This window comes from Vanessa cardui, chromosome 20, assembly GCF_905220365.1.
Source record: "Vanessa cardui chromosome 20, ilVanCard2.1, whole genome shotgun sequence".
Classification (NCBI taxonomy): Eukaryota; Metazoa; Arthropoda; class Insecta; order Lepidoptera; family Nymphalidae; genus Vanessa; species Vanessa cardui.
The window spans coordinates 8,820,410-8,892,498 of NC_061142.1; the positions used below are offsets into that span (position 1 = coordinate 8,820,410).

A 72,089-nucleotide genomic window follows, 5' to 3' on the forward strand; every position below is an offset into this window, starting at 1 on the left:
ACTCAGTTGTTACGCATCTTTCGAAATAAAATACGTATACCTATATACTACTATATATAAATAAAATATATATACCTATATAATATGGTATAATTCACACTTCTCTTGCAATTAGCTAATACTTATACCAATATCACGTATTTTATAAAGTATTTTTTCGTGTATTTTGTAATAAAGCTTTATTGATTAATATTTTCATAACACTATTGTTTTTAAATTATTAATAGGAGTAGATCAAGCTAATGCACATTGTAAGCCTTATTTCATGGGATTTAAAGGAAGCCTTCTTCTACTAAATTTCCATTATTTATTGTTGTTTTTTTCGATGATAATCGGTCAAAGCGATATCGGAACAAGGAAACATTAATTTTCACATCTGCCACGGGATAATTAAAGCTTATATTCAATAAATGAAATTAATAAGGCATATTATCGCGTACAAGTATTAAAAAACGATTTTAAATCTCAAATAAGTATTAATCGTTTACTTGTGCAATCAGAAGTATTTATTATATGAATTGTGATTGTTTTAAGAGTTAGTAATTGCTTGTAATTATTGACAGATTAATCTTATAACTGTACCTATGTAGAATAATCTTTAAACGGATTTTTATTTCAGATTCTATATATCGACATAATTGTATCTACATAACAGATACTATCTACTCAATTGCTGATAACAACAGGCTTAAATATGTTATTCGTTTTTAATTCATAGCATCAAGACTCCATCGTAATGTAGAGTCTAGGTATTGACAATATTAAAATATAGTCTTTAAAATACGAAAAATAATGTACTGATAGTACTGGCTGTTTACTTTTCAATAAATAAATACTCTTTCTTTAATATATAATTTCTTTATAACTCTTAAGCAAAATTAAAAAAAAAAATGAATTCCATCATTTAAAATTGCGTCTCACAATGGTTAATCGAGTTTTATATTCGGTTTCATAACACGAAGAGACAAATAATGACAGTACTACTTTTTGGTGTTCAAGTCACCGCCGGAAGTGACAAAATCATATTTAGACAAAAAACCTAAGCTAAAGTAATGAACAATAATTCCATAATAAAAATGGTATAACGATAACGTCGTTGTTAACCATAAAAAAAAAGATCACTCGTGTTCTGTAAAAAGCAAAATAAAAAAAACACAAAAGAAAAAAAATAATTTATTATCATTTTAAATTCACTATCTACAAAAATGTTGATTACAAAAAATAATAAAAAAAAAGTAAAAATAACAAAAATAGTTTGAAGTTGTATTGTAAAATATTAAAATATCATACTTCTTAAAATCGCAGTCCGTCGCGCGGCGGACGCCTAATTTGCACTTAGCGATTTGAAATAACAAAGATTCGAAGTCGTTATTTTATATATTATACAATACTGTAATGTTATACAACATTATCACTTATTATTACTGATTAATAACAAAATAACAAAAGAAAAAAAAAATAGTAGCTAAACAACATAAAAAAAGAATAAAATAAACAAAGCACACAAAAAAGACTACAGCTCTACTTGAATGAATTACAACAAATCACCACCTTTGGTCCTTTGAGTCTTCTTGTGTGCGACACAAAAAGTTAGTAAGTCCGGTATATTGTCCTTTCACCACAATAGTCCAAATAACTACTAACCTAATTAGAAGTATTTGTGGCAGTCTATTATTATTGACTTTATATCGTAACCCTTAATATTAATTTAACGCTTATCATTAGTTGTTACTTATTAATTGCTCACTCGAGGTGTCGCTCATTAATTAAGAAAAATAAATTTTAAATAAAAAATATTCTCAATAACGGCCAAACGTTTAATCTCTTTACAAATGTAACCGACATAAATATTAAAAATTTCGCAAAACTTTTACCACTGCCAACAGTTTAGGTTAAAAAAGTGAGGGTCGGGGAATTTTAGCCTAAAAATATTTTCGATTAGACGCGGTTAGAATTTTAAAATTTAGATTTTTTTGAATTTTGTATTATTAAAATTTATAATCACAAGAGCACGAGGAACGTGTATTGCGTCGCGCGGCCCGGCCGGCCGCCGCGACTCCAGACGGACGACTGAGACTGTCCGTGGCCCGCCGCGCCGCCACCCCGGGCTCGCTACCCCCACCCCACCCCGGCTACCGCACCTCTCTCGCCGCGGGGCCGACTTCGTTACGAGCCACTTGTAATCGCCGCGCGATTTTTCCGCCTAAGACAAATTAGGCGGGCCCGCGCCCACTGCCCTCCTCGCCTTGCGTTTGGGCGGCTTCTTATTGCTAAGACGTTTTATTCGCGCCTTGCCGCTTTCTTTAAATGCACGTTAAACGGAAGCGGCGAACAAACGACCTTTACCGCTTACCCTTGCGTCTTTTTATTGTTTTATTTACAAGTAGCGTTAGAGGCTTTCTAACGGGCGACTCTAATCGCGGCTCGTCGATAGATGGACCGTTTGTTGTATTGTTTACTGACATATATTATGGGCAGGCGCTACACAAGTATAAATTATCGACACTCCAATGTTATGGCGGCGAACTGTTTTATTTTTAAATGGCATTTAATCGTCACTCTCACTTTCGACGATGCCGAGGCCGGGTTAATTGTAAATAAAATTCAATCATTCGCAAAAAATCCCCGTAATCGGCACCGACAATATCAATGAGAGATACGTATTTAAAGCACATTTTATGCATAATAATGGACTCTGGTGAAAGAGTATTTTTATTGGTAAATTCTGGTGGTTAAAAAAATGTAAACATTTTATATCTCAATCGGATTTTAAATGTAAATAACTTCCGAGTTTTTATTTCGAAATAACGAGATGCTTTCAAGATAGCGCTAAGATTCGTTACGTAAGGCGGGTTATGTTATCATTAGAACTGTTTTCTAAGCTAAGTGTGACTCTGTCAATATCATTTGAAATATTTTGTCAGTAACTACCATTTTTATTTAAACAAGCTCTCTGTAATTGTTATTATTTATTGAAATTTTCTTGGTGCCATTTATGATTATGAATACAATATACATACAAAAAAAGATATATAAACATTAAAATGTTCAAAAAATGTCACTGGCATGAAATACAAACAAATTCGAGAATTGACTTTATTTATCAATAAATACAGTTTTTTTTAACAATTATTCTCACTTTGTCGGCAATATTTGAGATAATAAATTGGATTTATAAGGGTCGTTTTTCACACTGTGGGTGCTAAAGTCCAGCGATGGAGCCGCGGGGATGTATTAATATCATTCTTTTATCAGAGCGCGGTCCAGCTGTGGCTGCAAGGTCGATGAACTCGACGCGGTTTTAACGAGATATCGATATCCGAAAACTTGGAGATGAGTGCTTTAGTGTTATGGAAAGGAATCCATCTTGTTAAATTATTAATAAAATAACTATGTAATTAAAAATTAAAATAATATATATATACATTCGTCAATTTTCTTTTTAAACAGATACGCATTTGGAATTTATTGCGTTTTAGAAAAAAAAAAGATTTTTATTTTTTTTTAATTTCTGTTTCATAAAAACATAATTTGTTTTTTTTTTATGTTAGACTTTTAAGAGAGAGAGATTATGTGAGAAAACTGTTGGCACTTAAATTTTTTTTGCGAGATTTTAATTTTTCATTTATTACCGTTAAAGTTACGATTTACGCTTTTAAAATGTGCAAGGTATGTTTTCAGTAATGGCAGTTATTGTAGAATGTTTTTTTATTTATTTACGATAGACTTTTAATAAAAAAAAATAAAAAAAAACTCTACCGGCTCTACCGGCATTTTAATTTTTTTATTAAACGTTGACAGCAAAATTTAAATACTCAGCGACTATCCTTATTATTAATTTAATCTTATAGTTAAATTACAATTTTTATTTAATCTTACGATCTTAACTTAAAAAATAATACAAAATAAAAAAATAAAAATAAAAACTACAAACAAAAAGGAATCCATATCAACTGAGTCCACAAATTACCTGATAAAGTTGTATGTACCAGTCTTCTTTATTCTTCTAAGTTAGGAATCACGAAACTTTGTTATTTTGTAGTTTTAAAATTTACCAATTATTAATCACCACAAAATCAATAACAATCAGTTTTTACAATCTTACCAAATAACTTATTTTAAAAAAGTTTCTAAACGCTTAACACAGTTCCAATTTAAGTTCGTATCACTTGAAAAATAAAAATTCATTAAAACTGTCCTGAGCACTGTCGAAGTAAATTTTGAATGTCGTCTACTTAACGGAAATCATAAAATAAAAAATTGAACGCGACGGAGGAACTTAATACCACTTATAGACTATGCGGCAAAACGAGCCGAATATTTACATTGAAGAAAAAAAATGAGGTCAATCGGAGGTTACGGGCAACGCAGCCGGACGGCGCGGGCCGCGACGGGATGTGGCATTCGCATCCTCGGCCGCCGCGCGCCCCGCGCCGCCCCCGCGACGCCCGTTCCGGACCCGCCGAAAACCACGTGCGCGCACTCACGACAGGGACGCACTATCATACTTAACTCGCGCCAGAAAAGGACGCGAACGTTCTTTTTTCAATTTACTATATTTGCTGATTTTTATTATTTTTTCGCATTTCGATATTTTATTTTTTAGTTGATGCGCTCCGCAACTCACCTGTTGTGCTTGACCCGTTTCGATCTGTCGACCGATCACATGATCGACGATTTTTGATGTTTTTTATTATGCGTACGATACTAGTACTATAGGAATTTCTTTGGAAAACATTAGTTATTTTTGGCGAAACCTGAACAAATAACGATAAATAAACGCAGAGTTACATTCAACGTCACACGCATTACATACTCAACGTCGACGCTAAAATCAAAAAAAGTGTTAAGTTTGAAAAACTTTATTAATGTACTAATTTAATTAACATTATATTTCATATAATATTATAATTCATAAAGACCAATAACTCAATAGTTATATACATCTAGCGTACCATTTAATATGAAAAAAAAAAACAAAAATATATTTTTTTATACTTATGTGCTGCCGCTAAATCGTAGTGTCGGATAGCAGAACTACAGACAATCATATGCGACACTAGCGCCGTCACCTCCGAGCCGCGTCAATGGAAACTATAAACCGATGGTTCATTTCTAACGTGTTATTTTCCTTTTTATTTTTTAATCGTGAAAGTGCAACGTTCACTTCGCCTGGCATTCAACGGCCATTTTCGTTTGCAATTTCTTTTTCGTTTTCATTGGTTTTTCACAGACGTTTTGATCATGTCGCAGAATTGGCGTGTACGTTACTTACATTGTGACATATAGTATTTCAATTACTGTTCATACTTTGTTACTTTATTCATAAAATACAGTATATTATTTTGAAAAATATTTATATTTTAATGGGTGTTGAAGTTAATATATAATATAAATAATTAGTTATTACATCTAATTATGTTTACGTGCTTATTATAATAGATGGCGCTAGGTGTCTAAAATGTGACTAATCTTAATAAATTAGATAGAGTTTTGAGTGTGAAATATTAAGCTAGTAATATATATTTTTATTTTTTCCACATTTTAACTATGAATAGACGTCTAGATGTAAATAATACGCATTCAACGTTTTATTAAAATGGTTATATTTTAATAATTCTAATGTTACTTATTCTACGTACAAATACGATATTTTAAACTTTATCACAATTGTAAGTAGAAGTAAGTAAAATAGATTTTGATTTATACACTACTTTAGGTTATAATCAGCAGTAATTAATTAACGATTATTATAATTCGTTTAATAATATATTTGTGTGCTAACATATTTAAGTACAAAATTGCACTAAAAATAATTTGACTTTGAAACAACTATGGAAAAAATATTACTTTATCGATCGATCAACTTTCTAATTTCTTTTTCTTTAAAATTATTTAAAGAAATAAAAATTCATTATTTGTAAGACGAACTGCTCGTCTTAAAGTTTTCCTTGTCTCGTACTAGAGGTCGCTACTAAGATTGTTTTGCCTTTATTTTGTAGTATGAACAGGGCCGGATTAACCATTTGGCAATGTAAACAACTGCTCAGGGGCCCCGCTTGGAATAGGGGACAAAACAGACGAATTATTGAAATATTGTTGAAACTACATTATTCTCTATTTTGTATCGGTTGATAGTGTTTCTTCGTAATAAAGTAAAAGAAAGTAATAATTATAAATAGATATCTCTATTGGGAACTCTATTGGGTACTGGGAATTATATAATTTAGGAATATAGAAAATTTTTCGTGGGCCCCGAAAAGTGCATTACCTAGGGGCCCTGATGGTTAATCCGGCCCTGAGTCTTACATAAGATTTGTCATTTAGTGCTATTTGATTTACTGATGCAGTGATGTCACTAAATTAAATGTAACTATGTATGTTTCAAAGTTTATAATTTTAACTTTACATCCTTAATCATTCATATATAACTATAACATATAATTCTATTTCATATTTGAACTAGAATATCAAATATGCATATTTATTATTAAATGACATAAGTACCAACACAGCAAAATAATACAAAAGCACATTTTTTTAGTACCTAATGTTAAATGGTCACTGCCGACAGGCTCTTTACGAAATATTAACCATTCCTTACATCAGCAATGCACCACCAACATTGGCAATTAAAATGTCCCTTGTGCCGGTAGTTACACTGGCTCACCTGAAGGGTGTCAAACCGGGACTTAAGTTATTAAGACACTGCTAAGTCACTGTATTATATTTATTTCTTTAATTATATTTTTATTATTATTTCCATACGAACTAAAAAATATATTATTGAGATTATTTCAAACTCCTTAGTCAATATAGAAGCTTTACACTACTTATTAGTAGTCAAATTAAACAAACCCACTGATTCGGAAAAGGTAACACCCGGACTTGAGAAGAACCGGCTAAATAATATCAGCGATCTTTTTTTTTCAAACTATTTTTTTAATAATCTGTCTAAATATATTGTAAATCATTACTAATAATTTTATATAGATAGATGTACTATAGACATTATAAAATTCGTTCGTATTGTTTCAATTATAGCTTTTCTAGCACGCTATATATCAAGCGACGGGCCGTTGATATAATCTCGGACTGGCTAGAAAAACTAAAAAAAAAAACTTGCAAAATTTAAATATTATATTGAATATATCGACTTCTTCTGGCACGGGAGATCACGGCACTCAAAAGAGGAAGTCAACCTTTCATATGTTATTGTACTGTCTTGGTTATTGATAAAATAAACATTTATTATTATTATTATTTTTTATTACTATACAAACTTGCTCTATTCACGGTATCAATCATAAATAACACTCCTAGTTACCCTAATTAAGTTTATGTATTAGTGGCGACCACAATAGTCCAAGGCTTGAACCTAGACTTTTTACATTACCGTTGACATACAGCCCGTCAACCATCGCGCAGTCCACAGCTTCACTTACGTTCTAGGGTTTGATTGTCAGGGATAGGGCTATATATATACTCATGGGGTGTTACGACCATCAGGGGCTCCATTTGACTATTCAACATATATAAAGACATAGTCCTTATCGAGCCAAAACGTTACGTCTTACTTTAAAAGCTTAAAAACTCATTATGAAACTTGTTCTGCAGATTATTTTAAAAACATAACCGTTTTCTTAGCTTTCCAAAAATATATAAAAACTAGAAATTTATTTCAAAGCATCAGAAATAAAATGATCAGAAAAGACGCTGGTGGGAATTCGCATTCGAACATGAACGAATTTGTACTAAGGGTCGCTCTTTAAAATTCCCGAAAAATTAATTAAAAATCAGTAATATCCAATGCAAAAAATCTTACTTACTTAATACAAGTTTAAAATAAAATTGAAATACATAAACACTTTAATAACTAAGTTATAAGTAAGACATTTTGTAATATAGCCCAAATAAAGTTTAAATAAGCGAGTACTCTCTAAAAAACTAAAACTCTCTACGACAGAGCACAGTACATACACATCATGTTCTACAGTGCTATATGCAGGATTCTATCCTCCTAACAGATGTATGTCGACTTACCAATAACCCTGTATATATATTAAAGATGCGTATCAAAGATTACTAGGTACTTAACGTATTTTCGGTATTATCGGTTACCGGTATATATTTCGGTATTTCTAAGACTCTATCTTTATAAAAAACGTTAGATATATATTTTTTTAGAATAATGTTTTGTAATAAATAAATTAAAAAATATTAAGAGCTTAGTGAATGGATATATTATATATATATTTTTTATAATAGAACGTTTCACGTTCAATATGTCAATATGTTACACACAAATTGAATTACGTGTAATACCTATTCGTATTTGAAGGTATATAATCGCTTATACATGTATTAACGTTGCCAGCGTTATTGTAAATAATTATTTAGTCAGTTAGTTTTTTCTTCTGTTTTTATTACTTTTTTAGTGAGACTTGAATATCATTTAATAAAAAAAATGTAATATCAGTGATTGTATTGTCGATATGATGTCTTAAACGCTGTAATGAAAACTTTATATTTGTCCGTAGCGATGCTGCTCTCAGCCACGAGCGCCGAACGTAGCCGCCCAACGACAAATATTTTACCTCTTTCTTTTTCGTATATTTAGGAGACTTATTAATCAAACTACCATTAACTACATACTTTATTGTTTTTGTTATTATCTAAAAAGATGTATTTTGATATCTTGGAATTGAAAAAATACTTTTTAAAATACGAGATTGATTTAATTACTTATTTCTTAAGGGGTCTTTAATTTTAGGACATTTTAGGACATCGGACATTTATGAACAATATTATGTTTTTATTTATTTATTTACCATTAATACTTTAAATTTCACGACAACGAGTTTTGTATAAATATATGTAGTTGTTCGTGTATCATTTTCGTTATGGTATGATAAATTTCTATATTTTTTTAAGTAGTTTTGATAAATTGAAATTATAAAAAAAGAATACAATGAATGGTAAAATTACCGGAATTTATTTGAAATTCTGTGTGTGGCTCTATGTCAAACTAAACAAGATACGTCAAAGTATGACTTTGAACAACTAAAAGCTAATAATATTTAAAAAAAAAAACATTTACTTTTTTTTGAACCAAGTGAACAAATGAAATGTGAGTAATTAGAAAAAATACAAGAAGTTTTAAAGAACGTTTCTTGATTTGGGCTTTGTGCAAGCCCCTCTGCCGTCTGGGTAGGTACCACCCACTCATCAGATATTCTACTGCTAAACAACAGTACGCAGTATTGCTGTGTTCCGATTTGAACGGTGAGTGAGCCAGCGTAACAACAGGCACAAGGAACATAACATCTTAGTTCCCAAGGTTTGCGGCGCAAGGAATAGTTAATATTTCTTAGAGCGTCATTGTCTATGGGTGATGGTGACCGCTTACCATCAGGTGGCCCATATGCTCGACTACCAACCTATTCCAACAAAAAATGAACGCATTAATAATAAATAAGGTTGCGATATTGTACTCGTATATTGGTGTTTAGTACGGTGGGAGCTCGCTAAACGCTTTCGTGTTCAATTCAGCGCCGGCTGAAAGGCTCTCCGCTACGGCATATGACTTTGATATAATGATGTACATAAATTAATATAACACTTTCTAATTTTAAATAGAACTATATGCAATTAAAATTCAATATTTCAAAAATATTAATATTATTCGATAAAGCAACATTTTCAAGTTATACTACCTCGTACCCCGCACCCCCTTTCATACGTCCATTTTACCCTTGGTTTCTAGTTGTCAGTGTTCGCTGTATAAGGTAGCCGTAATAAAAATGGTTCAGTAGAGTTATTTTGTAAGAAAAATTATCTAACATTGGAGAGTATATTTCTTAAATGTCAAATGAGAATGGCATGCGATATTGACTCTAATCATTTTATAAACAAGGGGCAAAATAGCGTATCACAGTAAGTCATATTTACTTGTTATTTCACTGTCAAACAGCAATACTTAGTATTTTTGTGTTCCACTTTAAAGGACGATTGAGCCCGTACAACTGCAGACACAAAGGACATAACATCTTAGCTCCCAAGGTTGGTGGTGCATTCATGCGACGTAAGGAATGGTTATTATTTCTTACAACGCAAATGTTTGTGGTGGTGAACACTTACCATCAGGTAACCCATTTACGTTTGAAGCCTGAGTTCAGTTACTTTTCATATTACTCAAGAACGAGAATTCATATCTAGACGAACACTGGGTTGCACAGGTATCTGACATATTTCCTCAATAACTTTTACTGGATTTATTATGAGAATTCCTGTTGTTAAAACTTTAGAGCGTGTGACATCGTATCAACATTGTTCGAAGATGTTTCATGGCAACTTATAAACGACATATAATGTTGATAACAATGTTATGGTATGTAACAGGAGTTTGCCTAAAATACATATACGTACATAACAGCGTTCCAAACCCTCTCCTTAATGGAAGAGGAGGCCTTATCCTAGCAGTGGAAAATTTACAGGATGTTACTTTACTTTTACTTTTTTTACATATACATATGTCCTTTAGATTGCCGTTGATTGATAAAATATATTAACGTGTAGTAATTATTACAATTATTAATAGTAAAAACAGCCTGTAAATTTCACAGTGCTGTTCTCAGAGGCCCTACCGTCGAGGAGATGTTAGGAGCATATTACGCTGCTCCAATGCGGGTTCGTGTATACTGTTGTCATCTGTCATGTCATATTAATACTTAAAAATAATAAACTGCCCATTTTACCAATAGAAGCGCCACCGAACATATTTCGCGTTTATAATATCAAGATATTTCAGTATAAGGTACTTATTATATTGAAAAGAATTAAAAAATGTATTTGAATGTGTGTGAAAGTCGAAATACAAGTAAGTAGGGTGAAGTAAGGGGTTATAACTAGTTTCAATGTAAAGCGTGACGTAGTCCATAACGGCGTTGCGACTCGCGTTACTGTAATTACAATCGATATTTGACGCTGTGTAATTAAAATTGATTTTAGTATTAGGTACGTGTACATGTTTATTTAAAATTTTATATGAATAATCGGAACAATAAAAGAGTTTAAATATTTCACAAAGGATATGGTTATTTTTTACACTAAAAGCTGCCTTTTAATCATTTAACATTTTATATTGTTGACTAAAGTTGGTTCAATACTTTGAACTATTACAAAATGAGCTGTGATTGGTTCGTCATCTTTCGGTTGGTTTCGGATGATCTCGACTCGTCCACTTCATAATCATCAAATCCGTCTGCCACAAACATGTCGAGCATTTCTCGATAAATACTCGCAATATATGCAAAATTGTTTGTGTCATGTTAATATAATATAACAATACAATGTCCCAATTGTGAGATATGTAGATTACATGTAAGTACACAATACCTAATTCACAGTTAATTCATTTGTGCAAGTAATTTTACTATATTCAAATTACTCGAAGTTGTCAAACGATTTTATAAGTTTGTTTAGTAGTCGATTGTGATCGTAGGGTCGAATTCGACGACATTAACGAGACAGTCGAGCGGCGTAAAGATTCGCGGTAGCTCATAAAGGGAATCCCTTGTAATTTTGCGTCGAAAGTGCTCGTAAACATGTTGGCAATTCTTCTTAACTCGATACAGATTGGTTTCGCGATGACGTTACCTTGGATGAAACAACGTTACGTGAAGTATAATATGTATATTATAATTTCCACAAAAAGTATAAATTACACTACAGTGATACACAGAATATCCATTGAAATAAAATTTGACCTTGAATTTATCCCCATTTTTTCATAAATTTAAAACTAAACTAAAAAAATAATAAGTATATATTGTCAACGCTGAGAACGCGTGAAAATAGTTGTCAGTATTGGCCATTGAGTTCACGCACACATCTAAAATAGTATGACATTTGGTAAGTATCAAGTGTAGCTGACACGCACACTTAGATATTAAAGTCGAACCGTTTGTTTTAGTCCTTTTGTAGTGCGACACTCTATCTAGATCTTCATGAAAAAACAAACAGACAAATATTATTATTTGGTAATTTCCAAATAAACATATTTAAAAATTCAGGCATTTTGAAAACTAACAAGCACTTCAATTTTATTTATTTGTATATATTATAATTGCGAGCTTAGTTCGTGCGAACTATAAGCTCGGTTTTCAGAATAAAATTATAAGCTCCAGTTATGAGCGTATGAACGGTAACGTTAATTTTCGTATTTTGAATTTCGACGAGTGGAAATCAAACATAATTATGAAATTCAAAAATGATACGAGTTTTTTTAGTGAAATTCGAAATATAGAGCTTAAATGTTCGATATAATGTTGCGTCTATACCAACGGAACCCGCTTGTAATTAAAGATGTACCCTAAAACTTGAACTGCTCAGATTTAATGCGTAAAAACAAAATAAATCACCGCCTTCGGGCCCATATTCTCACCTTGTAACGGCGCGTAACGTAAGGAGCTAACTTCTTTTTTATTGGCACACCTTTAATGTTTTCGCTCTTCTAACAACTTTGAATATGGGTCTTTTTATTAGGGGATTCAATTTTATGCAATGCAAACTCAACCTTATTTCAACACGACACGGTCTAATTTCACATAATCATGATTGAAATTTGAATGACACCGATAGATAAAAACTTTATTCCCAATCTACGTTAAAGATATAACTTGCGATAATTGTTATTTAAATTTGAACTCAAATGCATTATAAATAGAGTACAGTATCGGTTGCATTTGTAACGGTTGATACGTTTAATTTTGTTAATAGTTGTCAAAGTCTCGCGTATTTTGTTTTAGAATCGGTATGTCCTTTTTGATGTGTCGTTGTTACGAAGCATTCTCTTATAATGTTGGGATAAACCTAAAGTCCGTTTATGACTTCTATGCGACCACTGTTTGCATGAAAACGAATTGAAGTTTTTTATTTCTTGTTTTATTTTAAAGACCGGACAATAAAAGTGTCGTATAAGACGACTTTAACGGGAATAATAATGCTTTATGGCTCACCGGGATTTATAACAGCGTTGCATAAGTTTGCTATTAAAGTTTACATTATTTAAATAATTTAAAAAAATAGTCAAAGTATGAAGTCATTATAAATTTTTAAATACTGTTAATTAAAATTCGAAAGAAACTTTTATAACGAGTTTATTAAAAAGATTCTTAACACGAACGAGAATGCTTTGAAGACAAAGGAAGTAAGAATGGGGTAATAATCCCCTGAATAAGTATTACAAGTGTACTTTGCAACAAAATAAGTTTCAAAAGAACCCGAAAGGATTGTGGCTTTCTCCTTTGGTCTTGCTTTTAAAATCGGTTTGTTGAAAGTTTTTCGAAAGAGAAAACATGCAGCTAACGAGAGTCGAAAGAAACGGCCGTTTTATTGGTATATTGATCTTTGAATAGCCTTTTTTTATTAAACGGTTGGTAGCAAATACCTACCTACAGCAACTACCTGATGGTAAGTTACCAACCCTTATACATAATTGCACCGTAAGAAATATTAATCATTCCTTAAATTGTCATTGCGCAACGATCTCTGGGAACTAAGATGTTGTTGTGCCTGCCTCTTTTACCCATTAAACTGGAATACAACAATACTGAGTACTGTTGTTGTTGATTAGGGGGAGGGGGACAGATAGCCCAACCACCGATTATTTTTTAATTTTAGTCTTTAAATTAATGATAAAGTAATTGCAATAATTACATAGTATAAAACGAAGTCGCTTACCGCTGTCTGTCACTATGTATGCTTAGATTTTCAAAATTACACAGCGGATTTTGTTGCGGTTATTTTTGTTATATTTTTGTATATAATATGGGGCAATATAGTAAATAAATACTGTCAATTTTAGAAGTTTCTAATATGTGTAATTAAATAAATTAAATTCTGTACTATATTTAGTATCAGTATTATAGCAGTCCAAAACCGAGTCGGGTTATTGTTACAAAATAAATCAAAATCGTTTTGCTTTCGTTTGTCCATAATTTATATATGCTTTATTTCGGTATCAATAAAGTAATTTTATAGTGGAGAGAAAAAAAAAAAAAAAAAAAAAAAAAAAAAAAAAAAAAAAAAAAAAAAAAAAAAACAACAACAACAACAACAACAACAACAACAACAACAACAACAACAACAACAACAACAACAACAACAACAACAACAACAACAACAACAACAACAACAACAACAACAACAACAACGTAATTTCTATAAAAATCAATACACGAACGAAATCGCGTACACATCTGTGGTGCTTTGTGTGTGTTGTATAGATTGTAAAATAAGACCGGGCGCACATGTCAGATTTGCACACGATTATCGGATCGGATACGTTTCATTCGCGTCCCACTTAAATTTATTAAGCTACTCCAAAAAAAGGAAGGGATTTGATTTAAACACTATAATTGAAGTCGGACGATTTTGAGTGAAAAAAAAAATGTAGAAATACATATTTACATACGATCGGCCTATTTCAATAATACGTGTTTAAATCACATTATTTTTATCACTTTTTAGTGATCACTTTGAAATCGGTGTTATTTTTTAGAAAAAATATTTTATTAGAAATCAAATTGCGTCGAAAAATATCCAATGCACGATACTGGGTAGTGAAGTGTGTTGCGTTTTGTTAAATATATTATTCGATTATGATAATCGTTGTGTAACAAAAACGTCATCATTCGAGATAGTGTTTATTTAGATATTGGTTTAGAATTGAACACTTGTGTAAACGTCCTTATTCAAACACTTTACTCTTTGATTGTCAAACAAATTTAGACTACTGTTTGGGAAGAAATAATTCAGCCCTAAGAAAAAATAGTGTAAGAAACTAAATTTTATCTAAAGATTAGTTAAGAGATGCCTTGTTAAATGTTGTAAGTTACAACATATCTTGTCTAAATGAAATAAGAAAGATACACCTTTTATGAATTAATAATTAGGTTGATTGGCATATTGAACACCTGATATAAGTGATCATCACCGCCAATAGATATTAACGCTGTAAACATACGAAGAGCTGAGATGGCCCAGTGGTTAGAAAACGTGCTTCTTAACCGATTATTGCGGCTTCACCCGGGCAAGCACCACTATATATATGTGCTTAATTTGTGTTTATAATTCATCTCAAGGTCGGCGGTGAAGGAAAACATCGTGAGGAAACCTGCATGTGCCTAATTTCATCGAAGTTCTGCCACATGTGCATTCCACTAACCCGCATTGGAACAGCGTGGTGGAATATGTCCCAAACCCAATCCTTAATGGAATAGTAGGCCTTATCCCAGCAGTGGGAAATTTACAGGCTGTTACTTTACTTTAAATATACGAAACATTAACTTCCCCTAGCTCACTCACCCTTTAAACCGGAACAAAGCAACGCTAATAGTGTTAGAATAACTACAATACAATATAAATAATACAATAGAATATACATAATAATACAATAACACAGTGTTTTGTTCCTACATAGGAAGGCTAAAAGTCCTACCAGAAATAAAGTGATCTTGGCATACCCCGAATGCTCTATTATCAGTCTGAAAATAAAAATCGCGTTGCATTGAGGTTTAATTATTTCTAGCAGTTTTCTATAGCAGTTATATTCATTAAAAATATATACATCTGACATTTCAATGAACAGTTCTGACATATATAGTTATACGTTACTTTATTTAGGCTGGTAATAATAAATAAAAGTTAATTGAAAAAAATATTCGTGAATATCTGTAAATGTGTAGGCTTTGATATTAAATATTATGATATATCATCAAGTCTGTATATTTTTTTATTCTTGATTTTATTCCATCGTTGTTAATTTAAGTAAACACTATTAGAATCATAATCTATTACATTGATAATAAATTAGTGAAGCTATTCTAGACCTTAGAAACATGAGAATAAGATGCAAATTAGCTTTATATTATATTATATTTTTCTTTTAAGGATTTATAACCCTTGGGATGTTAAATTAGATATTTCTGATTGGAAACTGTTTAGGCATAGGTAGGTACGCGTGATGTCCGAGAAACGAGAAAAGCTGCCTATTTCAAGACTATACCGGGCTAGTACCTACTTAAGATTTTTGTACGATATACGTACATTTATAATACGTATTGCACGCGCATGCATCTTTTCAGAAACAAGAATTATTTTGTAGAATGCGGTCCTTATGGCGGTCACATTGATACAAAAAAAATATTGAAAATATTAAATTTAAATATGCAAAAATATTAAAACATTAGCAAATTGTATAAAAAAATAAAATATATATTAATAATGATACACATATATACATTTTCTTTAATGTTTTTTAAACAACACTGTTACCTGATGGTATTGATGCATGGTTCCATATAAAATGATTAAAATACCATTTAACGTATAGGACGGAACCCAGCAATACAGAAAAGTAGTAGAAAGTAACAGCCTGTAAATTTCCCACTGCTGGGATAAGGCCTCTTCTTCCATTAACGCGGCTTGGTGGAAGGCACACGTGGCAGAATTTCGATGAAATTAGTCACCTGCAGGTTTCCTCTGGATGTTTTCCTTCACCACCGAGCACGAGATGAATTATAAACACAAATTAAGCACATATATAGTGGTGCTTGTGTGGATTTGAACCCGTAATCATCGATTTAGATGCACGCGTTCTAACCACTGGGCAATCTCAGCTCAGATTACTTGGCGATAGATATAATTGATAGATTGATACAGACACAAAGATGTTTAAAGAAAAAAATCACAAATAAATTTTGCTCGAGAATAATCTGTAGTCAATAACCATTTTGAATATGTACATGTGTTATAAATGTTTATAATTTTATATTCACCTGCTCTTATTAATATTTATCTAACGATATATCTGATTTCTGATAATTTTATTAAAGTTATACTAAATAATTTTTTCACGTGTATATTTATTCCTGTTTAAAATCTAGTAACATTCGTCACAAAAGCTGACCAATCGAAGCCATCTGTCAATACAACGTTCAATGTGTAAATAAATTCGTGTTACCACCACGCATAACATTAGCCGCATCGGGGCGACGTCGGCTAGCGGCTAGTGCCGGCTAATTTATAGTCAACTTTCAATTCGGCTAACACTGCCCCTAGTCGTAAATCTCCGCACAATTAGATGCTTCTTGCGGTTCACCGCTGTCCAAACAATTGGATTATTGGTATTAAAATACGACTGTATTTATTATCTATGGTATTAAATCAAAACATACCTAATTTATTGTTTATTATATTATATTATAACATTTTTCAAAGTGATTTTGGGATGATAGATGCGTATAAAAATCGGTTATGATCTCATTTTGAACAGCTCCAACCATAGATGTCCATATAAAGAGGACTCTTGATCGCAATTTATTAAATTGCTACAATTAAAAGAATTAATTTAGAGAGCGGTACTAGGAATGCATATGAAAAAATTGAATACCGTAAATAAATTTAAAATATTTTTTATCAAAAAATTCCGAATGTACTAATGTATACTATTGGACGAGTCTCATCATTTTGGCGCTAATTTATATTCATTGTAAATTGCAAGTCACTCATCAATAAAGTAAAGTAAAGTAACAGCCCGTAAATTTCCCACTGCTGTGATAAGGTCTCCTCTTCCATTAAGGAAAGGGTTTGAAACATATTCCACCACGCTGTTCCGATGCGGGTTGGTGAAATGCACATGTGGCAGAATTTCAATGAAATTAGATACAGGTTTCCTCACGATGTTTTCCTTCACCGCCGAACACGAGGTGAATTATAAACACAAATTAAGCACATATGTATAGTAATGCTTGCCTGGGTTTGAACCCGCATTCATCGGTTAAGATGCACACGTTCTAACCACTGGGCCATCTCAGCTATAATCATTAGTGACTAGAAATTTACAATTAAATGAAAACAAAACATGACATGTTGTAGGTTTCCAAATTCCTAAAAAATATTTTGAGTAAACGCGAAGTTCCGAGGGAGATCAACTAGAGATTAATTGAAATAAATTAAATTAAAACGAAATCATAGTGAAAGTGAATTATACAAGGAAAGACCGATTGAAACACAATGATCCGGAAAAGCGTCTTTTTCTAATGGAAGAAAACTTAGAAGTTACTTTTTCAGCTTTTGATCATTCAAAGTAAACTACATACTACTATAAGGTAAAACTACTTTTAGATTGACAAGAATATAACTAGAAATATTCTTGATATTGACATTAATAGCTTTTCTCAACTACAATATGCATGTTACATATATACATACATATATATAAACTTCTTGGATTAATCTATTTATTGATGAAATTCACATCAATATACGTGGCGTAGTTTAAAATATCTAAGCGTCATATGGCAGGACGAAACTTTGCATTACCATCTAGAGATACTTACTTATATTACATTCATATGTTTCATGCCATAATACATTTGAGTATTTTATTTCGCATTTAATTAGAAGTTATAATATCTCTAAGCTCGGTCAGTAAGTATTAATGTTATATCTTAAGTATAAATAGATGCAACGTTACAATAAGAAACGTTTCTGACACAATCTCATTTGTCAATACAACACAGTATTTTCATCAAGTTAATAATAGTATCGAAAAAGTACGTAAGCAATTAAAAATATAAACTACAGCGCATGACAAACGGGTCAACAAACTCATCCACACTTATGCAAAAAATTCACTGCGTCTCGATAAATAAAAATACATTAACACCACGTAATGCGGCTACGTCACGAATGACGTCATAATTGGCTCGCGGTACAACCTTCACCCAATAATTGGGCCGGCCGGCGGGAACACGAAAAAACGCGTTATTTTTAAACGTTAAGCGAAATAAAAGAGTAATGAGTTATTGATTCGACCGGGGTTAATGGTCGCGTAACAACGTTATGGAATCCAGTGTCAAGGCCGCCGGTTCCGAGTAATGGATTTTTTAATTTGTATTTATAAATAATGCGGCGTGCTTCGGGAGTAAAATTTTTTAAATTTGTATTCCATTGTAGGTCGGTATTCAACAGTTTGCGCGTTAACGTTTGCGTGTTGTGCCCGTTGTGTTTTGCCGCCGAGAATGCATTGATTGTTTTGCTCGCTGCTATTGTGCTAACGACTTGGCTTTTCTTTTCTTCGAATTAGAAGCAGGATTAGAAGATTTTTGGGTTTCACTGAAATCGTTGCTTATTTCGCATTTTGCAACTATCTATCTATATTATAAATGTGAAAGTAACTTTGTCTGTTTGTATGTCGCTCTGTCACGACCAAACCAATGGACCGAATTTGATGAAATTTGTTGTGAAGCAAGTTTGAACTCCAAACCTAACATGACAATTAACACCGTGAACTGCGAGCGAAACCGCAGCGGGCGACTACTATTACACATACATATATATCAACACAGTACAGCCTGTACATTTCTCACTGCTGATAAGGCGTCGTCGTCGATAACCAAGGAGATCTTCCATTACGGAGAGGGTTTGGAACATATTCCACCATGCTGTTCCAATGCGAGAATTTCTGATGAGCTGAGATGGCCCAGAACACGTGCATCTTAACCGATGATTTCGGGTTCAAACCCAGACAAGCACCACTATATATATATGTGCTTAATTTGTGTTTATAATTCATCTCGTGCTCGGCGGTGAAGGAAAACCTGCATGTGTCTAATTTAATCGAAATTGTGCCACATGTGCATTCCACCAACCAGCATTGGAGCAGCGTGGTGAAATATGTTCCAAACCCTCTCCTGAATGGGAGAGGAGGCTTTAGCCCAGCAGTGGGAAATTTACAGGCTGTTACTTTACTTTACTAATTTACATAGAATATGTTTCATTTACAGAGGAAGTGACAAAGAGTTGCTTTCGCATATATAATTTTGCTATAGATTATTCACTAACATAATAATATATTTATTTAAATAACATAACCTGTACATCTATTCCGCAAAACACGAAACTCATCGCAGAAAACAAGCGTAAATTTTAAAAAGTGATATGCAATATTGACTGACATGGCTATACTATTAAGATGATACAAGCATCAAAATAGCGTAGCGTAGTGTATTACATAGATACAAAGTCAGTTCTCACAAAATATTCTACACTGTAGATTTATGTTTGATATTTTAAGGTCTTAATTACGTATATGTTTAAAATACTTATATGATCTGAAAATGAAAACCACGTTTTTGAATAATAATAATGTTTTTTATACAACTCTCAGCATTTCTATCAGCTGTTTTTGGAAAACATGACTTGGATTACAAAATTATTAACATACTACTCAATGTGCTACAATTTTGTTTTTATTTCTTCGCTATCTGTGGCCACTTATATAATCTATCACCAGCTGTCAACTATAATAAACAAATAGTTCAAAACGAAGAGATAAAATATTTTTAAATGTATTAAATTAAAAATATATGTATATTAATGTGAATGCTTTATTTATTTATGCATAAATTCATTAAAAATGGAGGGCGTACTTTGGCTTAACTGTCAAAATGACTTTGACATTTAAAGCAAAACAAATATAACTGCTGTCATATTCTAGTAATAATATTAGTATATATGCGGAATTATTGTAGTTTTTGAGGAAATAAGAAAAAAAATAAATATTTATGGTTTTGAATTTGAATGTCGATAGAAAGAGGAGATCTGTCAAATAATAATATAAGACACTTACCCTTAACATTAAATGTAGATTATCTTCCTATGTATTATCCACTTAACATTAAAAAGCACCCAATCAGACTATATGTTGCACTTAATACACTATTGCACAATAAAACACCACAACCGCTTATTAAAAAAAAAAAAAATTATATGTCAATTTTTTTTGTATTTCGCGCCTGTAACTTAGAAAATTAAAAATAAAAATGTTCGAAATTTAAATGACGGGAGACGACCGAGCTCGGCTCGCACATTCGGCGGTCGGCAAGGAACTCACCGTCTTAAGGGCGAAAAGACGTTACGTTGGCCCCTTCGATCCCCTTCGTTGAGTTTGTATTGTGATAAAGGTGTGGTGTTTTCAAGTGGCAGTTGGATTTTTTTTTCAATAATGTTTTCTGTCATTAAACGTTCTAAATTTAAAATTTTATTCCTGAAAGATTTCGTGGTAATCGTTCAAATTAGGAATTTAAAAAACAAAAATATTTAAGATTAAAAAATATATGTATCATGTATATTTATTTGTTTATCTATCATTAGTTTAACTACAGATAAAAAATATCATTTAATTATCATCTTCAAATGAATGTATGTAGTAATGCAATTTGTTAGAAACGATCGTCACAATTTTAAACCAATTCAAATAGCGCCACATACGTTCAAAAGCCGTTAATTTAAAATAGCTCTTATTCCGATGTGTAAAAGTTAAAAATTACATTTGTAAGCAAGGATATGGAAAAAAACGATTATTTTGAAGGGTAAGCTTTCTTTGCGAACACTACTGCTTTTTTGAATACAGCTACGACCACAAAAGGTACAGGGACGAACCTGTGACTGTTTTTTTAATTAATTCTTATATTATTAAGTAGGCTATAGTAGGTATTTTGTTGTATTGATTGTTATGTTGAAATCAACTAATTTGTTCAATTACCTTAATGACACAAAAAAAGATTGATTACGCTTTTCTTATTTGATATCATATTTATACAATAAAAATAATTTAAAAAATCACGGAAAAAAGCTATTAACTCAATATACATAAATCGTATACCAAAACACGAAATACGTTTTTAAAAAGGTTTTAGTATATTATATTATTTCATAATCTCGTAAGACTTAAATTTCATGTTCTTGTTTTATATCGCACCCTAACTGTGGGCCGTTTAGGAGTTCCATTACTGCATAGTATGAAACAAAGTCGTTTTCTCTGTTATATATCTTTAAAACTACACAACTGATTTTGATGCGGTGTTTTTAAATAGATAGTGTGATTCGAGGGGAATGTTTATGTATAAAACACATGAACAATATTGTAAAGAAACACTGATCATTTTAGAAGTTTGCAGTTTGAAATGTGATGTCGTAAATAAACAAATTCTGTAGTATATTTAGTATCAGTATTGCACCCGTGCAAAGCCGGGGCAGGTCGCTAGTACAGAATAAAATACAACTTTGGTATTCTGCCATACTATGAAATTTATAAAATGAATCCATACTAATATTATATATACGAAAGTAACTCTGTCTGTCTGTATGTCTCGCTTTCACGCAAAAGCTACTGGACCGATTTAAATGAAATTTGGTACACAAATACTCTAGACCCCGAGAAAAGACATACACTACTAAAGTGTTGTAGAAAATAGGTTTTACATCAATGTAATATTTTGAGTTAATTTGTAAATATACCTGTTAATATTTTCTGCGCGAGCTAAGCCGCGGGTAACAGCCAGTCTAAAATAAATAAGATTTTTGTGATAAGGCTTTGAGCAAGCCTGTCAAAGTTATCGTTTAAAGGGTGAGTGATCCAGTGGAACTACAGGCACAAGGGATATGACTTCTCAGCTCCCAAGGTTGCAATGTCTATGGGCAGTGGTAATCAGTTACCATCACGTGGCTAAACTGTCCGCCCGCCTTCAAACGACGTAATAAACTACAATTATGATTCGAAACATTCGGGGTCTTCGTAATGGGTTTTATAAAATCGCAAGAAGAGGAATATATCACTCGGAAAGGACTTTCAAAGTGTATTTGTGTGTGTAAGTGTTAATAAAAGGATCAGTGTACAAGTGCTTATAGTATTAAAATACATTGAGTTTTAATAAAAGACTGTTCTTCTATTCTATAGTACCAGTTGTCGCCCGCGGCTAAGTTCATGTTTTAGTAGGTTGGTTGTCATGTGCTAAACAAAAAACGTAGCCTATATGCTTTTTTGAAGTTCAAGGTTGCTTCACAGCAAATTTCATTGATGTCGGTTCATTGGTTTGGTCGTAAAAGAGAGAGACAGACAGACAGAGGGAGAGAGAGAGAAAGACAGACTGAGTTACTATCAGATTTACAATACTAAAATTATAGATAAAAACTATTTTGTTATAAAATAATAAAATAGAAATTCTTAAATAATATTGAAAATATTTAATATAATGTTTATTTTCTTCAAGTTATTTTTAAATGCCTCCCTGCGTTAGGAAGTAATGCACGGTGGCTTATTTTTAACGGTCACATCGACGCACGCGCCGTAAAGGAACATTTGGTTCTATTATGATGTTTGATAAAGATTCGAATTATAAACCCCATAACATTAAGGAGGTTTTATTTAGTTTAGAAAATAAATTAACTTACGTATATTTCTAGGTTAGGTAAAAGGTATAGGCTGGTGAACGAGAGAATAGGACACCTGGTGGTAAGTGGTCACCATTGCCTTTAGACATTGGCGCTGTAAGAAATATTAAAAAATAAAGCTAGAGCTTACTCGAAGCCCTACTACCAAGAAGTGTAGTTTTAAACATAATAAGCTTTAAATAATAATGTACTATTGATTATTATTATGCTAGACTAGTTAGTGTGATGATTTTTTTAGAGAGTATTCTTTAAAAAATTTATTACAATTCTAGTATCCATAAAGTTTATATATTTTTTATATACGTTTATTAAATAAGAAGAAATATAAATATTTTTATTGGTTTTTATAATATGTTTTTGTAAATTATAGACCATTACAGTACTCAGCTTTTTTTCATTTAACTACTTGCTATCCGATTATATACTATTAAGAGCTGAGATGGCCCAGTGGTTAAATTCTGCCACATGTGCATTCCACCAACCCGCATTGGAACAGCGTGGAGGAATATGTTCCAAGACCTCTCCTTGATGGGAGAGGAGGCCATTAGCCCAGCAGTGGGAAATTGACAGGCTGTTACTTTTACTTGCTATCCATTCCGATTTCCGACTTCGTCTGAAGAATATCAAATAAAGATTTCGCACCTTACGCCCTTGTAGTTGAAATTTTCAAAAATCCGTTCATACTTGACGTCTACGCCGGGAAAGGTCAGAAGTCAATCTGACCAATAGTATAGTAATCTCGCGAGGACTCTGTCAGTGGTATTATATGTATATTATACAAATAATATTATATTGTATATAAAGCATATTATTCGATACAAGATTTTATAGATGATAAAAAAGCGTGGAGTTAATACCTGTTGACTTCCAAGCAGGATTTAATTGAAATAATTGTATTTAATTAACATGACGTTGTATTTTTTAAATGTTAAAAAAGAATAACTACTGAGTTTCTTGCCGGTTCTTCTCGGTAGAATCTACTTTCCGAACCGGTGGTAGCTTCACTTAATTGTAAAATGACGAATCAAAAGTGCTTATAAAAGCCTACTTGAATAAAGTTTATTTTGATTTGATTTGATATATGATGATTGAATTGTCATTGGACTTTTTTAAATTCGTCTATGTTTTTTTAATTGCTCTCGTTGCTTTCTTTATTATTTTTGAGAAAACGAAAACGTTCTTAAAACGCCAAATTTTTTTTTTTTTATGTTCATATAAATCCGTTCTTGAATTAAATAATTATTACATATTGAAATAAGACTGTTATAATTTCAAATAAAGAACGTTAAAACAATTTCAAACGTAACGGTCATTCGAACAGATGCACACACGCATAATGCACGTCTTAGACGCGTGCTGGACACACGACAGGAAGTTTCTTATTTCCATAAATGTGCCAACGGGTTACTCTACTACATTGCAATCTTCAACTTTCAACCTTATTAACATTTATAAAGAGATTAAATTACAATAATTCGCAATGAACAGGCAATATGATACAATATCAATTCGATATTAAACCTAATGCTATTGTTGATAAGGTAGTAATTTGAATGATTTGATGTTTTAACGTAGCGCACGCGTCGTCTTGGTCTGTGATCACAAGAAAGCAACAGGATGCGTCTTTAACGCAAGGGTGACAACCCTAAGACGATTAAAGTAATACTTATGTTAATTATCGTAAGCAGACGGTATCAATATGGTTTTAAGTACGGTATTGTAGGATTAGAATGAAAATATACGTAAATTTTTTAATTTTTTTTAAATGTCAAAATATAAGAGTTATAATTTGTAAGATATATCTTAGGTATAGATATACGAGATTATATATTAAATCGATTTCAAACATCGAATAGCTTTTTTTTAATAATATATGTATAGAAACAGTCAACTTTTTATGTAGTACCGAAAATGTATAAAAATTAGGAACACGTCATAATTCCTAGAAAATGAGCAAATAAAAATAATGTTTCAGAGAAATTTAATACACACATTACCTAATAAATGTTTGTATATTTTAAAAATTATACAAAAAAAATACATATCGACTCAGCAAAATTGACTCTGGCTCTATGTTGTCTCCTGTGTATTACTCACGATTAAAAAAAAAACATCTAAAAATTGAAGGCGCGAAAAGGGTGCAGCACACGCACGATAGCATTGAGCATTCCGTAGCATCCAAGGCCACTGAGGTTCGAGATTTGTACGTTTGACGTATAGTACGACACAACTTGGATGTAGCATCGGAAAAAATCATAAAACCGATCACATCCGAATTAAGTACGCCATCCCGAATTATCAATATTTATTTCTTATGTGAATATGATCTTCAACGTAATAACTTGTAATATCATATGACCTACTACATTCGTCAATTTGATACGTCGATTTACATGCACTTGCTTTCTCGGGTTGAACTGACGCGTGAATCTAAAGCGACGAATAGCGTCGAATGGCGCGATAGCGAGCTATTTATTTATATAAATTATAAGCTATTTTATTATATAAGGACTATCTACTTATTACGTTAACATACATCTGCAACAAGAGTGTAATTCTTAGTAATTGTTTTGTTTAATTCTCAAAGGTGATAAAGATATAATATTTGTACATTTTAATGAAGTATTGTACTCGTTATCACTTGCTGTTTAAAGTTCATTGTTTCATAAATTACCGATTGTAAATTATTTTTTTTGTTTTCTAATTGCGTCAATGCGTTATTCGAACTCTATAGCAGTTATATGTTAATAATAGAACAGTTAATAATTCTACAATTAATTAAATAGTAATTAAATGAATTATAATTAAAATAAAAAGACGAAGCAAGTCCATAAAAATGTTAGAGGCACTAAAAGTATATAAATATTTTGCAAATGGATACTAATTAATTATCAAATCTTATAATTTAATGTATATTGCTATCGCTACATATATCATATTATTATATTGAGATAATATAAGAGACAACAGCTGAATAATATGGTCAGCAAGACGTGTGAGCCTTAACCGACTCAGGCCTGTAGCCTGGGTTGATACTATTGGAGATTTCATTGCAAGTGTTGTTTATAATAATAATTAAATTTACAATTCAAGTAAATATAACCCTAACGACAAAATCTGGACATTATGGAAAAAATCTGCCAACTTGAGGTGTGAGCTATATGGGGATGGGTTCCAACAAGGATTGGAGTACCGTAGTTGAATAATCTCTAAATATTTTCCTTAAAGGTAGGAAAGGCCTCAGGCCAATAGCGTGACATTTACATACCATTATTCTACCATTCCACTTTTTTACCATTTTATACATAATGGTACGAAAAACTTCGTTTGCGAATCCGACCCATACTTTTTTTTCACTTTTTTTTCCATTTTTCTGAGACAAATTCCGGATACACAAATTAATGCTCATTTGATGATATCATACCAAACGAACATTATTCAAATATACAGAGCGACCGAGTGAAACTCTGATTAAGCGACATGAAGCGATTTGTCAAACTAGATAGAACAAACGTTGGGGCAAATAGAATCTGGGATGGTCTGCCAACACTATCTTGTTAAGTTAGGCTTCTAAGTTCCAAACTGTTACCGACCGGAGCACTTAAGTTATATGTCCAGATGTCTGAAGTTAGTGGGCGATTGTTTTATTATACTCTTCTTAATTTATTAGAGTCGAGATGGCCCAGTGATTAGAACGCGTGCATCTTAACCGATGATTGCGGGTTCAAACCCAGGCAAGCACCGCTGATTCATGTGCCTAATTTGTCTTTATAATTCATCTCGTGCTCAGCGGTGAAGGAAAACATCGTGAGGAAACCTGCATGTAACAAATTTCATAGAAATTCTGCCACATGTGTATTCCACCAACCAGCATTGGAACAGCGTGGTAGAATATGTTCCAAACCTTCTCCTCAAAGGGAGAGGAGGCCTTTAGCCCAGCAGTGGGAATTTACAGGCTGTTGTTAATTTATTAGAGGGTTTCTTTAAAATAACTAGATGTGGCCTCCGTCTTCGTTCGCGTTTTAGGCTGGTTGTCATGTGTCAGGCAAAAACAGAAGTTCATATCCTACCTTGGAGTTCAAGATTCGTTGATTCAGACAGACAGACAGACAAAGTTACTTTCACATATATAATATTAATATAGATTTACATTAAACAAATCTTCTCTCGGACTGTTTTCGGTATTTGAAAATTAGTATTTAAACTTATCTATCTTTATGCACGTGTACGTCAAATTCACCAACTGATTGAATTATTGACAGCGTTGATGGATTGAGTTTGTTATAACGGTAATTATCGTAATTATTTCCTGATGTTTGAGTTAAAAATTACTTGAGTTGACTTAAAAATGATTTCCTCAGTATCAGTAAAATCTTGTATTGACGCAGGGTCGGACTTAAGGGAGGGCAACTGCCCTAGGACCTTCACAACTGATATTCCGAAGAGGTAACAAATATCAAAATATTTTTAAATTATAATAATGTTACTACTACTACTGTTTTAATAGTTACTGATACATGTAAATAGATTGTAGCTTACTGATTTAAAATAGTCTAATTCATTTATAATAGAATTATAAGGGGCTCTCCACCTCTATTCGTCCAGGGGCTGCACTCCTTTGTGGACTCGGACCCATCAGACCCTTAAATCCGACTCTGGTTTGACATAATATGAATTAGTCTATTTATATGGTCAGTGGCGGTTTTACTGCTGCTAGTAGGCTAGTAGGCTATTCAGTTTTTGCCGCCCTTTTTTTGCAACATTTATGATTTGTGTTCTATCACCCTCATTCCATTGCATCGGATTTTTCCCGTTATTAGTATGATTTTATAATCATACTAATAACTAGTTTATACTAGGTGATATTTCTGTCAGTTACTAGTTTATTTTTTCAACCCGCTATGTAGTGACGAGTATAAGGATCACGGACGTAATGTGTATACATATAACTATAAGTTTTTATTTTATTTCTGTAAGACAAATTTGGGCTAAATATGCCGCCCTAGGCTCCAGCCTACTTAGCCTATTGGTAAATCCGCCACTGTGTATTGTATTAACTAACATGATGAACTTTGTTTTATTTAGTTTGTACATGCTATTAGCTAACTAAGTGGAGGAATAATAGGCTAATGGACCATGACTATGGGCAATGGTGACCACTTACTATCATGTAGCTCATTTATCCGTTCACTTAAATATATAATATATATAAAAAACGGCATGATTACTAGAGTATCTTCAAATTACACCCTACTTTTTACTATCAAGATTTATTTTATTTGTGTCCATCCACTGACTGACTATTCTCATTCTATAACAAAGTACAAAACAATTTTTAAATTAAATTCATTTCTTCCTTTACAGACTTACGTTCGTGCCTTTTTAGATTATTTTTTGTTTTCACTGACGAGCACGAGATGAATTATAAACACAAATTGGGCACATAAATATTCATTGGTTCTTGCCTGGGCTAAAACTCGCAATCATCGGATAAGATGCATTCGTTCTAAACGCTGGGCCATCTCGCCTCTTATATAAATATAATAAATAAATACTAATATAATGATAAAACAAAAAAAGTTTTATTATAATCTTTCAAAAATCGTATTTTCAAACAATTAAAACTCTAATCGAATATGTTCTATTTAAATAAAACATTTAAACGACCGTAAAGTAAACAAGGCCTGTTTTAAATTAGTCCAACAGCGGCCTGTCAACATTTTGGTTTCAAAGCGAACAATTAACCTGCTGCTGTATTTTTTCGTCGATTTTTTCCAAGCCGTATCTAATCGTAACGGATTAAGCGCTCACCTCCAGTGCAGTCGAGTTTGCCTTTGCTACCTTGGAATAAAGACTATATTCGCGCGCGGGATTAGAAACATACGTTTGTTAAGACAGCTGATTAGTTCCGGGTGCTAGAGCTGCTTGATGATTTCTTTACGACGGTGATTAAGTTGTCATCCTCCTTCTATAACAGACTGAATAGTCAATTTGGAACTTGATTATCTTCAATAAAAACTTTTTGGTCGCCCCAGCTCAAACGTATAAATATATTTCAAATACTATGAATCATATTGAATTGTATTGATATTTCTTATATTTTGTCAATTACGAAAATATTTGGGTCTAGATTTATGAATGTCATATACTGATTTGCCAATAATGACCATTATTGAGGAACTAGTATAAGCTATCAGGGCATTATATAGTCTGTGCGCTAACTCAAGCTCCATCACGATTGACATTGAAGCTGATGGGTTAGCAAATCTGACACAGCCGGGAAAATTTCAGGCGTAGGACCAAATCTACTTGCTTTCCAAAGCGAAGTATACATACTGTTATATTTTAAGCTGTGCGGCGTTGCAGCTCCTGAAAAATTAAAGACAGTTAACCCTTTGGTTCGATTTATTAAAAGAAAAACAATTAAATTAATCCTTGACTTGAATCCTTGGCACTCTGCCTGAGAAGTGTGAATACTATGGAATATGGAGTATTTAATCCGCAAATTGAGTTATTGATGTCAAAATGACATTCGAAAATTCACAAAGTAAGGAATCATAAGTAAAATCCATCAACTTAAGTCCTTTCTGCACAGATTAGTTCGGTTCTCTGTTCTCACCTCAAAGATAATAAGCCAACGAGGTCGCTTAGTGTCGCTCAAATATTTTCCGATACCAAGTAAAGATTTGTCTCGATTCATCCAATGTTTGGAGAGGTTGGCAAATATCGTAACACCATTCTTCCCTAATAAAGTGACCCTCGGTGTATCTTAGTTTAGATTAATTAAGTTGAGTGATTTATATCCTGTGAGTAAACTGTAGAAGATTCTTATCAGTCGAAATTAGAAAAACTAGCCGAGTTCATGTAAATATTGGTCACTTGTATCAATATGTAAAGACCGAATTTTTATTTATGGCAACTCTCAAAGTGTTCATAAAGATATTTTATCGTTTAATTTACTTATTTTTATTTAAATAAGTACCCTAATGTTTCCAATTATGGTGCATAAATATAAATTTCCGTAATTTTTTGTAATAGTCGGAGTTTATAAATAATATTTTTCCAAGACCTCGTAACTAAATTGATGTGGCATGTGAGGAGAAATATGAAATCATCACATACAAATTTTAATTTGAAATTCTTAACCATTGTATTAAACATACATTAATATTAGGAATTATCAAGATAATACGAATGTTATCTGTACCACATACGATTTCGCAGCGGGATTTTATAAAACAATAAAATATATTTTTAAGTTTACAAATAAAATAAAAATAAAGATTTTGTTGACTGTCTTCAGGGCGTTCAAATATAAATACAAAAAAAAATAATTTTGATTGACGAAAATTGAAAAAAAAAAATGAAAGTTTATGTTGTTTCTTTCTACGGTTCTTCTCAGGTCACCATTTCAAGCGTGTCTCTCCGACTAATAACAAGTTTTTAACAATTATGTGATCATTGGCTGGTTCATACGCTAGTAGATTTTAAAAACTCATAATTTTGTACAAAAATCTACTTTTTCTTTACATTCGAGTGCATTTTAGCTACCATACTCATTTATTCTCCACTCGGTACCTCAAAGGTTTGCTTGAAATATTTTATTGGGACAAGTCACTCTTTCACTTTTTATAGTTAAGAGTACTTAACTATAAAAAGTGAAAGAGTAACAAGAAAGTATCTTGTATGATCATTTTGTACAACAACGATATTTACAACAATGAATGAACCATTGATATTTTCTTGTGAAAAATAAGTCGTTTTTTTTTTTTTTAAATTTTTGTAACGCTGTGTAAGCATCATCTATTAGACAACCTGTAGAGTTAGTATTTGGATGTAACTTCATTAAAATTGTCATAATTTATTGACAAAGCACCTGACTCCTTCAAACAAATGAGACATTTCTATCAAACAACTGTTGCACGCCTGTCGCCTTACGAACGTTTTATGACTCTTTCGGAACAGACTCAGAGATCATTAATACGCTTAGAAAAAATAATGATTACATCGTAACTGTTGATTTGAAAAAAAAAAATATGTCGTTGATACATAACTGGATAATTAGTCAATATATAAATGTATATAGTTGTTTTCGAAATTAATAGACGTACCATAAATGTATATAAAAATCTCATAAACTTTCTGGGCCGGTTTCTGAGCCCTATGCTTTGGGCTTCTAGGTGATTTTTAATTATTGTTGATTCCCATTGTTTCCTGATATACTCGTATGATATAATGACCGTTCTCCAACTGAGCTCCAAACCTGCCTAAGAGGGGAATGCTTCCGCCTAAATATTCAATTTAAACCAGATATTTACTTTTTAGAAAAGAAAACATTTAGTTTTGATTTTGTTAACAATCTAATATACAATTATTTTTGTTTTATTGTTTTAACCGTCTAACACGTCTATATAAATATAACTGTAACAAATATAAAACATGTTAAAAAGGACGTTAGTTCTGTGCCCGTTAAAAAAAACTTAATAAAAAACACTTTGTTTTTATCATTTCATTTTAAATAAGTACACAGTAGGGTGTCATCATTAAACATATTTTTTTTCTATTGATATTTGTCATAAAAAAAACTTAATTTTAATAAGTGATAGTGTTCTTTTTACATTAAAAAAAAGAACATTATCAAATTTTCTTATAGTTATCTTTAAGTTAGTATAAGTCTAAATGCTATGTACGTATATATGACGTAAATAATAATAGATAAACACACAAGCTTACATATATTTGTCTTTATTTTTATGATTTAGAAATGTACCTAAGTTTATTTTGGTATTGTATACATAAGTTTATATATATATATGAAATTTTATTTAAGAGATAAAAGTGAGACAATTGTCACTTAAAATTACTTGTTTTGTTATATTCAATTTTTTTTATTATTTTTTTTTGATAATTCAATTTTATTTTAAGCATATTATTTTACACTATTGTAAGATATATCTTTAAAATCAATAACGCCACGATTCTTGTACCGCGTTGGTCTGTTTTTTTGCCAAATTCCTTCAAGGGTTCGCTTTCGACACCTACTGAGCAATAATGACGTTTTTTGGAATAAAATAATGATCAGAAATGGCAACGGATCCGCAGTATGTTATTAATTAAAATTTAGCAAATTATCAGCTATACCTTTAAGTGTTTTACATTGTATAATATATAATAATAGTTTAATGATTTCATTCCGTGAAACGAAACGTAACGAATAATGCAAGTGTATTTAAAATTCCAGTGTTGCCATGATTTTATAATTAATATTTTATTATGGTATAAAAATACATTTACATCATGCTCGTTTTTCTGGATTTACGCAACAAAAAACAAACATGATTGAAATAGATCATTAGGATTGAAATGTAAAGGATAATAATAGCGTTAGGTATTTTTCATTTATATATCATTATATTATTTTATTTATGTATTGGTGTCAGGACTTTTATGGGCTATTTCCATCAACAATAGTTAGTAGCAACCTGAAGATGCTTACACTCCTGTGCCTCGGAAAACACAGTGAGAGTGATAGTAAACATTATAATCGGACGGTCGAGAATCCATTAACTTACTCAATAAGGATTCTTAGCATTGAAAATTGAAATGCCTAACGAACAAAGATAGATAATATTTATAGTATGCTTTGTATCATATATATATCAAGATAGATTTCAAAAATATATGATTTTTTTATTAAATAGAAACTTTAATGTTTAGATATTATTGTGGCATAGTTTAGTGAACGAGCATATAGGCCATCTGATGATAAGTGGTCACCATCGCTCATATACCTACAATGGTATTGTAAGAAATATTAACCATTCCTTACATCACCAATGCTCCACCAACCTTGGTAATTAAGAAGTTATGTCCCTTGTGCCTATAGTTACACTGGCTCACTCAACCTTTAAACCAAAAACACAACAATACTGAGTAGTTTAGCGGTAGAATATCTGAAGAGTGGGTGGTACCTACCCAGACGGTCTTGCACAAAGCCTTATCACCAAGTAAGATAGATATAAATTATTTATACAAAATACCATTATTGTACATTTATCTTGCGCAGTTGTAAATTTACCTCTGGGAATAGGGCGTAATCTATTAATACCAGTGGCGGATTTACAAATCTTTATTTTTGCAACATTTATGATTTGTGTTCTATAGTCCTCATTACATTGATTAGTATCGTTATAAACTAGGTGATATTTCTGTCAGTTACTAGATTATTTTTCCAACCCGCTATGTAGTGACGAGTATACGGATTACGGACGTAATATGTATACATGTTATATTTTTTTTCTGTAAGATAATAACAAATTTGGTCCAAATTTGTCGCCCCTCTAAATCTGCCGCCCTAGGCTCCAGCCTACTTAGGCTAGGTAAATCCGCCACTGACTAGGACGACCGAAATCGGGGTCAAGAAATTGTCATCTTGTATAAAACAGGACACTTTAAAAATTGATCTCGATAGCACAGATAGCGAATTAAGTAAAACAACATGTCAAAACACCAACTATCAAAATATTGTACCACGTTACGACAGAAGAGATGTTCCGCTATTGCTCTCTCACTTACCTCAACCAATGCAAGAAGTTACAAAACATTAATCAAATTATCTAATTTATCTCTCTTTTGTATAAAATATTCCTTCAATTGAAAGCAATAGTTTAAATTAATAAATTTAATAGCATGAAAACTGAGATAATATTTTTGTTAACCTTAAGTATATTAATGCAATAGTCCAATGTGTTTTGTTGCTATTTAAAATTATCAGGCGCTTATAATATTCAATACTTTTAAATAAGCGCGCGCACCTAATAAGATTGTAAGCTTTTGAAAATGTTGTTTTTTTATATGATTAAGTATTTATACATATTGTTATGCTATTGTAATGCAGTTATTTACGTAAATATGTAAGTATTATGGTAAAGACATAATATTTTACTTGGTGGTAGGGCTTTATACCACCGATACATCATATATTTATCTACCACACATCAATACTTACTACTGTCGTGTTCTGGCTTGAAAGGTGAGTTAGCCAGTGAAAATCTAGGCAAAAGGAACATAGCATCTGAGTTCCCAAGATTGCTAGCCCATTGAGTTTATGAGGAATCTTGAATATATCTTACAGTAGGTACCACTTACAGCTACTTTCAGCTCATCTATATAGCATATGAAAAATGGCAATGCTTATATTTATAGAAATATAAAATTTATATAAAAAAAGAACATTTAATATATTTCGTAATGAAAGTTCGTAATGAAAGTTAATTTCAAGATTTTTTAACCCAAATATATTTTGTTTCTTGTTACGAAGGTTAGTAGGGAGTAATGTAAGGTTAGTAGGTTAATTATATGTATTAAATTGATCCGCCTTCTTATCAATCTTTCCAATAATCAATTTTAAGTTGCTATGTAAAAAAATAATGATTTTGACTTACCGATTTTAGTAGAATATGATAGTTTTTCATAATGAAGTCAAGGACCAATGTCTTATACCGAAAAACTAACATATTCTTTAAGTTGTAACGCAAAAACATTCATTGACAGCGTAACTCATTGTCTTATTCCTTCTACTTGTGACAGGACAGGGCTGTTTCAGTTTTTGACTTAAGGAACGGAATTACGATTTTTGCCAACATACCTATGTCGGTCATCTGTTTTGTAAATATTTCAAGTGTTTTTTGCATATATTTAAGCCTGAATGTTAATAATTCTTATCTTAATAATAATAGCATTTAAGACTACTGAAAGTCTGCAACGCAATGGGTTTTAGCTAACATTTATATTTGAGTTAATTTCGCGTGTAATATATTACAATATATACAAATAAATAATGTGAGACAACATCACATACATTACTCTGATCCCAATGTAAGTAGCTAAAGCACTTGTGTTATGGAAAATCAGAAGTAACGAAGGTACCACAAACAACCAGACCCGAGACAACATAGAAAACTAATTATAATCTACATCGACTCGGCAGGGAATCGAACCCGGGACCTCGGCGTGGCGTACCCATGAAAACCGGTGTACACACCACTCGACCACGGAGGTCGTTAAAATATATTTAAACATTTAGGATAAAGATTAAAAATCAATTTGTGATCCCAGAAGCATTTTGAGATATGATATTGACTTGTATTTTGTGTAACATCTCGTTTAGTTTCAGCCACAGATTATGTGAAACTCGCGGTGTCATGAAGATATTTCGTCTTAATTATACGAAAGGTAAGTCATTAAAAATTTGTTATAAACGTTGACTTTGTTGTTTAAACATTTTATTATTAAATACTATTAAATCAGGATAAGTGTTTTTTTTAATTTCTATAAATCTACTAAGTGAATACACATTTACTTGGTGGTACGGCTTTTTGCAAGCCCGTCTGGGTAGGTACCACCCACTCATCAGTTATTCTACCGCCAAATAACAGTACTCAGTATTGCTGTGTTCCGGTTTGAATGAGCCAGTGTAACTGCAGGCACAAGGGACATAACATCTTAGTTCCCAAGGTTGGTGGCACATTGATGATGTAAGGAATAGTTAATATTTCTTACAGCGTCATTCTCTATGGGTGATGGTGACCACTTACCATCAGGTGGCCCATATGCTCGTACGCCAACTTATACAATAAAAAAAACACAAAACCTTATACCAAGATAGCAGCGTTTCGGGTAAATACCTATTATGACCATATGAGTCGCTATACGCCGCAGATTCACCAGATTTTTATTTAGACTATTGACGTAAAAGTTTGAATCTCTTGTTCGTCTATACGTTTATACGATTATAAAGTATTGACTGTAACTAGAGAGTAGTTAATATAGCGGGTAGGGGAGTACTTGATAGGAGATAGTGAAGAATCAGTAAATTTGCATTAAAAAATACTTAACAATAAATCCTTTGCATGTGTCAATAATGCATACTATTCTATATTTGAATAAGTAAAGTAACAGCCTGTAAACATCCTACTGTTGGGCTTAGGCCTCCTCTGTCTGTGAGGATATTGTATTGCGTATTCCACAAAGCTGCACCTGGGGTTGGTTAGATTTCGTAAAATTTCATTGAAATTAGACATTCCTCACTATGTTTTCCTTCACCTTAGACCACATCATGAATTAAACACAAATTGAATTAAACTATTAACACAAATTGGGTAGGTATTAGTCATTAATTATTATACTGCTATAATACATTCCCGTTTGAAGGGGGAGTGAGCCAGTCTGACTACACCATCAAGGGACATAACATCTCAGAAAAACTGTAAAGAAATTATTTTTTTTTATAGCAATAACATGTACATGTACTGGAAAATCGTCATCAGACAAATTTCCCATCTCTCTTTAATAAAATATATATGGTGTAAAAAGATAACTATTTCAAATAGTTTTTAAACTTTATTTATGTTATAGGGGGCAAACATGCAGGAGGCTAACCTGATGGATAGTTTTTACCACCGCTCATGGATAACTGCAACACCCGAGGGTTTACAGGTGCGCGCCAAATTATTTAATGATATGGTTTAATTGGCAAATTTTTGCGTATGAATTATTAACCTCTTTGACATTTTATTTATGTATAATTATAGCACTTCCACCTAAAGAAATCTCACGCTTAAGTCAGCAGGTTTTAACAGTCAGCGCAATGAAAAATAAATCTGGACAGCATCACTTGCAATACATAGTTATTCAGCCAGAGGTACAGCCGAATTGACTCTGAACAGGTAATCTTAAACGATGATTGTTTTACGCCACTTAATTATCATGTAATTAATTTGTGTTCATGATTCATCTCGGTGGGGTAAAAAACCACAATAAGAAAATCAACAAGTGACAACTGAAAAGACAAATAGGAGCAGCATGGTGGAACATGCTCTAAACCTCCTCAAAAGGGAAGGAGCCTATCCTACTATTGGTTATTAAGACTACTACTACTTAGACTAGACTTACTTCAAAGTTTACTGAATAATGTACATGCTTCATTCATATTTAAAATATTAATAAATGGAAATATCTCAAACATTGTCCTGTGCCATATCTCAATACTTTAAAAAACTACCGCATATTTTTAATATAAAAAAACCTTCATTTCAGGGCCTGTGTTTGAAGAAGTATTGTCCATTAGTACGCAGGCTTCACAACAACATTAGAACAGACTGATCAGTATCTTAAATTATCTAAGACATTTCAGTTTCTGGATAAAATAAATAAATATTTTTTCTATCACATCCTATTTTCCGGAGATTGCTATAGAAAATAAAACAAAAAGTTTTACCTCTGAACATACTATTACATTTTTTTATATGATTTCAATAGATCTAGAGTTCGGACCTCGGTAGACGTAGTTAGGACTGGATTCCAAAATCTTGTAGATAAAGGGATATGAAGAGGTTTATCAATAATTAATTGATTTTGTATGTCTTTCTTAAAACTGTAATGTATAATTTTATTATAATTGGGCTATATCACTATGGTTTAACAATACACACAATATATGTATATTGGCAAATCACCGGAATTACGTGAATCTCTCTTCTAGGGTCCACCTCCTGTGGAGGCCCCAGGGCCGTTGCTCGGTTGTTCTCTAGTAAATCTGGCACTGAACACAGACTCCAATCATATAGTCTCATTCATCCGATAGTATGATGGGATCCAATTGGAAACCGATAAGAAACACACACCACGAACATATGCTAATAATAAAATATATACATACATACATAAAATATCTATCTATATAAAAAGTATGTACATAAAAGTCAGTACGGGCGAGAGCCTCCAGCAAGAAGACATCGGATGCGGTCTTCGCTGCTTTTCGATCTACAGTAGTTAATAAGCTGATAATGTTAGAATAGTAACTACTGTTAATCTCTGTGCGCCAAATTGTTCACAAAAATATTTAATTAAATTATAAATAAAAAAAAGAAATGGATGTGGAAAGCGAAAAACTGAATCTTCATTTCAGATAATTATATCCAGAAATGGATTTCTATTGATGACAAAGAATTAAAAAAAAAACCTAATAATTGTAAAATTATCATAGAGAATTCTATAGTTAAATCGGTAATTATTATTGTGCAATATTTGTTATCGCTTTTACGTAAAAATATATGACTGAAAATAAAACTATAGTCTTGACGGAGCTGTTTTTTTTTTAAATTGCATCCATTTAATATATAGATTCCATTTTAAAGGCCTGCTTTTTGGAAAATTGAACTCAATTTTGGAATTTGATTTTCACAGTCGACTTATAAGAATATGATTTTGAAGATATACAGTAGATATAACGTGTATGGTAGCAGACGGGCTAATGGGCAAATGGTAGGTGGCACCACCAGTCATAGACATCGGATATGAATAGTGAATATATTTCTGTGTAAAAGTAACAGCCTGTAAATTTCCCACCGTTGGGCAAAGGCTTCCTCTCCCATTAAGGAGAGGGTTTGGAACATATTCCACCACGCTGTTCCAAAGCGGGTTGGTGGAATGCACATGTGGCAGAATTTCGATTAAATTATGCAGGTTTCCTCACGATATTTTCCTTCACCGCCGAGCACGGAATTATAAACACAAATTAAGCACATATATATATATATATATAGTGGTGCTTGGATGAGAGTGCGGTACCTACCCAAAGCTTGCACGAAGCTACTAAATAAATAATAATACCACTGCTATTAAGGTAAAAGATTTTTCTTAGACATAATATTTCTACAAAAACAGGTCCACTATAAAAGTATTGTTTTCTCTTATGAATATATAACAAACTTTGAAACAGATTAAATTTAATATAAGACTAAGTATGTTAGTTTTAGTACAAAACGCTGCGATGAATAAAGTAAAATAATAATAGATCGCCATCGTAACAAACAATATTTTCAATTTAGTGGCGGTAGATGCAAATAGACAACCTTTGCATATTAGAATTGTACTCTTCGTAACTCATGTACTTACACGATATTTTGCTAAAGGTTTTTTTTTTTTTTTTTATTTAAAGATTAACGCTTAGGTTAAGTTACTCTTTCTTCTTTAAAAGTGTTTGGACAGTGCTCGAAATGTGATTCTTATATAATTATTATTAAAAAAATCAGAAAAACATAAAAGAAAATATTATGAACATTTTCTAATCTTATTTGCATATAATAATAATAATAGCTACTAGTAAGACCGAGATTCTATTTTTTCTTCTTCTTTTTATATACTTTAGGCTACAGTGTATGTTGCCATATTACGATAGTCAATATTAGCGTAAAAAAGGGAAAAATAATTCAAGAAACTAACTAATAAAATTTAGCAAACAGTTCTAACTTTGAAAAAACCTCCTTCACTCAATTAAATAAATCATTTATTCACATGAGAGATTTAAAGCAAGAAAAACATATAGTTCTGTTTTTTATATTGCTTAATTATTTTAACTGTAATAAAAAACTGTTAACGACATTTTAAAAGAATAAAGTTAAGTATATACTACAATATATTTTCTACACTTTAACACATAAGTAAATTACACGAATCGACTAAAATAATAATATGCAGTCGTTTCTTGGTATAAAATAATGGATATATAAAAACTATTTTGAGGAAGATGATCTCTATGATGTTAAAGAGGGTTCAATAATGTTGCTAGTAGCGAAAAGTATATTAAACAAAATACGCTGATAAAATTCCCTATAAAAATATTTACGACAAATAGTTTATAACTTAAAGGCGGGAGAGTAAATCTTCATTATTTTATGTTTCATTTAACTGAGCAAAGGAAAATTTATAATTCCATAAACTTTATAGTAATTTTTAAAGAATTGTTATTTTATTTGTACCAATAAAAACGTCAATGAAAATGAAGCTATCAGAAGTTAAAAAATCATTTTATGAACAATGTTTAGTTTATATACGAAAAGAAAATTCAAAATATACACGATCATAAAGAGTAAATAGAAAAAGACAATAGCTGTAATTATTTTAAAACAATACAGATGTTTGTTTTTAACAACGTAAAATAATATTCAAATAAAATTATTTAAAATACATCTTAATAATACGTGTTTGTTCAGATGTATTTATCTTTTATTCAAAATTATATCATATTGTTTTGGTACACCCGACAACATGTAATATGTCATAACGTACAGTAGGTATAATTTCAGTATGAGGTAATTACATTCGTAACTTACGAATGTGTTATTGGTCTAATTGTTAGCTTGTATGGATGGCAGATTTCAAGATCCTGGATTGAAATCCCGAGTCGGGTCATATCAAATTTATTGTGATGCTCTTCCCAGAATTACAGTGCTATCTCCGATTCCGAAAATTGTCAGTGTTGACATTATCAGAAAGCACGTAGAGTCTTTGGTTCTACCCTTGAAATATTTTCGGTCATTTTTAGGAATAAGTACCACCTAGCTAGAATAGGCAAAGGTTGAACTGTTTAATAATTTCCTTTGAATAAAATACTATTCTTAAACCTTTCCAAACAATCACTTAAGCGATTAAGACCGTGAAAATGTGTCTAATGAAGTACCCAGCTACCACGATATCAATCAGATAATATTTCCTCATAGCATCAACAGTCTTTAAATTTCTCAATGCTGGGCTAAGGCGTTCCGTCCCTTTGAGGAGAAGGTTTTGGTACATAATCCACCACGCTGTTCCAATGCGTGTTAGTGGAATATACATGTGGCAGAATTTCTATGACATTAGATACATGGAGGTTTCCTCGCGATGTTTTCCTTCAACGCCAAACACCAGAAACTCAAACTCTAGTTACTTTATTCAACGTAGAAGTTCTTATTGATGGTCAAATTAAACAATTAAATTAAAACCCTGACCTGAGAAGAACTGGCGAAAGAAACTCAGCGGGTCTTTTTTTTGCCAAATTAACACAGGCACGCAAGCGTTCCTTAACATTTTTTTTTTAATTTAGCAACATAAGCATTTTGAACGCTTTCTGGGATCCTGTTGTAAGTCTATGCAGTCGAGTAACAGGAGTAACATGATTGTTTTTGTTCCTTGTACCAATGTTATGAGAATCACATTTTCTCATAAAATCATTTATATTTTTCCGTACGTAAAAAACATCGAATATATGAATTTTGAAATTAACGAGATGAATTTTGAACACAAAATTATTATATAATATTCAGTGGTGCTTGCCTGGATTTGAACCCGCAATCATCGGCTAAGATGCACGTGTTCTAACCACTGGGTCATGTGAATACTTTTAAATCGAATAATATGTTCAGAAGAGACTATGAATATTTAGGAACGATTATAATCATAGACTGATGATGATGATTAATATGTTTTAAAAACTGCGATTTAGCGGAAATAGTTTTAGTTGAAATAAAGCTTTGATTTTTATAATAGTTTATATGAATGAATGGCTGGTTGAGAATTTAATTTTGATTTATATACAAAAAGGTCATAGCTTTAGTTACTTAATTGATCAATTTACAATGCGCAGACCCCATGTCCTGGATTTAAACCCCAACGTAGATCGAATAAGAGAATAAGTTAAGTCTCTACATAGAAAGTCTAGAAATTGATAACGATCATACGTCCGTCAATAACACTTATAAATGTTTAACGATATTTGGTAAAATCGTTTAGAATTACAACAACAACAACCTGTAAATTCCCACTGCTGGGCTAAAGGCCTCCTCTCATATTCCACCATGCTGTTCCAATGCGGGTTGGTGGAATACTCATGTGGCACAATTTCTATGAAATTTGTCGCATGCAGGTTTCCTCATAATGTTTTCCTTCACCGCTGAGCACGAGATAAATTATAAAGACAAATTAAGCACATGAATCAGCGGTGCTTGCCTGGGTTTGAACCCGCAATCATCGGTTAAGATGCACGCGTTCTAACCACTGGGCCATCTCGACTCGTTTCGAGTTCGAGTTCGTTTAGTATTAATATATTACGTATTATATGTGCAATTAAATACAATATAACTTGAGTTACAAAGCAAAACACAGTACATAAAAAAGTACGTCTCTATATAATTCTAAGCAAGAATTATAATAGCCTAAAGTAAATTCTTATGTTTATAAGAAAATGGGCGAGTAGACTAAGCTCTGCGGCATTTGCGAAATTTTTGAAAAAAGTTTCTATTTATCTATATATGTCGATTACTGCATTATTTTGTATGACAGTATTATGTTTTATAGTAACTCATTGTCCATACGATATGTTTGATGCAGAAACCTACTTAACTTGGGTATAAGCTTAGAGAATAGAAAATCTTAACTTGCTTCTCAATATATATCTTTGTAATATTATGTATTAACGTAAAAATATATCGCAAAGTTGATATAGGAATAAACGCCAAGTTATTACTCGACTGTATTGAGTCAGTAACTATTTTAACGGGCATGTTTTACTACAGGTTCCTAGAAAGCGTTCATAATCTGTTGCCAAATTAAAAAATATTAAAAACTATTATAGAACGCTTGTATGCAAAAGGTTACTATACAATTAGAGTGTACACGTTTGATAACATACCGTAGGAATAAAACGATCGTCTCCTGGTTACTCTTGTTAACGATAAAAAATGGCTAAAATAATAAAAACACCGATGAATTTCTTTCGCCGGTCTTTCTCAGGTCAGGGAATTTTCTATTACAACTAAAAAATAAGTGTAATTATTCCATATTGAATGAAGGAATTTGATTTGGTTTTTACGTTACGTTCTTTAGATATTTTTAGTGTTTAGTCGGATTGGATTATATACTTGGAATATTTTTGCACATCCCTTCTGTTTGTTGTTGTTGCATCCCTTCCGAACAATAATGATGTATGTACAAGTTAGGTTAGGTTAGGTTTTTCGAAATTGATATATATCATACATTTTGATTATTTCAATTATATATAGCTTTGAAATGTTCAAAATATCGACTAAATTTCAACCCCTACATATTTTGCTTAATATGTTTGAATTGCCCTTCTGTTTGTTGTTGTTGCATCCCTTCCGAACAATAATGATGTATGTACAAGTTAGGTTAGGTTAGGTTTTTCGAAATTGATATATATCATACATTTTGATTATTTCAATTATATATAGCTTTGAAATGTTCAAAATATCGACTAAATTTCAACCCCTACATATTTTGCTTAATAGTAAATTCGTTTTTATTTTTTTATTTTATTGTATGAATAATTTTCGAAAAGATTCGACTGGTCTCTTTAAACTGGTCTTTTTGTAATCAAAAAGTAATAACGTAATACGTAGGGAATGCAAATTTTTATTTTGGATTTTTCGACATATTCTTCCAAACCCATTTTACCTGACTAGAGTTTATAATCTTTAAAATTTTCTTCCGAATACTTTACTTGGTCGAGTCTAAGAGAAAGTCTGTATATTAATACTTCACATATTTGTCGTTTTCTACGTAATTCTAGTAAAATAAGAACAAACCCAGATCTATGTTATTTTCGAATATTGCATATTTTGAACACGCGTAAGGCAAACCACCTTACTTGTATTTAATTTAAATATTTTGTAGATTTCAGCAAAATTACAATGTCTCAATCAAGATTCAATTAATGCCTATTGTTTCGACTCGCAAGGTAACCTAGGCTTTGTCTCATTGATTATAGTTTGTTTGATTTGTAAAAAAGTCAATATTTTAACAAGTTCTCAAATTAAATTTACACAGACTTGTACGTCATGTGGTAAGGAAAATTTTAGTATAAAAGGGGACTAAAATTGGGAATCAGCATCAGTTCGGTTCCAACTCTCAGGACAAAATGAGAGTACCAACCTTCGTGATCTTGTGCATAGCACTTCAGGTGAGCTATTTCAAATTATTTTATATCTCTTTTGGTAATTTACAATTATAATAATAAAAAAAAAATATTTTCGTGTACGACTATGCATAACAAAATATGTATTTATATAAATGTACAAAAAATCTAATACAATGTATTATGAAACTAAAATGTTTCCAAAATATAATTGTTATGGATTTTTTCTCAACTGAAAAAAATGTAATAAGCGCATTCAAATATTAGAAAAACATAACAAGCATTAACAAATAACTTGACACATAAATATAAATTCGATAAAAAATAATAATATAAAACAATTATTTTTCAGTATGCGTCTGCTGATACTTTCGACGATGAGTTGATAAGTATTCTATCAGATGGAAATGCATATCAAGAAACAAATTTAACTACAAGTGATGAATTTGATGTGGATCAAACTGGAAATGTAATCGAACGATCGACGATACGAAAAGAATTTGAACAAGATGGAGACACAAGCGGCGATATAGTCGGTGACGATGTAAATGTGAAAACCATCGTTATAAAGACTGACGCTTTTGGACACAAAAGGATATACGAAGAAGATGTCAGTATCCACAAAGTGCCCGGAGCGTCTGGTCATAAGAGTGCTTCAGCAACTTCAAGTGCAAGTGCTGCAGCTTCTAGTGCCAACGCCGGAAACGCTGGCCCAGCTTATGGCCCCGGTGCCGGTCCCTACGGTCCTTACGGTAAACAAGGCCCTAACGCCGTCATCATTAACAACAGATCACCTTCATCTGGCCCGTCAGCTTCCGCTGCAGCCTCCGCTGCCGCTGCCTCTGGTCCACAAGGCCAAAACTACGGTCCTCTCGGATACGGACCCGGTTACGGCGCAGGACAAGGCGGAGTTACTGTCATCAACGACAACGGTTCTGGTTCAGGCCCAAGTGCAAGTGCAGCAAGTGCTGCAGCTTCTGGATCTAATGGAGGAAATGCTGGCCAAGGCTATGGTAACGGAGCAGGTGCTGGAGCAGCCGCTAGTGCTGGAGCAGGATCAGCTGGTGCCTACGGAGCTGGAAATGGCTTATACGGACCTGGCTACGGCGCAAGACAAGGAGTAACTATCATCAACGACAACGGATCTGGTTCAGGTTCAGGTGCTAGCGCATCAAGTGCTGCAGCTTCTGGATCTAATGGAGGAAATGCTGGCCAAGGCTATGGTAACGGAGCAGGTGCCGGAGCAGCCGCTAGTGCTGGAGCAGGATCAGCTGGTGCCTACGGAGCTGGAAATGGCTTATACGGATCTGGCCTCGGCGCAGGACAAGGAGTTACTGTCATCAACGAAAACAGATCTGGTTCAGGTGGAAGCGCAAGCGCAGCAAGTGCTTCAGCTTCTGGTCCTAACGGAGGAAACGCTGGCCCAGCTTATGGCCCCGGTGCCGGTCCCTACGGTCCTTACGGTAAACAAGGCCCTAACGCCGTCATCATTAACAACAGATCACCTTCATCTGGCCCGTCAGCTTCCGCTGCAGCCTCCGCTGCCGCTGCCTCTGGTCCACAAGGCCAAAACTACGGTCCTCTCGGATACGGACCCGGTTACGGCGCAGGACAAGGCGGAGTTACTGTCATCAACGACAACGGTTCTGGTTCAGGCCCTAGCGCAAGTGCAGCAAGTGCTGCAGCTTCTGGTCTTAACGGAGGAAATGCTGGCCAAGGCTATGGAAACGGTGCAGGTGCTGGAGCAGCCGCTAGTGCTGGAGCAGGATTAGGAGCAGGATCTGGTGCAGGTGCAGGTGCAGGATCAGGAGCAGGATCTGCAGCTAGTGCAAGTGCTGGAGCAGGAGCCGGATCAGCTGGAGCATACGGACCCGGAAATGGATTATACGGACCTGGCTACGGCGCAGGACAAGGAGTAACTATCATCAACGAAAACGGATCTGGTTCAGGTGGCAGCGCAAGCGCAGCAAGTGCTTCAGCTTCTGGTCCACAAGGCCAAAACTACGGTCCTCTTGGATACGGACCCGGTTACGGCGCAGGACAAGGCGGAGTTACTGTCATCAACGAAAACGGTTCTGGTTCAGGTTCAGGTGCTAGCGCATCAAGTGCTGCAGCTTCTGGATCTAATGGAGGAAATGCTGGCCAAGGCTATGGTAACGGAGCAGGTGCTGGAGCAGCCGCTAGTGCTGGAGCAGGATCAGCTGGTGCCTACGGAGCTGGAAATGGCTTATACGGACCTGGCTACGGCGCAGGACAAGGAGTAACTATCATCAACGACAACGGATCTGGTTCAGGTTCAGGTGCTAGCGCATCAAGTGCTGCAGCTTCTGGATCTAACGGAGGAAATGCTGGCCAAGGCTATGGTAACGGAGCAGGTGCCGGAGCAGCCGCTAGTGCTGGAGCAGGATCAGCTGGTGCCTACGGAGCTGGAAATGGCTTATACGGATCTGGCCTCGGCGCAGGACAAGGAGTTACTGTCATCAACGAAAACGGATCTGGTTCAGGTGGAAGCGCAAGCGCAGCAAGTGCTTCATCTTCTGGTCCTAACGGAGGAAACGCTGGCCCAGCTAATGGCCCCGGTGCCGGTCCCTACGGTCCTTACGGTAAACAAGGCCCTAACGCCGTCATCATTAACAACAGATCACCTTCATCTGGCCCGTCAGCTTCCGCTGCAGCCTCCGCTGCCGCTGCCTCTGGTCCACAAGGCCAAAACTACGGTCCTCTCGGATACGGACCCGGTTACGGCGCAGGACAAGGCGGAGTTACTGTCATCAACGACAACGGTTCTGGTTCAGGCCCTAGCGCAAGTGCAGCAAGTGCTGCAGCTTCTGGTCTTAACGGAGGAAATGCTGGCCAAGGCTATGGAAACGGTGCAGGTGCTGGAGCAGCCGCAAGTGCTGGAGCAGGATCAGGAGCAGGATCTGGTGCAGGTGCAGGTGCAGGATCAGGAGCAGGATCTGCAGCTAGTGCAAGTGCTGGAGCAGGAGCCGGATCAGCTGGAGCATACGGACCCGGAAATGGATTATACGGACCTGGCTACGGCGCAGGACAAGGAGTAACTATCATCAACGAAAACGGATCTGGTTCAGGTGGCAGCGCAAGCGCAGCAAGTGCTTCAGCTTCTGGTCCACAAGGCCAAAACTACGGTCCTCTTGGATACGGACCCGGTTACGGCGCAGGACAAGGCGGAGTTACTGTCATCAACGAAAACGGTTCTGGTTCAGGTTCAGGTGCTAGCGCATCAAGTGCTGCAGCTTCTGGATCTAATGGAGGAAATGCTGGCCAAGGCTATGGTAACGGAGCAGGTGCTGGAGCAGCCGCTAGTGCTGGAGCAGGATCAGCTGGTGCCTACGGAGCTGGAAATGGCTTATACGGACCTGGCTACGGCGCAGGACAAGGAGTAACTATCATCAACGACAACGGATCTGGTTCAGGTTCAGGTGCTAGCGCATCAAGTGCTGCAGCTTCTGGATCTAACGGAGGAAATGCTGGCCAAGGCTATGGTAACGGAGCAGGTGCCGGAGCAGCCGCTAGTGCTGGAGCAGGATCAGCTGGTGCCTACGGAGCTGGAAATGGCTTATACGGATCTGGCCTCGGCGCAGGACAAGGAGTTACTGTCATCAACGAAAACGGATCTGGTTCAGGTGGAAGCGCAAGCGCAGCAAGTGCTTCATCTTCTGGTCCTAACGGAGGAAACGCTGGCCCAGCTAATGGCCCCGGTGCCGGTCCCTACGGTCCTTACGGTAAACAAGGCCCTAACGCCGTCATCATTAACAACAGATCACCTTCATCTGGCCCGTCAGCTTCCGCTGCAGCCTCCGCTGCCGCTGCCTCTGGTCCACAAGGCCAAAACTACGGTCCTCTCGGATACGGACCCGGTTACGGCGCAGGACAAGGCGGAGTTACTGTCATCAACGACAACGGTTCTGGTTCAGGCCCTAGCGCAAGTGCAGCAAGTGCTGCAGCTTCTGGTCTTAACGGAGGAAATGCTGGCCAAGGCTATGGAAACGGTGCAGGTGCTGGAGCAGCCGCAAGTGCTGGAGCAGGATCAGGAGCAGGATCGAGTGCAGGTGCAGGTGCAGGATCAGGAGCAGGATCTGCAGCTAGTGCAAGTGCTGGAGCAGGAGCTGGATCAGCTGGAGCATACGGACCCGGAAATGGATTATACGGACCTGGCTACGGCGCAGGACAAGGAGTAACTATCATCAACGAAAACGGATCTGGTTCAGGTGGCAGCGCAAGCGCAGCAAGTGCTTCAGCTTCTGGTCCACAAGGCCAAAACTACGGTCCTCTTGGATACGGACCCGGTTACGGCGCAGGACAAGGCGGAGTTACTGTCATCAACGAAAACGGTTCTGGTTCAGGTTCAGGTGCTAGCGCATCAAGTGCTGCAGCTTCTGGATCTAATGGAGGAAATGCTGGCCAAGGCTATGGTAACGGAGCAGGTGCTGGAGCAGCCGCTAGTGCTGGAGCAGGATCAGCTGGTGCCTACGGAGCTGGAAATGGCTTATACGGACCTGGCTACGGCGCAGGACAAGGAGTAACTATCATCAACGACAACGGATCTGGTTCAGGTTCAGGTGCTAGCGCATCAAGTGCTGCAGCTTCTGGATCTAACGGAGGAAATGCTGGCCAAGGCTATGGTAACGGAGCAGGTGCCGGAGCAGCCGCTAGTGCTGGAGCAGGATCAGCTGGTGCCTACGGAGCTGGAAATGGCTTATACGGATCTGGCCTCGGCGCAGGACAAGGAGTTACTGTCATCAACGAAAACGGATCTGGTTCAGGTGGAAGCGCAAGCGCAGCAAGTGCTTCATCTTCTGGTCCTAACGGAGGAAACGCTGGCCCAGCTAATGGCCCCGGTGCCGGTCCCTACGGTCCTTACGGTAAACAAGGCCCTAACGCCGTCATCATTAACAACAGATCACCTTCATCTGGCCCGTCAGCTTCCGCTGCAGCCTCCGCTGCCGCTGCCTCTGGTCCACAAGGCCAAAACTACGGTCCTCTCGGATACGGACCCGGTTACGGCGCAGGACAAGGCGGAGTTACTGTCATCAACGACAACGGTTCTGGTTCAGGCCCTAGCGCAAGTGCAGCAAGTGCTGCAGCTTCTGGTCTTAACGGAGGAAATGCTGGCCAAGGCTATGGAAACGGTGCAGGTGCTGGAGCAGCCGCAAGTGCTGGAGCAGGATCAGGAGCAGGATCTGGTGCAGGTGCAGGTGCAGGATCAGGAGCAGGATCTGCAGCTAGTGCAAGTGCTGGAGCAGGAGCCGGATCAGCTGGAGCATACGGACCCGGAAATGGATTATACGGACCTGGCTACGGCGCAGGACAAGGAGTAACTATCATCAACGAAAACGGATCTGGTTCAGGTGGCAGCGCAAGCGCAGCAAGTGCTTCAGCTTCTGGTCCACAAGGCCAAAACTACGGTCCTCTTGGATACGGACCCGGTTACGGCGCAGGACAAGGCGGAGTTACTGTCATCAACGAAAACGGTTCTGGTTCAGGTTCAGGTGCTAGAGCATCAAGTGCTGCAGCTTCTGGATCTAATGGAGGAAATGCTGGCCAAGGCTATGGTAACGGAGCAGGTGCTGGAGCAGCCGCTAGTGCTGGAGCAGGATCAGCTGGTGCCTACGGAGCTGGAAATGGCTTATACGGACCTGGCTACGGCGCAGGACAAGGAGTAACTATCATCAACGACAACGGATCTGGTTCAGGTTCAGGTGCTAGCGCATCAAGTGCTGCAGCTTCTGGATCTAACGGAGGAAATGCTGGCCAAGGCTATGGTAACGGAGCAGGTGCCGGAGCAGCCGCTAGTGCTGGAGCAGGATCAGCTGGTGCCTACGGAGCTGGAAATGGCTTATACGGATCTGGCCTCGGCGCAGGACAAGGAGTTACTGTCATCAACGAAAACGGATCTGGTTCAGGTGGAAGCGCAAGCGCAGCAAGTGCTTCAGCTTCTGGTCCTAACGGAGGAAACGCTGGCCCAGCTTATGGCCCCGGTGCCGGTCCCTACGGTCCTTACGGTAAACAAGGCCCTAACGCCGTCATCATTAACAACAGATCACCTTCATCTGGCCCGTCAGCTTCCGCTGCAGCCTCCGCTGCCGCTGCCTCTGGTCCACAAGGCCAAAACTACGGTCCTCTCGGATACGGACCCGGTTACGGCGCAGGACAAGGCGGAGTTACTGTCATCAACGACAACGGTTCTGGTTCAGGCCCTAGCGCAAGTGCAGCAAGTGCTGCAGCTTCTGGTCTTAACGGAGGAAATGCTGGCCAAGGCTATGGAAACGGTGCAGGTGCTGGAGCAGCCGCTAGTGCTGGAGCAGGATCAGGAGCAGGATCTGGTGCAGGTGCAGGTGCAGGATCAGGAGCAGGATCTGCAGCTAGTGCAAGTGCTGGAGCAGGAGCCGGATCAGCTGGAGCATACGGACCCGGAAATGGATTATACGGACCTGGCTACGGCGCAGGACAAGGAGTAACTATCATCAACGAAAACGGATCTGGTTCAGGTGGCAGCGCAAGCGCAGCAAGTGCTTCAGCTTCTGGTCCACAAGGCCAAAACTACGGTCCTCTTGGATACGGACCCGGTTACGGCGCAGGACAAGGCGGAGTTACTGTCATCAACGAAAACGGTTCTGGTTCAGGTTCAGGTGCTAGCGCATCAAGTGCTGCAGCTTCTGGATCTAATGGAGGAAATGCTGGCCAAGGCTATGGTAACGGAGCAGGTGCTGGAGCAGCCGCTAGTGCTGGAGCAGGATCAGCTGGTGCCTACGGAGCTGGAAATGGCTTATACGGACCTGGCTACGGCGCAGGACAAGGAGTAACTATCATCAACGACAACGGATCTGGTTCAGGTTCAGGTGCTAGCGCATCAAGTGCTGCAGCTTCTGGATCTAACGGAGGAAATGCTGGCCAAGGCTATGGTAACGGAGCAGGTGCCGGAGCAGCCGCTAGTGCTGGAGCAGGATCAGCTGGTGCCTACGGAGCTGGAAATGGCTTATACGGATCTGGCCTCGGCGCAGGACAAGGAGTTACTGTCATCAACGAAAACGGATCTGGTTCAGGTGGAAGCGCAAGCGCAGCAAGTGCTTCAGCTTCTGGTCCTAACGGAGGAAACGCTGGCCCAGCTTATGGCCCCGGTGCTGGTCCCTACGGTCCTTACGGTAAACAAGGCCCTAACGCCGTCATCATTAACAACAGATCACCTTCATCTGGCCCGTCAGCTTCCGCTGCAGCCTCCGCTGCCGCTGCCTCTGGTCCACAAGGCCAAAACTACGGTCCTCTCGGATACGGACCCGGTTACGGCGCAGGACAAGGCGGAGTTACTGTCATCAACGACAACGGTTCTGGTTCAGGCCCTAGCGCAAGTGCAGCAAGTGCTGCAGCTTCTGGTCTTAACGGAGGAAATGCTGGCCAAGGCTATGGAAACGGTGCAGGTGCTGGAGCAGCCGCTAGTGCTGGAGCAGGATCAGGAGCAGGATCTGGTGCAGGTGCAGGTGCAGGATCAGGAGCAGGATCTGCAGCTAGTGCAAGTGCTGGAGCAGGAGCCGGATCAGCTGGAGCATACGGACCCGGAAATGGATTATACGGACCTGGCTACGGCGCAGGACAAGGAGTAACTATCATCAACGAAAACGGATCTGGTTCAGGTGGCAGCGCAAGCGCAGCAAGTGCTTCAGCTTCTGGTCCACAAGGCCAAAACTACGGTCCTCTTGGATACGGACCCGGTTACGGCGCAGGACAAGGCGGAGTTACTGTCATCAACGAAAACGGTTCTGGTTCAAGTTCAGGTGCTAGCGCATCAAGTGCTGCAGCTTCTGGATCTAATGGAGGAAATGCTGGCCAAGGCTATGGTAACGGAGCAGGTGCTGGAGCAGCCGCTAGTGCTGGAGCAGGATCAGCTGGTGCCTACGGAGCTGGAAATGGCTTATACGGACCTGGCTACGGCGCAGGACAAGGAGTAACTATCATCAACGACAACGGATCTGGTTCAGGTTCAGGTGCTAGCGCATCAAGTGCTGCAGCTTCTGGATCTAACGGAGGAAATGCTGGCCAAGGCTATGGTAACGGAGCAGGTGCCGGAGCAGCCGCTAGTGCTGGAGCAGGATCAGCTGGTGCCTACGGAGCTGGAAATGGCTTATACGGATCTGGCCTCGGCGCAGGACAAGGAGTTACTGTCATCAACGAAAACGGATCTGGTTCAGGTGGAAGCGCAAGCGCAGCAAGTGCTTCAGCTTCTGGTCCTAACGGAGGAAACGCTGGCCCAGCTTATGGCCCCGGTGCCGGTCCCTACGGTCCTTACGGTAAACAAGGCCCTAACGCCGTCATCATTAACAACAGATCACCTTCATCTGGCCCGTCAGCTTCCGCTGCAGCCTCCGCTGCCGCTGCCTCTGGTCCACAAGGCCAAAACTACGGTCCTCTCGGATACGGACCCGGTTACGGCGCAGGACAAGGCGGAGTTACTGTCATCAACGAAAACGGTTCTGGTTCAGGTTCAGGTGCTAGCGCATCAAGTGCTGCAGCTTCTGGATCTAATGGAGGAAATGCTGGCCAAGGCTATGGAAACGGTGCAGGTGCTGGAGCAGCCGCTAGTGCTGGAGCAGGATCAGGAGCAGGATCTGGTGCAGGTGCAGGTGCAGGATCAGGAGCAGGATCTGCAGCTAGTGCAAGTGCTGGAGCAGGAGCCGGATCAGCTGGAGCATACGGACCCGGAAATGGATTATACGGACCTGGCTACGGCGCAGGACAAGGAGTAACTATCATCAACGAAAACGGATCTGGTTCAGGTGGCAGCGCAAGCGCAGCAAGTGCTTCAGCTTCTGGTCCACAAGGCCAAAACTACGGTCCTCTTGGATACGGACCCGGTTACGGCGCAGGACAAGGCGGAGTTACTGTCATCAACGAAAACGGTTCTGGTTCAGGTTCAGGTGCTAGCGCATCAAGTGCTGCAGCTTCTGGATCTAATGGAGGAAATGCTGGCCAAGGCTATGGTAACGGAGCAGGTGCTGGAGCAGCCGCTAGTGCTGGAGCAGGATCAGCTGGTGCCTACGGAGCTGGAAATGGCTTATACGGACCTGGCTACGGCGCAGGACAAGGAGTAACTATCATCAACGACAACGGATCTGGTTCAGGTTCAGGTGCTAGCGCATCAAGTGCTGCAGCTTCTGGATCTAACGGAGGAAATGCTGGCCAAGGCTATGGTAACGGAGCAGGTGCCGGAGCTGCCGCTAGTGCTGGAGCAGGATCAGCTGGTGCCTACGGAGCTGGAAATGGCTTATACGGATCTGGCCTCGGCGCAGGACAAGGAGTTACTGTCATCAACGAAAACGGATCTGGTTCAGGTGGAAGCGCAAGCGCAGCAAGTGCTTCAGCTTCTGGTCCTAACGGAGGAAACGCTGGCCCAGCTTATGGCCCCGGTGCCGGTCCCTACGGTCCTTACGGTAAACAAGGCCCTAACGCCGTCATCATTAACAACAGATCACCTTCATCAGGCCCGTCAGCTTCCGCTGCAGCCTCCGCTGCCGCTGCCTCTGGTCCACAAGGCCAAAACTACGGTCCTCTCGGATACGGACCCGGTTACGGCGCAGGACAAGGCGGAGTTACTGTCATCAACGACAACGGTTCTGGTTCAGGCCCTAGCGCAAGTGCAGCAAGTGCTGCAGCTTCTGGTCTTAACGGAGGAAATGCTGGCCAAGGCTATGGAAACGGTGCAGGTGCTGGAGCAGCCGCAAGTGCTGGAGCAGGATCAGGAGCAGGATCTGGTGCAGGTGCAGGTGCAGGATCAGGAGCAGGATCTGCAGCTAGTGCAAGTGCTGGAGCAGGAGCCGGATCAGCTGGAGCATACGGACCCGGAAATGGATTATACGGACCTGGCTACGGCGCAGGACAAGGAGTAACTATCATCAACGAAAACGGATCTGGTTCAGGTGGCAGCGCAAGCGCAGCAAGTGCTTCAGCTTCTGGTCCTAACGGAGGAAACGCTGGCCCAGCTTATGGCCCCGGTGCCGGTCCCTACGGTCCTTACGGTAAACAAGGCCCTAACGCCGTCATCATTAACAACAGATCACCTTCATCTGGCCCGTCAGCTTCCGCTGCAGCCTCCGCTGCCGCTGCCTCTGGTCCACAAGGCCAAAACTACGGTCCTCTCGGATACGGACCCGGTTACGGCGCAGGACAAGGTGGAGTTACTGTCATCAACGAAAACGGTTCTGGTTCAGGTTCAGGTGCTAGCGCATCAAGTGCTGCAGCTTCTGGATCTAATGGAGGAAATGCTGGCCAAGGCTATGGTAACGGAGCAGGTGCTGGAGCAGCCGCTAGTGCTGGAGCAGGATCAGCTGGTGCCTACGGAGCTGGAAATGGCTTATACGGACCTGGCTACGGCGCAGGACAAGGAGTAACTATCATCAACGACAACGGATCTGGTTCAGGTTCAGGTGCTAGCGCATCAAGTGCTGCAGCTTCTGGATCTAACGGAGGAAATGCTGGCCAAGGCTATGGTAACGGAGCAGGTGCCGGAGCAGCCGCTAGTGCTGGAGCAGGATCAGCTGGTGCCTACGGAGCTGGAAATGGCTTATACGGATCTGGCCTCGGCGCAGGACAAGGAGTAACTATCATCAACGACAACGGATCTGGTTCAGGTTCAGGTGCTAGCGCATCAAGTGCTGCAGCTTCTGGATCTAACGGAGGAAATGCTGGCCAAGGCTATGGTAACGGAGCAGGTGCCGGAGCAGCCGCTAGTGCTGGAGCAGGATCAGCTGGTGCCTACGGAGCTGGAAATGGCTTATACGGATCTGGCCTCGGCGCAGGACAAGGAGTTACTGTCATCAACGAAAACGGATCTGGTTCAGGTGGAAGCGCAAGCGCAGCAAGTGCTTCGGCTTCTGGTCCTAACGGAGGAAACGCTGGCCCAGCTTATGGCCCCGGTGCCGGTCCCTACGGTCCTTTCGGTAAACAAGGCCCTAACGCCGTCATCATTAACAACAGATCACCTTCATCTGGCCCGTCAGCTTCCGCTGCAGCCTCCGCTGCCGCTGCCTCTGGTCCACAAGGCCAAAACTACGGTCCTCTCGGATACGGACCCGGTTACGGCGCAGGACAAGGCGGAGTTACTGTCATCAACGAAAACGGTTCTGGTTCAGGTTCAGGTGCTAGCGCATCAAGTGCTGCAGCTTCTGGATCTAATGGAGGAAATGCTGGCCAAGGCTATGGTAACGGAGCAGGTGCTGGAGCAGCCGCTAGTGCTGGAGCAGGATCAGCTGGTGCCTACGGAGCTGGAAATGGCTTATACGGACCTGGCTACGGCGCAGGACAAGGAGTAACTATCATCAACGACAACGGATCTGGTTCAGGTTCAGGTGCTAGCGCATCAAGTGCTGCAGCTTCTGGATCTAACGGAGGAAATGCTGGCCAAGGCTATGGTAACGGAGCAGGTGCCGGAGCAGCCGCTAGTGCTGGAGCAGGATCAGCTGGTGCCTACGGAGCTGGAAATGGCTTATACGGATCTGGCCTCGGCGCAGGACAAGGAGTTACTGTCATCAACGAAAACGGATCTGGTTCAGGTGGAAGCGCAAGCGCAGCAAGTGCTTCAGCTTCTGGTCCTAACGGAGGAAACGCTGGCCCAGCTTATGGCCCCGGTGCCGGTCCCTACGGTCCTTACGGTAAACAAGGCCCTAACGCCGTCATCATTAACAACAGATCACCTTCATCTGGCCCGTCAGCTTCCGCTGCAGCCTCCGCTGCCGCTGCCTCTGGTCCACAAGGCCAAAACTACGGTCCTCTCGGATACGGACCCGGTTACGGCGCAGGACAAGGCGGAGTTACTGTCATCAACGACAACGGTTCTGGTTCAGGCCCTAGCGCAAGTGCAGCAAGTGCTGCAGCTTCTGGTCTTAACGGAGGAAATGCTGGCCAAGGCTATGGAAACGGTGCAGGTGCTGGAGCAGCCGCTAGTGCAGGAGCAGGATCAGGAGCAGGATCTGGTGCAGGTGCAGGTGCAGGATCAGGAGCAGGATCTGCAGCTAGTGCAAGTGCTGGAGCAGGAGCCGGATCAGCTGGAGCATACGGACCCGGAAATGGATTATACGGACCTGGCTACGGCGCAGGACAAGGAGTAACTATCATCAACGAAAACGGATCTGGTTCAGGTGGCAGCGCAAGCGCAGCAAGTGCTTCAGCTTCTGGTCCACAAGGCCAAAACTACGGTCCTCTTGGATACGGACCCGGTTACGGCGCAGGACAAGGCGGAGTTACTGTCATCAACGAAAACGGTTCTGGTTCAGGTTCAGGTGCTAGCGCATCAAGTGCTGCAGCTTCTGGATCTAACGGAGGAAATGCTGGCCAAGGCTATGGTAACGGAGCAGGTGCCGGAGCAGCCGCTAGTGCTGGAGCAGGATCAGCTGGTGCCTACGGAGCTGGAAATGGCTTATACGGACCTGGCTACGGCGCAGGACAAGGAGTAACTATCATCAACGACAACGGATCTGGTTCAGGTTCAGGTGCTAGCGCATCAAGTGCTGCAGCTTCTGGATCTAACGGAGGAAATGCTGGCCAAGGCTATGGTAACGGAGCAGGTGCCGGAGCAGCCGCTAGTGCTGGAGCAGGATCAGCTGGTGCCTACGGAGCTGGAAATGGCTTATACGGATCTGGCCTCGGCGCAGGACAAGGAGTTACTGTCATCAACGAAAACGGATCTGGTTCAGGTGGAAGCGCAAGCGCAGCAAGTGCTTCAGCTTCTGGTCCTAACGGAGGAAACGCTGGCCCAGCTTATGGCCCCGGTGCCGGTCCCTACGGTCCTTACGGTAAACAAAGCCCTAACGCCGTCATCATTAACAACAGATCACCTTCATCTGGCCCGTCAGCTTCCGCTGCAGCCTCCGCTGCCGCTGCCTCTGGTCCACAAGGCCAAAACTACGGTCCTCTCGGATACGGACCCGGTTACGGCGCAGGACAAGGCGGAGTTACTGTCATCAACGAAAACGGTTCTGGTTCAGGCCCAAGTGCAAGTGCAGCAAGTGCTGCAGCTTCTGGATCTAACGGAGGAAATGCTGGCCAAGGCTATGGTTCTGCTGTTGGAGCACCATTTGACGCACAAGTTTACTCTCCATCTCCTATTGTTATCATTAATGAAGGCGGTTCCGGTTCGAACGCAGTATCAACATCATCTTCAGCGTCAGGCTCTTCTGGTTCATTCGGTCAAGGAAGAGGCAGGGTCCGTCAAGCATGTCAACTCAAACGCAGTCAATACTTTGTCAGAATTGGCAGAAAGGGTCAACTTTGCGCCACTTGCTAATAAATATTAATTATTTTTCTTTTCATATTGATATGTTTTATAACTTCGAATGAAATAAATACTAGCATTCTAAAATTTTGTTTTTTTTCTTTCTTTACCTTTTCCTTATTTTTGTTTGATTTATTTACGGAAAATTTGTGATAAACAAAAGCCTTACTTAATCATTAAAGTGATATGATACATTTTTCTTTTGTTGCTTTTTAATTATTTTCAGAAATAATTACTAATATTCCAACTATGTTTTAAATAACTATTATTTGTTTAGAAAAAGGTCTAATTTCCGTCGCAGGGTGTCTAAATAATCCCTATTAAGATATATTACAACTTAACAAACTGCATAGTTTACAATTTGTATAATATTTTTCTTCCTTAACAGAATATTAATAATTATTATGAGCCAGCTTATGCAACTACTACTTGGTAGTATTATTATATAGTATATAGTATATCAAATTACCACATTGTACCCGATGGCACGATAGGTAACATTATTCTAACCTGCTTTGATTAAACACGAATTAGCATAGACTAAATTCCGTACGTTATTGCAACTTAATCTTTTTTTTTAGAATTTTCAAACACTGAAAATTCATTAGAATATAGAATAGAATAAAATAAAATTTTAACAAAAAGAAAAACCGACTTCAAACAAAACACTATTTTAAAACAAATAAAAATGCACTAAAAAGTAATAAAAATAATTGCATATTTAATATATTTTTCAGAGTCCTCCTAGGTAAAATGAAATGAAAAATATTAGACTCCTTAAAAGTCGATTTATGATTATATAACGGAGTTATAGTTATTGTTATATTTGGAGTCGGTGTCAGCCACGGGCACAGGCCTCAACAATCCAAAGAAAGAAGCGATACGAGCCTCTTGATTGACCCAGTATAATATCGTATAAAAGGTAATTTGTAAGAAACATATTTCTTAAAGTATTCTCGTATTGTTTTTTGATAGATATAGTATAGTGTTGGCTGACACCGACTCCAAATATAGCAATAATTATAACTACATTATATAATCGTAAATCGACTTTTAAGTAGTCTAATATTTTTCATTTCATTTTACCTAGGAGGACTCTCAAAAATATATTAAATATGCAATTATTTTTATTACTTTTTAGTGCATTTTTATTTGTTTTAAAATAGTGTTTTGTTAAAATTTTATTTATTTTTTGATTTTAAATGAAGCTGATGTAGACTAAAATTTTTTTCTTAATATGGATAGATTAAACGTGCCGTTTATATGAATCAGAAACTACTTCGGGGACAATTTCAAAAGAAACTTTCGAATAAAGCAAAAATAGACTTTCCAAAATGCGGCTTTAATACGTCATGCGGCATAAACTACAAGGTACCACCCTCGAAAGAGGTGTAATCGACCTCAGTAAAAAACTTTGCAAAAGAGCTATTATATGTCGTACATCATATGACATCACATCATATACACAAAATTTGATTAAAGACAGTAAGAAATTCTGCCCCAAATCGCACCCTAACTGTAAGCTGTTTAGGAGTTCCGTCAATACATAGTATAAAACAAAGTCACTTTTTCTCTCCCTATATCTTTAAAACTACGCAACTGATTTTAATGCGGTTTTTTTTAATAGATAGTGTGATTCAAGGGGAAGGTTTGTGTATATAATACATGAACAATATAGGAAAGAAACACTGATAATTTTAGAAGTTTGCTATGTGATGTCGTAAATAAACAAATTCTTTAGTATATTTAGTATCAGTATTGCACCCGTGAGAAGTCGAGGCGGGTCGCTAGTTGATTATAATATTTTATTATGACAATTACATGAACATAACCACGTTCCGGAAAGTGATTCAAACATCCAAGTAACCCATAAATAAAAGATTCGACCGAGTATTGCTAACGTGCTCCTCAGAATTGTTCCGTTCCCTCCCGTTCCCTTAATTTGTCATGGATCCTATGCTCAGAACCTTACCAAACTTTCACCACACTACCCTTAAAGTATATTTTTTATAATAAAAAAAAAACATCAAAATTGTGCCAACCAATTTTGAGTTATTCACCTATTTGTCGCGCACATACATAATGCAAATTTAAGACTTATGTCGTTTTCATACGGATACCATCATCGGAAAAAAATAAAATTAAAATGGGACCCCACGGGAAGCACTACCTTTCAAACAAAAAAAAAATTATCAAAATCGGTCCACCCAGTAAAAAGTTATGAAGTAACAAACATAAAAAAAAAAAAAAAAAAAAAAACAAAAAATACAGACGAATTGATAACCTCCTCCTTTTTGAAGTCGGTTGAAAAGTGGCGAATTTCAACACAATCTTTCGTTCCCAATTTCACTCTTCTAGTCGATTTGTTTCTTCTTTTATTTAACTCCCTTAAGAAATTAGTTTTAATTTTATTATTTTTAATTTAACGAGAATTACACCAAGAATTGGGCTCCCCAAATAAATTAAATGTAACTTGCAAACCGACAATATATCTTGTATACTACAATATTTCATATTTTTGTTTGAACGACGATTTTCCTACAACCCCAAATCAAATTATTGTTAAAAAGTCGCGATCGAGTTATGTTCTTAACCACTAGGTTAATTCGTGTTTGTATTTTTATAGTTTTATGTTTTAAGGAATTTTGTTATGAGGTAATTGCCTCGGAAGTTAAAATCGTATTTTTTGAGATGTTAAAATTGTATATTCTGCAAAAAAGCTCTCCAAACTATACACATATTATAGTTTTAGGAAATTATTTTACTATAAATTTAAAGAGATAGGTATATTAATTGTTTTACGGAAGAATATTTGTTTCCTATTGGTTGGGAGACGAGCATATGCCGCCTGATGCTAAGTGGTCACCACCGCCCATAGACAATTAGCGCTGTAAATAACCATTCCTTTCATAGCCAATGCGCCATCAACCTTGGAAACGAAGATGTTATGTCCCTTGTCCCTGTAGTGTTTGTAAACAGTTAGTTAGTGTATTGAACACATCAATACCAAGTACCTACTGTTGTTTGGCGGTAGAATATCTAATGAGTGGGTGGTACCTTCCCAGACGGGCTTGTACAAAGCGCTACCACCAAATTACAAAAATATTCTATGAAATCTGATATGGAAATACTATTAATACAAGGACAAAAAATAACTAATACCTAATCGCTGTTTTTCGCTTGTATTCGGAACATGCCAACAGTCCAATGGTCTAAGATACTGGACAATTATAATAAATTTATCATATAAAAATTTAAAAAGTTTATTTCTATTCAATAAATCAATCATATTTTAAACGTTTGTCACGTGACACGAAACGCTTCTGATTGGCCGGGCTTATAATGAAGTCACTTGCTTGTTAATCTTGCTTGCCTACTATGTGTACCACAGATAAAATACATGCAAGTTACGTCTCCGATCCCATTGCTGCGCCATATTTTCCAAGTAGCGTTGTCGCGCGCTATTTAAATATGAAATTTTAATATGATATTTTTCGGTAAATATGTACTATAAAAAAACAACTATTACTAGGTTCCTTAACTTCTATTAAATAATATTAAATGGATTTTAAAAACCACTCAAATAGCCTATTGTAAAATTTATTTATTTGAAAGTAAGTCAAGCTAGTTTCGCAAGAGTTTCCTTGACTATACGTTTCGTTGAGTCTTTTTTCCAAAATGGCGGTAGGGTTTATAAAACTGACGAATTGCAAAGCTTTATTGTAAAGTTTATTTGAATAATCTCTAATATGTATAAATGTATGAACAACATAAAAAGGTCTCTCTTTATCTAATGTTTTAAATAAGTCGTCAAAACCATAACCACTTACTGAGCTCTTTTCATTAGATTTCACCTTTAAGATTATGGTTTATGTTAAATTAAACACATAAAATGTGTTTAACAGTAAATGATATTGAAAATAAATATGTTACATTATATTTTATTTTCATAAATATAAATGTATGTCTCTGGGACACTGTTATAGAGTGGAGACAGCGTCTTGGCGAACGTAGTGTAGGATGTCCTCGGGCGCGGTGGAGTGACGATTTACGCAAGACGGCTGGCAGGAGCTGGATGCGAGTAGAGCAAACACGATCCCATTGGCTTGCAATTGGAGAGGCCTATGTCCAGCACTGGACGAGAATGGGCTGATTGATTGATTGATTAAAATGTATGATACAAATATTACATGTCTTCATACAAGAGTTGGAACAGTTTTGAGTTTACTTAGATTTTCTCTCTGGTCTTTTCAATACTATAAACATAAAAAATATACGTAACCTTCTTTATCAAATATTATTAAAATATTAACTATGATAAACGAAAACCGGTTAATCAGTTCGACCCTTTGACCACCTGAATTGACCCCCGGACAGACAAGAATACTCAAGTATATGTAAATGTATACAAATTTATGTGAGAAATAAATATTGGCGTCGTTTAAGATCTTTTGATGATGCATTTTGATACAGACTCTCAATCGATACACATCTTGTGACATACGAAACGATTGAAGGATACACTCGAGTGATGTGAAGTGAGTGATTATGTTTTAGATAATTAGTTTTGAGTGAGAGTGTACAAATCTAAGGTGAGATAGGTATATAAAAATGTTTTTTTATTTTATCTACTTTATCATAATTTTTTTCTTATATTTAATTATATTTTACTTGGATTCTTAGCATGTGAAACCTAAAAAATAATCCTACCGAAACATCTTTAATAAGTTACTATAGGTTGTTCGTAAATGTTAGTAGTTACATATTCCGTCTTAAAATTTATTTATGATATTGATCTATTTTATAAAAATGCTTCATATTAATTCCGGACTAAGTAATATGTTCGGATTAAGGGAAGACGACTTTGGTAAAATCTCTTTTTCGCATAAAATTGGTGTAGTTTGTTTTTGTATTACTTATAAGAATATTATTATTATGTGAGTAATTTCATAATACGTATTCCTAATGAGAATCCTTAATCGTACTAAACACCACAATTTACAATAGGAAAGTCGTTGCAATTTTTTGTAGAAATTAATTGTTTGTATGTTTATAAAAATACGGATAAAGTTATTATTGATATTACTTTAACGTGATATTGTACGTATGTCGTAATGTCTGGCAATCGCACATGTTAAAGAAATTAGCCATTAGGCGGGATGGGTCGCAAAAAGTCATGACGAAAAAAACTAAAATGGCCGCGTAGTGATCGTCATGGGGTGGGCATTTTAAATGTTCATTCTCTAACACAGGCGCAATAGTCAGCGATGACGCGACGGGGTGGACCCCTTTACTATCGCTTTACTACACCCACACTAGCACAGCGACAAACATACGGCGACCTCCCACGCCCCCCTCCGCCGCTGAAACTGCGTGTCGAAGCCGTAAAGTTGTCCCACGGTGACGTTGCAAGTTAAATTGGCGGAGTTGAACTATGCTCACACATACGCACCGAGGGGCGCGTACCGTGTACGTGGTAGGCATAAAATTCGGAAATATAGGTACATAGGCGTTGTACTCCTCCTCTGAGAACCGCAAATGAGATCGTAGGCGAAGTGGAACGAATGCACGATTTCGCTGTATTTATTTTGGCTGTTTCCGCGCTTATCCACACAATCGTTTATATGTTGACAGCGACTATTGAAACGCGATTTGTTGATTTGTAAACGTTCTTTATAAATTATTTATTATTCGAATATTTATAAAACAAGCTAAAACAGCATAGATATACAATATATTTAAAGATATACATCTATAATTTCAAAAATAAGCCTTATTTATTTCTCATATTATTGGCTCATGAACAAGAACAAGAATAGGTTCTCTCAAAATACATAGTTCATGGTAGTTAGATAGTATAGATAGTTCATGGTTTTATGTTCTTATTTAGTGCTTATACTATACTCACTAAACTATTCATATGAATATATAAAGTCGGATTAGCATAACTCTCTTTCGAAACAAATATTATATCAGCAACGCCTTTCTAAACGATTTTTATGATATCGCAGTTATATCAAGTATTAAACATTAACTAACTCTTTCTTTTTTATGCGAATCAGCTATTAAGTTATTAAATGAGAGGGGTGGCCTATTATCCCCCTGGCCAAAACCACAGTTACAGTGGACGTAAAACAAAACGTGAAATGTTACGTTACATAAACTAGTAGCGATTTTTGGCGCAGTTCTCAATATATCACGTCGGTTGCAGAACGTCACGCGTAACGCACACAGCGTTGCTAACGCACACACACGCGCGGCGTCATCGTCAACTATATGACGTATGGTCAGAAAAAAAAAGAAAAAAAAGAACGAATACTTTTTTAACTTCCATATCATATTTGGTAATAGCTATTTTGTGATTAATTATAGTACCGCTTTCGTCTGTAGATTGTTTATTTGTATGAAACTATTGACTTACAATTAGTTGAACACGTTATAGATTTTGTGTAATAGCATAAACACGTCTAAACGTAACCATTGTAAGTTATAACACGAGTGTGTTAGAATATATTGTTTAAAAACAACCATTTTTCGGTTCTGGAACAATACTAGTAAACAACTGTGTAAACAAAAGCCTCAATAATCGAATCATCGTTTAACCAATTAAATCATTAAAACTCTAGGCTTTGTCCTAACTTAAGCGTCAAGTAACTAGCGAAAAACTCGGTTTCCTTACAGCCTGTTGGATTCATTTGCCATCGCTTTACCATTTCAAATTGAACAAACATTGAAACAATTGGCGGTATCGGGTGGGAGTTTTTTTTGTCGACGGTACCCCCCGGCGGGTATTTTCCGAAGTGTGAGCGCACCGCGTTATTAGTTCGCCAGCGAGCTACTGGATAGGTTTTCACAATTTTGAGTCGAGTCGCACAATGCTACGTCATTTTCTATGATTAATAGTGGCGCGTCAGTACGCTGTATGGATATAGTTCAATGTAGATTAAGTCCGAGTTGAATTTTATCTGTGCCCGATGTTTTGTCATTTGTACTGGCTGAATTTTAAATGAGGTTCTATATGTTTCGAAATTCAAAATAACCCTTAATTAGTTACTTGTTATATTTTATTAATACGACCTAGTTCGTACAATTAAAAATTTTACTTCATAAAGCTACTTTTATAGATGAATTAAATTAACTTCATAATTGTCACCTTAGATGTTTTTATGACACATCCAATTTTGTATAAGTATCATTATAACGTCGATAGAATACTATCAATTAGTTCAATATGCATTTTATAAAAATGTAATGGTTTTAATGCCAAATATATATTTGTTTTAGATTAAGAGTTGAAAAACAATACCTTTTTATGAAATGTAAACGTAAATATTCTACGATTCCGACATGTTATATCAATTCGGAAACTAATGCATGTATTGATGTATAGTTAATATATAAACATCAAATTTCCACAAAGCGTACGCGGACGCCATACTAAAAAGCTTGATAGGCCTAAAAACGTGGATTTCGGCCATCATTCCACATCCCCCCTCTTTGTAGGATGGGAGCCACCTGCACTATGCCCCAGCGGCACTTGACGACCGCGATGCTAGATTATTAATGTTTGCACTTAATTGAATATTTTTGACTTATCGATTTTTTTATCGAAACGTCATTCGAGATCTCGATTTTAAAATTTAATAAGCTTCTCTCCGTCGTAGTTATATATTATTTAGCGATTCTATTCGATACGTATCTGAAGTTTAATTCAAAAATATAGATACTACATTTTATGTTAGTTTTTTCTATTGATATATCTTCACAATTAGTACGAGTATAAATTATTGCTGTAATCATTTTGTTTTAAGACGTAATCAGACGTGTGTTAATAACTTTTGTTTGTTATATAACTAATTTTAAGTTTGTATATTCGTCTGTATTCGCTGTGATATACAAATCTGGCGTAGCTATATCTTTACAGTTCCAAGCTTCCAACAAACTAATCTCAACTAGTCAAAAGTCTTCCGACTCGCAACCGGATGACATTCATCCGTTTTCGATCCTGAATTCCGAAGTAACCCGGAATACCAATATCGGAACTCTAATTACTATCCTTTAAATTAATTCCCCAGTCGTAAATAACGCCACGCTAACAATGTTATCTTAGCAAATTGACGCCGACCGGTTAGAAAGAGACAAAATGTTTCAAATTTTACAATTTTGCGCGGCACTGTTTAGTACTGTTTATAAGGATGAGGGAAGGGGTAGTGGCGTAGGGGGAAAGGATAAGGAGACCGGTTCAACCCCTACACTTAGATATATTTGTGCGATGTCGACCCTCAAGATACGGATCGGTGGCTGTGTGCGGTTCCCCCGTGACGATGTTTAGAAAGCTTTTGTGAAATAATGGCGCGGATGCTTTGCTGAAATAGCTCCTTTGCATATTTCGATGTAAAATCTGAAATTGTATACACCCTGTATATGTGTTTAGTTGACAAAGTGTCCTTAATTATAAAGTTTATTCTGCATTTTCTATCTAATTACATATCGTTAGAGCCGGTTTTACGAACTTCACATGACATTATTAATAATAACTACAGTACTATTTATTCACAAATACATTTATCGTTTGCAATTTTATTTATAATTCTAAACAATCGCAACACGTAAAAATATATACACACATAATGATATAACTATTAGGTCAAAGGTATAAAACAATATAATTAAAAAGTACAAGTAATACCCAACCGCTGGGTCAATTTCTTCTCTCCTTTTATCATCGTTGGGAAGCGTATTCCACATCAACACTCACATTGGGATTGGTGGGTACACATGACAGAGTTTCCTCTAGAAGCTCTCCTTCAACGCCGACATTATAAACTAATATTTTAAATGTAAATAATTAAACACATTTATAGCACAAGACTATAGACTAAATAATCTCAATGAAAACAAAAATGTGTTATGCAAAGTCATTCCTACATAAACACACGTATATTGTATAGTTTAAAAGTCGAAATAACATTTTGCCCGGACGAAATATTAGGAATTCTTTGTCTCGTCAAATCGAATGTGTTCATCCCGACGATCCCGCGTTTAGTACGGTCAGGGATCGCTCGGCGACAGCCCGATTTAATATTCTATTTTGCTCCAATGATAAGATTAAAGTATGTAATTTCTTGTCGGGATTAGGGCGGCGTTTTGTTTACGCACTAGATGCGGGCAGGGTTGCCATTGTCGAAATTATATTCGTTAATACGTTAAAAACCTTGGAAAAATGAAAATAGCTAAAGATTCAATATATATTTGGTTATTATATATATATTAACTAAAATTTTCTGTTTAATTATAATCTCTTTAAATAATTTCAGCCTTCTAATATTATATTTACGTGTTTGTGTAGTTGTTATAAAGACTGATATACTTACATAACATAAAAGCTAGTTATATCGTGAAATTGATTTAATTAAATAAAATTCAAGTAATGTTATTTTACATCTATCGTGAAGGCGATAATACAGTGCAAAAAAGAAATAGTATTCATTGTAACACAATTTTTAAAAAAGGCTAAGATATATTCCAGATGTCATTCTATAACATAATATTGATTATTAATAGTAAGAATAATTCGGTCGGTCAGTTTTACGTACGGTTAGTAGACCTGTAAAGAGGCGTAATTCATAAGCAACAATTAGTGTGCCACTTAGCTATTAGTAGGCTACGAATAATGAAAACTGTACATGTATGAAGACGACAGATCCTAGAAGCCGAATACCGCAAATAAAAAAAGTGTTTTTTTTTTTTAAAAATTGTAACCGGATAAAGTACGCAAAGTAAAGTTTGTTTCATTAAATACGATTGATTTAGATTAATATTTATGAACATTTGATAATTCTTGATAATTTCAGTTGATGTGATACGACATTTTAGTTTATAAATTCGTATTATAGTTTCTCTTTAATACACATAAACGTAGGTAATATATACTTACATCAAATATATATTTAACACGTACTAGTAATTTACTGTAAAATGCCATTTGCGTCCATTAAGTACCATTTATGCGGTTTTCTTATAATTACTTATTTTTTTGTCCAAAACTAATCAATAAAATAAAAATGGTCACTAATTCTATATTGCCAATTATATTACATTTAAAGGTACACACACATAGACATTATTACAAATACTACTAACGTAAAATTGTTTCTTTAAACAACTTTATTTTACGCTTCATAGATAGCAGAAGCTCAAAATGGCAGCCCTCTCGTCAATCGTAATAAGAAGTGCCCCCTCACGCCGCAGACCGTGCGGACCTATAATATAACCACCCTGTCCCTCCCTGCTAAGATGACGCCCAGTATATTGGACAATTTTCATTCGGACGAAAATCGTGACTCGCTTAGTAATACTCTAATAATATTTCGTTGTCTATTTTCATCTGTTATATGGAATACGCAAAATTATAATGATTAGTTTTTACTTGGTGGTAGGGCTTCGTGCAAGCTCGTCTGGGTAGGTAACACCCTCTCACAAATAACAGTACTCAGTATTGTTGTGTTCCGGTTTGAATGGTGAGTGAGCCAGTGTAACTACAGGCACAAGGGACATAACATCTTAGTTCTCAAGGTTGGTGGCACATTGACGATGTAAGGAATAGTTAATATTTCTTACAGCGTCATTGTCTATGGGTGATGGTGACCGCTTACCATCAGGTGGCCCATATGCTCGTCCTCCTCCTTCATCCTCGAAAAAAAAAGTTGAAATTCGGCTAATGGTGCAATGTTAGAAATATCTGAACGCAATCATTTGAAACCAGTTACCCATTATATGCATTGACATGGACGCCAATAACTCCGAAAACTTCTTACATAATTGAACGATATGCGAACACATACAATTACCTAATTTTATATGTATTGCATTATTTGTAATACTAATTTGACCATCGGGTTTTACTTGCGTTATAAAATGCTCTTCAACTTCCGGGGATATCTTGGAGCCATAATATATAATATGGATATATGTATGACAAATTTATGCTCTCAAACAAAGACTTAAGCTATATATAGTAATCTAAACAGTGGCGGATTTACAAATCTGCCGCTAGTAGGTTATTCAGTTTTTGCCGCCCCTACTTTTTTTTTACAACATTTATGATTTGTGTTCTATCGTCCTCATTACATCGGTTTTTTCCCGTTATTAGTATGATTATAAACTAGGTGATATTTCTGTCAGTTACTAGATTATTTTTCCAACCCGCTATGTAGTGACGACTATAAGGATTACGGACGTAATATGTATAGATATAATTATAAGTTTTTTTTTTTAATTTCTGTTAAAGATACATTTTGGCTAAATTTGCCGCCCCTCTAAATCCGCCGCCCTAGGCTCCAGCCTACTTAGCCTATTCGTAAATCTGCCACTAGATCTAAAGAATACTATACGCATAAAAATTAGATTATAATACTTGAACGCAAGTAATATGTATATATCAAATGCAAGTGATAAAACAATGAGAAATAAGGCAAATTACTCCGGACTAAAAAGCGTGGACATAATATTTGTTGATTTTGAGATTAGACGTATATATATTTAATCGTACTTTATAATTATAGGTGTTTCTTGTTCTTCTCGGTAGAATCTACTTTCCGAACGTGTATCAGCTTTAGATTTAATTCAACACTATAAAATGTCTATTCAAAATTTTAGTATTTGAATTAAGAATGTTTTGATTTTAATTTTGGATTGTTGAAATGTCATGCAATATGTGTGTATGTCAAATGTCTGTTTATCTTTCATCGTTCGAATACAGTTCTCCCACATCTTGAACTGTTAGGAGAAAATACTTTTAGCAAGATCGCATTTTTTTGTTCTTGTATTTTTAGTAAGAGTAAATGAGAAGAGAAGAGTAATGTTTGTATTATCAAAATTAGATAAATATATCTTGAAACATATTAGTATAATATGTTTTTTTGTAGTCAATTAAAGTCTGTTTTGCGCAATGAAAAATATTCACTATTTTACCGAAAATCTTTTAAGTTGTAATTAAATTACAAAATTACTGATGTTTTATATTTAGATGATTATTTAATCTAACTCCAAATATACAACAAACGAAGCAACAACAATGATAATATCCTTTCATTTTGTAGACTCATGAACGATTCCGAAAACCCTTGCAAATTATAACCGTTACGGCATGACAAACGAAAACTAACCCCACATAATCTTCCTAAGCACACCCCACGCAACCCCCACGATTTTCTTTTCCCCTCTCAGGGGGTAAGTCACCCTTAAGATCAATGGTGGGGATCACTTTGCGATAACGTAGGGCCTGTCCGAAATAAAGGGCGCCCTTTGTGCGTCTCAGATGGGTTGAACTTTGGGTCTTGTTTTGACGGGTTTTATAATTAATTTGCTAGTTTCGGGCCTTAGTTTAACGAGGGAGCGAAATTTATTCTAATGAATTTCTCGTGTGTGGATTTTTGATGAGTTATGTATTCGATTATTTACAACGTCCGCTTGTTATTATGTGATAATATTATAGGTACATATATATTTTCTAATAAGACATACTTTTTCTTAATATATGTATATACACGGAATCGCGTTTTACTCACGGTTTGCTCGTCGGATGTAAGGCATGAATAAAATAGTCTATAGGACATAGACTATTTTTTTGGGGTTCAATATGGCTTTGGGCGTCATATACAACTCGCATAGTCGCACATAAGCATTATTTCGGGAATGACGGAAGCAGTAAAAAACTACTCCAACTGATACAATATTATTTACTCATAACATATGTATGTAGGTAATATTCTAATTGACCCGAATACACGAACATTTCTTGAACAACGTATTTACAACAATACCAAACGTTAGCGCGATTTAATTTCGGTTCTGATATAATTACGTATATTATTTAAATTATAAGACATCTTAGAAATGACTAAATACTTTTTTGAAGAGCTCTATCTGATGTTGCCTTTAAACATATCGAATAGAAATAGAACCGGCAAGAATTTTTCAGGTTTCCACTCTTTATCAGTTTTAAATACAGTCGCATTATTTAAACAAGGATTCATCACCATCACACAAGCCAAAACCGGTTCCTAATCAAACATAAACACTATTTAAACATATGCATTTAAATTTGAAATAGGTTTATCAGGAACGTGAAGTTAAATAATAATTAGAAAAGCTTCATTAGTGCCAGTTGTTTCTGCGAATGTAAATATCTAACTCGACAATGTATTTTGTAGAACAATTTCTAATATTTCATTGAGTAAATAGGTACGTTGAAATTAAACACTAGCTAATCTAAACAATCGTTAGTAAGTTTATTTGACGTGTTTAACTTTGTCGTTTAAAGTAAATACTTTATGTTCGACGCTCGTTCTTATTCCATACTATATTTTGAGCTAAAATTATTTACTATGTAAATATGTTAATTTTGCTCGTGTAATTTTCTCCGACAGTTGATAATTCGAACGGCAGATGTTTATTATACAAGTGTAATTAAAAATATGTTAACCATTTAAAAGATACCTACTAGCTTTGGTGAAATCTAAAATCATAATAAGTACAAAATGTTAAAAAGTCTTATTTATGTTATTTTGTTGATGATATTTATGATTAGAGTGCTCAATACTGATACATACACGTAAATAAAGATTTTAGCAGCTTATGCATAAAAAAAATATTAGAATATTAAAGTGAGCTTAGTATTTAACTAATAAACTCAAACTCATATTCTCATTAAAATTCTTTATTCAATATGAAAGCATTTTATTTACTTATTGGTAGTCAAATTAAACATTACCACTGTTTTGGAAAAGAAAATACCCTAACCTGAGAAAAACTGGTAGAAGAGACTCAGATTTCTTTTCGTCAAATATAATAACAATAAATAATTGAGTAATACTCGGACGATGTTACCGAAGTGATTTGGCCAAGCGCGGTTCTGCACACTTGAAGTTCAAGAGGCGACTATAAATATATTAATTAATTAATTACAAAGTGATTTTGGTTACGATTCTATGATACAATACAAAATTTTACGTATTTATTTTCATAGTTACACTATTCAATGTCTTTCTGACCTATAAAGGTCACACATTCTTGGCAGAAAATTAATGTACACTTCTGTATATAAACAGATGCATCCTCTTTTTCCACATTTACATGACCCGCCTAACAATCCGACAGAATTAAAAAGACACAGTACCGAATGTACCGTTTTTTTCAGACGAAAAACAGTGGGAAGATTGTTATTGTGAAAAATAACTATATTTTTAATTTCCGAAATTTTACTAGAAATTTACGCCAGAAAAAGGCAATAACTTTTCGAACCCAATCGGGAACTCAGAACTATAGGATCTGCATTTCGCAGCCTAATTAGTTAGCCACTAAACGAAATTGGACTATATACCTACAAAACATAACACGACAAAATATAAAAGTATCAAGTATTTTTGTGATAAACCTAATAAGTCCGTATTCTTAAATTAGCCGATTTTTTCACATGTTGCATAATGTAACAATACATTTTAATACTTTTATAATTTGTTGTGTTATCTATAAAAATTAGTAATTATTTGAATGTGACATTAATCTATTGTATTTTTCCTTTTATCTCCTTATTCTTTGAAGAACCATTGTTATATGTACTAGAACTGTTGATACAATCGCATAGAAATAGATTCAAAAGGATTCTATCATAAAACTATGAGCTATGTACGTGCTTAATTATGTCTATTGAATACCGCGGCTTTGTCTCAGTGTCCAATGGTATGGGCATTGTCTTAC

General features: G+C 36.3%; 1 protein-coding gene and 1 long non-coding RNA gene across 11 annotated transcripts; both read left to right on the forward strand.

Annotated features, from left to right (window-relative positions):
• Positions 1 to 36,721: 36,721 nt before the first annotated feature.
• LOC124538612 lies at positions 36,722 to 37,767 on the forward strand. Its single transcript, XR_006966987.1, has 3 exons — positions 36,722 to 36,798; positions 36,894 to 37,028; positions 37,399 to 37,767. It is a non-coding gene; the product is annotated as an uncharacterized LOC124538612 (long non-coding RNA).
• A 6,227-nt stretch (positions 37,768 to 43,994) lies between these two features.
• Positions 43,995 to 57,397, forward strand: LOC124538299 (fibroin heavy chain-like). Of its 10 annotated transcripts, none has more exons than XM_047115321.1 (3): positions 43,995 to 44,095; positions 44,403 to 51,744; positions 52,456 to 57,397. In XM_047115321.1, exons 1-3 carry the CDS (start codon positions 44,054 to 44,056, stop codon positions 57,339 to 57,341), a joined length of 12,270 nt encoding a protein of 4,089 aa, XP_046971277.1. In that variant the 5' UTR covers positions 43,995 to 44,053; the 3' UTR covers positions 57,342 to 57,397. The 10 variants fall into 10 exon arrangements, with proteins under 10 accessions (XP_046971277.1, XP_046971281.1, XP_046971273.1 ...); XM_047115325.1 differs by having other exon boundaries at positions 44,403 to 56,241; positions 56,953 to 57,396; XM_047115317.1 differs by having other exon boundaries at positions 44,403 to 54,015; positions 54,172 to 57,396.
• The last annotated feature ends 14,692 nt before the right edge of the window (positions 57,398 to 72,089 follow it).

Coding starts and splice junctions, on each gene's coding strand:
- LOC124538299 (XM_047115316.1), top strand. CDS start 44,054: ATGAGAGTACCAACCTTCGTGATCTTGTGCATAGCACTTCAG. Junction 44,096..44,402: donor TCTTGTGCATAGCACTTCAG/GTGAGCTATTTC, acceptor ATTATTTTTCAG/TATGCGTCTGCTGATACTTT.